The sequence below is a fragment of the Condylostylus longicornis genome, unplaced genomic scaffold (assembly GCF_029603195.1).
Source record: "Condylostylus longicornis isolate FDR11 unplaced genomic scaffold, ASM2960319v2 ptg000091l, whole genome shotgun sequence".
NCBI classification, from domain to species: domain Eukaryota; kingdom Metazoa; phylum Arthropoda; class Insecta; order Diptera; family Dolichopodidae; genus Condylostylus; species Condylostylus longicornis.
In genome coordinates, this window is record NW_026578059.1 from 1,163,984 (window position 1) to 1,236,072 (window position 72,089).

General features: G+C 24.5%; 1 protein-coding gene across 1 annotated transcript; it reads left to right on the forward strand.

The window, feature by feature from the left end:
* Nucleotides 1-3,088: 3,088 nt before the first annotated feature.
* On the forward strand, nucleotides 3,089-59,357 carry LOC129613798 (WD repeat-containing protein DDB_G0292056; the record flags this gene model as incomplete). Its single annotated transcript, XM_055528047.1, has 7 exons — nucleotides 3,089-5,479; nucleotides 38,860-38,937; nucleotides 42,877-43,141; nucleotides 54,172-54,356; nucleotides 55,213-55,375; nucleotides 55,656-55,982; nucleotides 56,335-59,357. Coding segments are annotated over 7 exons (5,580 nt in total), but the record flags the coding sequence as incomplete, so codon positions are not given.
* Nucleotides 59,358-72,089: the final 12,732 nt, after the last annotated feature.

Genomic DNA, 72,089 nt, shown 5'->3' on the forward strand with positions numbered 1-72,089 from the left:
CAATCCAGTGCCAAATTTTGCTAGATTAGAACATTATTTACTTTTGTTATATCTATTTATACTGCATATATGAATATATATACAGAGTAAGGTGGCAAATAATTTCAGGGATGATTCTTTGATTAACTCTTTGAAAAAAAAAAGGTACCGGACTTTTTCTGCATATAAATAAATGTTTATAACCTAGGTGCTTAAATGCTTATAATCTAATTGTTTTACAGGCGATTGATTGCTTTCTATTTTCGGTCTTACAATCAAATTCATTTCAGCCATAGTTTTCGAAATAAAGCTCGTCAAAATCAGAATTTTTATTTTTCTTTACAAAACTTGAAATTTTTCCAATTTTTTTTTTTTTTTTTTTTTTTTTTTTTTTGTCGATGAGCTACGATGAGATCTTAAAGTTAATCTATATAAAATTTTCCTCTATCTCTCATTGCCAGTTAAACGTGTTTAGTTTTGTCAGTTAAACGTGTTAAATGTGTTCAAAAAACATCGGAAAAATACAGTTTGATCATTGATTGTATGACTGAAAATATAAAGCAATCAATCATCTGTAAAACAAGTTTTCGATTATCACTCTATGTCGCATGGTTCCGAAGTTATGAACATTTAATTGTATGGAGGAAGAATTTGGTAACTTTTTTTTCAACAAGCTGTAGCTTGAAAACGAGCTAATCTTATATATAAAAATTTGCTTTTTTGAATAATGAAATTCAAAAACTTAAACTTATTGAGCTAAATAACTTTTCAAATTATATGGCAGCTACCAGAAGGAGCAAAGCAATTTCTAAGACTTTTATCAAATAGCCCTAATAATATATTCGCTTTTGTGAAATTCCAATACTATAGCTTCTATAATTTTCCAGATATAGCCAAATAAATTTTGAAGTTGTATGACAGTTACCCGAATCAGTACCTCGTTCATAATCAATTTAAATAGTGTTCTGACATTTACTATAATAAATCATTTGTGAAAAATTCGGGAACTAAGCTCAATTAGTTTTTGAGTTATCTTGGGACGAACGAACGAACAAACAAACGGACAGACAAGGGTAAATCGACTAAAACCTCGACACAGACCAAAACATATTCTTGAGTTTATATATCAGATCAACTTCTTAGCGTTACAAACAATAAAACAAATTTAATATACCCTTCGAGCATACGTTCGTACATATTATATAAACACAATAAATTGCATACTTCTAGGTAAATTTTGTCTTACATTTAAACGGAAATAGATGAAATAAAGTAGAATCTTTAACAGTTCATTTTAAAATTGAAATATTTTGTGGGTATAAAACTTTTTTTATACCGCATCTATTCAGATACAAGCTCCTTAAATTTTCTTTTGCGTTTTCCTGAGCTCAAAAAATATTTATATTATATACCATGCTAATGGTTTTTGCAAAGATTCGTAATGCAAAAAATTTCCATTTAGAATAACCCTATTAAATTTTATTTTTTAAATTTTGTAGTGCAAAATAGCGCAAAAAAACAACACGTTAGGTAGATTTTAATTGAATTTGCATACAAATTATTATAAAATATTTTAATATAAAATAGGTTAAGTTATAGAGACACGGCTTACCCAAGAGTACCATTTAGATAGACACCACCCCGAAAAATCATTTAGGCTAGTTGAATAAAAAAACTCAAAAAAAAAAATAAAATTTCGGTATAGACTTATGGGAGTGGTAATGATTACATCAGATTTATTTATTTTTTGTGGCAAATTTTTTAATACCAACTTTTGTTCTTTTATTTTTGTAAAACAAACAATTTCAGGTTCAAAATATGAATGGTTATTTAGTTATATGGTTGAAATATTCAACAATCATATAAACAATCAAATGATCCTTGAACTTCGTTTGATATATGTAGCATAAAATACGACACCATAGAAGTATATAGAATCCTTATTAAACAAAGTTCGTAAACAATAATGTTGAATGTTTTTAAACCATACAAATTTCCGAATTAATATATTATATCTTCTGGAAAATCCGATAATATCGACAATATTTTATGTAATCCATAATTTTTTTATATTGCATTCTCTTGCATTTTTAATGTTTATTTATTGTCGTATTCTCAAAGTAGCGTAAATTTCTCAAAGCATAAGAGAAATTCTTAAAAATGAAATTTATTTTTAATTTAATTTCATCATAAACATCATTTTAAAAATTAGTACAACTGTGTTCAGAGAACTAGTCGTCAAATCTTAATGGTTCATATTATTTAACCTAAACTGATTCCTTTATATTCAGCCATTTTTTAAAGTATGTCTGTAAGGAAACATATACATAAATTGACGTTTATCTGCGCTGCATTAAAAATATAATACACATTCCGCTGCGTTCTGTAATTTTTGCAAACATGCATTTCGTTAAGTGATAAAGCAATTAACTATATTTGAACATAGTATTCGAAATGATGATGTATTTAATATAATTTTATTAAATATATATTAGTAGCAGAAATAATCGAATAATTTGATTTCTTATCCTCTTCATAAAAAAATTTTCAATTTTTTTATTCAATTTCTGAGAAATTCTTCTGTGCACATGAAATCTGCAACACGTGTTTCTTCAAATTCAGAGTTCATTTTCGATATTTGTGACGTTAAAATTTTTTAAATTAATTTTTTTCAATTATAATATTTTATTTAATTACTTACATTTCAATGTTTTTTTTTTTAATTCAATTCAATTAATTTTATTAACAAAAATTTCTTAAACAATTAATATTTTTAAATATTTAATGAAAAAGGAACGTAACTAAGAGACAAAATACGTATAAATATATATAATTAAGAGTAAAAGTAAATTAAGAGAAAAATTAATTAATTAATAAAAATATATAAATAAAAATTGAAATAAAAACGATAGGTACCTGGAAATAAAATAATTAAGCTTAAAAAATATTAAAAAATAAAATAATATTAAAACACAAAGACTCTCTCATAATATAAAAATTATTTAATTATATTTTAATCCAAACGTTGAATTAAACAAAAAAAAATTTATCTGAAAAAATCAAAATATATAAAAGACAACTATAAATAAATAAATAAATAAAGAAGCAAGAACAAGAACAAAAGAAAATAATAGTGGATCAAGATAATTTCGTAGTAAATTGGTTATCATCTAGTCAATCTTTTCATCAACAACAAAAAACAAATTTAACTAACAATTATAACAATAGTTGTTATAATAACAATAATAATATTCATAATAATCTAAATAATTTATTTAAATTAAATGATAATGATATTATAAAAAACATAAAAAATCATAATGAAATAAAAGAAATTAACAATAATATAAATTCTAATATATTAGATTTAAAAGGTAATACGATAATACAGCAAAAAAAACAACAGCAAATAGTATATCAACAATTACAACAGCAACAAGAAGAATATCAAGAACCACAACAACAAGAAAATCAATTAATATCATCAAAATTATTTAAATTACAAAATAATTTAACTAAAGATATAACAGCATCAACAACAACAACAACAACAACAATAAAATTAACTGATGTACCATTAATAAAAACAACATCAAAAATTATAAGATCATCATTAATTTCACCATCAGTATTATCATCTTCACCATCATCATATTGGGCAAATAATCAATGTAATTATAATAATAACAACAGTAATAATCAAGAACAACAACAACAACAACAACAAAAAGATTATAATAATAAAAAAAATAATTTAAATCAAATTTATTATAACAATAATAATCAACAACAGTATTATAATAATCATTATCATCAACATCATCATCATTATTATTATCACCATCATCATCATCATCATCATTATAATAATAATTTAAAAAAGATTATAAATCAAAAGAATATAATTCAAAATAATCACATTATATTTAATAATTATCAACAACAACAACAACAATTTCAACAAAAACCTAAAATTGAGCAACCAGCACAACAAGAACAAAAAGAATATCAACAACAACAATTAAAAAAAGAATTACAATCATCTATCGAAAATAAATTATCATCATATATTCAAAAATCAACAATAATAAGTAATTTTAATTATCCAATGACAACAGGGATAAAAAATTCTAATATTTATAACAATTATAATAGCAATAATAACAATAATAATAGCAATAGTAATAATAGTAGTAATAACAACAATAATAATAATAATAATAATAATAATAATAATAATAATAATAATAATAATAATAGCAATAATAATAATAATAATAACAATAAGAATAACGATAACAATTTAATAATAAAAATGAATCCAGAATTTTGGCAACAATCTCGTGGACCACCATCATCAATTGGTTCATCAACAACAATATTAACAAATCATCCAATATTGTCAGTACCACCTATTGCAAATATTGTTCCAATTAATGATAATATTATTAATAATAGTAATAATACATCATCAGCAACAACAAATATAATAGCACCAGTAGTAGCAGCACCATCAGCATCATCTTCATCATCTTCATTATTATCAAATAATTTTAAAAATTTTGATAATACAAGTAATACTAATAATAATAATAATAGCAAAGATAATTGTAATAAATATGAACAACAATCAAATTATATACATCATCATCATACAAATACAAATTTAATTAATAATGCAGCTGTTGCAGCTGCAGCAGCATCAGCTAGTATATTAGCACAATCAGCATTACATCATCAACTACATCATCAATTACATAACAATAATAATACTAATAATAATACTAATAATAATAATAATAATATACAATCTCAAGAAACATCATTAATAACAATTGAATCAACAAATAATAATAATAATAATAATATAACAACAACTTCAACAACAACAACAACAACATTAACAACAACGGGTAGTAGTAGTAGTTCAATAATAAATCAAGATAACAATAATTATTCAAATGATAATAGTAATATTAAAATAAATAATAATGATACTAATAATAGCGATAATAATAATAATGAAATAATAAATAATAATAGTGATAGTAATAATATTGATATAAGAAATAATAATGAAATAAATGATAATAATGATATTAGAAATAATAACATTGATCATCATACAATATTTCATCATATTACAAATCGTCAACATCATCAACAAAATCAAAATATATCACAACAACAGCAACAACAACATCAATTAATTAATCAAACAAATCAAACTTTACAACAGCATTATAATTTACAACAACAACAACAACAACATAATAACGATAGCAATAATAATAATAATAATGAAAATTTAAATAATTCTGAGACAAATTGTAATAATTCAAATAATGGAAATAATAATAATACAAATTCATCATCACATCATCCGCCACAAAGTATAACACCATCACAAATTGGTGTTAATAGTGAAGAAAACCCAAATTCACCAACATCAAGAGATCCAAAATATAATAATAATGATAAATTTACAAATGAGGTTCAGGTGAGTTGTAATTAACATTTATGCATATATATATGAGTATATAATTTTAAAATAATATTTATTTATATTTTATAAGTTTAATATTAATTTTAAATATTTTAGTAGTGAGTATATAATTATGATTATTCAGAATAATTGAAAAATTAAGAATAACAATAATTTAATGAAAATCAGTTTCAAATAATATTAAATGATTAAAATATTCAAATTTAAATGAATTTATTATTCAATTTAAATAAATTTAAAACTTTTTGAAATTCGGCAATTAACATTTGTTATTCCTTATTATTCTATGACAAGAGCTAATCGTAAAATGTAATAGAATTTATGTAAATTCAAAACAATCTTAAAAGTAGTCATATAACTAACGTAAATGCAATACATACAGTAATTATATTAGATATTATCATAAACGCACTACTGCAAAACAATAAATGCGCAATACATAATGGAATATATGCAAATATATTTTTAAGTATATAAAATCAAAACATAGTTTATATATGATTTAACTGTGCTACAATTTACTAATTTCGTCAGGTTACGAAAATTTAGTCATGTTTATGAATACACTTGATTTGCAATATTCTAGTAGCACAGTTTTCGTACTATATATCGTGGCGCGATATAATGCGTTTATGAAAAGACCTCTTATGTAATGTTAAGGCACCTTTAAAGGGTACTATCCAGTTACGGTACCTTTAAAGGATACTATGCTGTTATGGTACCTTTAAAGGGTACTATTTATCACTAAATGTACCGTTGCGTCTTATTTCATTATCTAATCGAACGACAATGATTTATAAAAGAAAGTTTTTCATTAAAATTTGATAATTTCTACATTTTTCTGTTATATAAGTAGGAACAAAACAAAAACTCTTTTTAAATAATTTATACAATTATATATAACAATATAAAAGTACAAAATAAGAAAAAAAAAATACAAAAGTCGTGATAAAATATCGAAGTCTGACTTTAAAATTAATTTTAACAATTATATAAATAGAAATAAATTTTAAATTATAATGTGTGCGAAAACTTTTATATATATGTATATATCATATTTTGTTAAAATATATATTATATACATATATAATATAAATGAAATGTTATAAAAATATATTCTAAATAATTTATTAACAGTAATTGGCATAAATCGTGGCTGAAGAATTACGAAATTATTAAATTGACAGGAGGAATTTACAGAGCTGTCAATTTTCTGTTAACAATATAATTTTTGAAAGAATTTATGCCGATTCTCTTCTATATATATTCTATAAGTTTTCTATACGTTACAAAATTATATGCGAATGTCAAAATATACACTGTTTTGACAGAATATAAATAAAATATGAATTACCCGTTCATTAATGTAAACAAAATTTAAGTAATTACAATGAAATTTTAAGGCTGCGTTTTTAAGCTTAAATTTTAAAAATATTGTACTCTTTTGAACTCATTCTTTCCTTTTTCATTATTTCACTTAAAAACTTAAATTTAAAAATTTAACATGAAAAATTAATATAAAAACTTAAAATTATTAATTTCTGATCAAAAATAAAATTGAACAAATTTTTTGAATTTTCCAACTTAAAACAAAAATTTCCTAAATATAAAACTAAAAAAATCTCGTTTTATTGTCTATTCTCCTTTTTGAATTTTCTTTTGGAAAATTTTATTTTGGGAATTTTTTTTTCTTTTATTTTTATTAAAATTTTCGTTTGTGAAATGAATATAATAAACAAGTGCAATTTTCATATTTTTACCGTTATGAAAAATAGAAAAAGGAAATTTTTGAATTTAAAATAAAAATTTCCCTTAAAAAAGGATAATTTTCAAATTTCATTCTTCATAAATTCACTGCGTTATTGAACATGTAACGGGGAACAGTATTAAAATAAACAAGGAGAAAATTCCTTAAATATTAAAAATAATGTTATAATTTCGTCAATATATTTTTTTGGTATTTTGGGTATTTTAAAATTGGGATTTTTTTAAGTTTTAAAATATACCTAAAATGAAATTTTTGCTTATATTAGCATTGGAGTTGAATTGAAAAGAAAAAATAAAGAGAGCACATAAAATGGGAAATTTAATTTTACTCATATTATGTAAAAAAAGGGAAATTTCTTTAAAGGGGTACTAAATTTTTTGAATTTTCTATTCGTCGCTAATTTATTACTTGCTTCAAAGAGGATATATTTAAAAGGTAAAAAAAGGATTATTTTTTGAATTTTTATTTTGGAAATTTAGTTTATCTTAGTCTCTCAAGCTGGTATCTATCTTTTTTTTTTTTGTTTTTTTTTCAATAGCAAAAGGTCATTTAGTTTAACTAAAATGTGAAAAATGATCTGCTAATTTTTATCTTACATTAGTAGTTTCGTCAACAACTTCTTAAAAAAAACAATAGAAAAAATCTTCTACGGTTCCAATCAAAAAATATAACGGAAATATTTATAATTTATAATTAATCGAATATAACGGAAATATTCTATAATTTTAAAACATTTTTATTTTTAAATTTCTTCTTATATTTACATTTCCTCTCCCCCTTCGTAAAATCTTGCGATTCCGTCTCGTGTATACAACGTGTATATTATTATTTCGCAAGTTATTCTTCGGCCTTCATGTTTCATTTTTCTCTCAGACATATTTTATCGTGTATAACGTACATATTTTCCTTGCCCTCTTTCAAATTCACATAAAGTTCTAGATGAACTATAAAGTTGTCGAATAAAAATCATTTGACAAAGATGAATAAGAACGGGGCGTGAGAGGGGAAAGCTCTAAAGACTTTTTTAACATTAGAATTTAACCCATTTCTCGCACATACATATATATTTTATACCCGCATATATACATTTTTTATTCTCATTCCCTACGTGCATGTATATTTCGACGTTCATACATTTATTTTTCATGACACATTATATTTGCATCGCATCTTCATGCAATTATAATTTTTCTTATTTCACACATCTCGTTGCATCTTCATATAGTATATGTAGTCCGTCTTTCGTTTCCTCAATTTTATGCCCATCTTTATCTCACAGTACCTACATCATTTCTTGTTTATACTCGTTTATATTATTTGTATCATTATTGTATATGAACGTGCATACATATTCATATATCATGTAACATATTATTGTTTCTAAAATATATACAGGATATGCGTATGATATATATGTATGGAAACTTTTATATTTTTGAATTTTCTCTAAGTTTTAATTAGATTTTTGTTTGTTTCTTGTTTTTTATCCAACTTTTATACACTTTTTGTACGCAAGTTTCACATATGTTTTTTTTTTTTTTTATATAAGGAAGAGGAAAAAAATATAATTGAGAAATACAAACAGATAGGAAAGGGGAGAACGGATTAAAGAAATATAGTATTTTGGGAAAGGTGGAAGAATCAGTAAGGGAGAAGAAGGTGAATAACATAGAAGAAAAAAAAAAGAAAACATATGAATGAATATATGAATGGAATGGAATTGAAATTTTATCTAATAAACTGTGTATGATATGTGATAGATTTAAAAGAGAAATTCTATATATTAAAAGAGAATGTATATGTGTATATTCATCACAACAAAATATATTTATTAAAGAAGAAGAGTAGAACAAAAACAAAGCAAAAACTGTAAAACAGCTGATAAATGGGAATATTGTAATGATCTTGAAAAACACCAAAAATTAAAAATCAATATTTTTAAAAATTTTATTTTATATAAAATAAAATTTGGGTATATAACACATTAAATACATACAATATAAGATACAATACAAAATAATATGTGTACATAATTATAAATATGCACATATGTACTTTATATGTATATAACTTCAACTTTAATTTTCTACAATATTTCGTAACTTTAATTCTTAGAGTAGTGTCGAACTTTACTCAGAAAATATATAGAACTAGTATGTAGTATATTTTTAAAAAAAAATCTTATTTTATAACAATTTGATTTTGAATTTTCCGAGAATCGCCGTCGGGAATTATAAATTTTTTTTTTTGAGAATATTTGCGAGTATATTACACATAAATAATTATTTTACTGAGATTATTTCCGAGAATAATTTTTAAAATGCTCCGTCGGTGATTACACTCATTATTAAACACATACACAGTTGAAAATTCTAATGTTTTTCCGATTTTATAAATATTGTAATAAATTTGATTTTAAAAATATAAAATGAAATAAGTAGGTAAATTAGTATAAGATATAACGTACTCGAAAAGATAATAAGGAAAATACCCTTGAATTAATTCTTATAAAAAATATATTTGTGTAGAAATTTGTGATAACATTATAGTTAATAAATTAACATACATATATATACATATGTACACAAATATGATATGTATTTATATGAATTTTATTAAACATATATGTATACATATATGTATACATATATGTTTAATAAAATTCATATTAAAAGTATCATTCTTTTAGAAAATATTATGAGGAAATTCAAATATGTATGTAATATGATGAAATCTGTTAAAGGTTTTAAATATTTTCGTTCACCATAAAATATATGAGCTGGGTTGAACTCATATAATTGAATAACTTACAAAATTATATCCTAAAACTTTTATATTAATCAGACTTGTAAACAAAAAAAGCATATAAGTTTTGTGGCGAAATTGAATATGGTCTATCATGTAAATCTTGATGAGCAAAAAAAAATTCAAGCAAATGTAGTTGTGGATGAACTAACTATGTAGATCTCCGACAAAAATCATACGATACGGGTGAAGGAGGATGTTGGGCGAGAAAGGGGCTCTAAAAAACTCTTAACATTGGAACTTAGTTTATACTTATAAAAACCTTAAGTATACTAAACTGTATATTGAAAAACAAAATTGGCATCCCTCCAAAACACACATCTCCCCGCACATCTCACCTCCAAAACACACGCAGTGACGTAAATTCTCCATCACCTCAAGGTCATGACATCCCCGGAAAATATCCGATGAGTAAATGCCAAGCCTCTTAGTCTTCTTTCCCAAAAAACAATGTCCCGTCATAATGCTAACCGCAATACTGATATCCCCCCGTCTCAAATTCAACAGCTCTCTCGTCCCTTGTGTACCGTTCCTATTCGGCCTTTGTCGGTGCGCAAGTCCGCCCACTATACTTAAACAAGTCCCGCTTCTTCTAATTTCCTGATCTATAGTGTTCAATATAAATTTAATATTAATTAATACTAAATTTATCATCTATATGTTATAATATTAATAAATTTAATATTAGACTATATATTTTATATAAAATTGATTCACTATAGTTTGTCGAGCTTGAAGAGGCTCACATTCTTTTCCACCAAATACCTCTTTTATTTATCCCTCTTCGAATATTATGTAGAGAAAAACTCATATGATTCTATTTCTTTTATATATTTATCAATGTGAAAATTTTTAAAGAAAATCAATAAGATTTTCGACAGAGCTAATTTTTTACTATATATACATAATACATATATTATATTGAAAACATAGTAAGAAAAAACAAACAAAATTTATGTATAAAAAATAGAAAGAAAAAGGGAAAACTTTACAAAATTAAAATTTTCAAAATTTTAAAACAAATAAGATTTTTTACGTTTAAATATACCATGTGTGATATATATGAATATGTATGATATATATGAATATAATGTGATATATATGAATATAATATGATATATATGAATATAATATTATACATAATATATATGTTATCTACTTTTAAATAAATTTTTTCATTATCATATATATTTGTATATATCATATTAAAATAATGTCGTCTATGTGTGCGTATGTGTAAAAATTTACATATGATGCCATAATTGTATATTGATAAGATACAATTTTTGTTGATGGTATCTAGGTCAGTGACATTTGATTTGATTTTCTTGTAATTTTTAACCGAATTTTTTTTTTTTATATTTTTCTTGTTTTTTTTTTAATTTTTGAATTTTTCTTTACACTGCAAATTAGTTCAAAATTTTAATTTGATTTTTGCGGTTTCAAACGAATTTTTATGATATTTTTTTTTGGTTTTGTAAGTACAATGAAAGAGACAAGAGTACCGTCGGTAACCCAATTACATTTTTAATTATGAATGTTTATGCGACGGTAAATCAACATTTTTTTTTTTTTAATTTTTAAATTAATATTTGTTATCTTTTATACATAACATATGTATGTACATATGTGATACAATGAAATTTCATAATATTTTTGTTGATTATAAAAATTACAGCAATTTTTTAGAAAGTGGATCAAAATTTCTTGACTAGAAATACTAATTTTTATACACAAATGTAATATTCATACCCTCGTGATCGCTGGTACATAAAATTTAATTCATCAACTTGTTTGGAGTGTATTCCCAGTTTCACCATTTTTTTTTTTTTTTTTTGTTGGAATACAGGTAGTTACGTCTTTAAGAGAAAATTTCGAATTGTCTTTTAGATTCCATTAGAGCTTCTTCTCAATATTTATCATTACAATATAGGTTATAGGAACCGGGTATATAGGAATAAACCGATGACTAGATCAATATTGTATAGTTACCACCAATTCTAATCCTAGTATTTTTTAATCTTAATGTTAGTAGGGGGTTCACACTTTGGTCTATATTTTATAGAAATTTAAATTCTATTTAGCTATATGTTTTATTTTGTGAGTTGCCTGGGTTTTGTAATTCGTTTCGTTTAAGCAAAAAAAAAATTAAAAATTAAGTAAATAAACTTTATTTCTCCCATATTACTAACTAAATATGATACTTATATCAATATTTTCAACCGTATTTCTTTTTTTTCCATTTCTCATTATGAATGTGATGATGATTTTGGCTTGCTTGGCAATCTGATTTGTAAACATTTTATTGCAAATCTAAATAATAATTGCAATTTGTTAGTTAGTGTTCGCATGATGATAGTAGATAGTCTTGGCGCTCTTGCCTAAGCCAATTCGCCTCCAATAATAATAATATTTTTCATGTTTTTTTTTGTATATAATATGTAATTATTATATATTATGTACACACATATATTTTCTTATATTTTAATTTCATATAGTGTAATTTATATTGTAAATAAATTTTTTGTGTCATAATTGTAATTGTTATCATATTTACTTGTATAAAATTTTGTTTTATGTAAGCAGATGATAGATAATAAATAATAAGTGTTAGGCCTAATTTTTAGTTTTTTATCTTATATTATTTTTTCTATATTTAGTTCTCTTTTTCTGCTCTCATCTTTTTCTCTTTTATTTTCACTCTTTTCCTACTTTTATGATAATAAATGTATTATAATAATTACATGCATAATATGAAATTGCTTGCATAATATTAGTTTATATATATATATATATATATATATATATATATATATTTTAAGTATTTATTTTCTTATTACAATTTACAAATACAATTTTTGTAATAAGTAATGTTTGTTTGTTCTTTAAAAATTTTTTATAAGAAAAAAATTCAAATGAAGAAAAAAATATTTTCCGAGATTGTTGTGTGAAAACAAATACTTACAAGATAAAAAACAAATAATATATTAAATGTTGGCATGACATTATTTATGTTTATAGTTTTTACTAAAACTACACAGGACAGTAAAGTAACAAAAAAAAAAAACTATTCTCAAGTTTTTTTTCTCTTACTACCATCTCTTCTCATTTAGTTTCTGTTTCTCTCCTTCCCTTGCCTCATTTTTTGCCGTTTTTTAATGTAAATAAAAAAAAAAACAAGAATAACATACAATGCAACGTGTGTGTAAGACTAAAATATAAGAAAATAAAAAAAAGAGCAGAAAAAAAAGGGAGGAGGATAACATTTAAACATAAAAAAAAAAATTTTTTTTTTCTTATTATTTTTGTGCATTTTTTTTTTCGTTATTTTTCGGTCAGTAATACACGCACACACATACACATTTATGAGTTTATATCCACCTATTTTTTTTTTGTTTGTTCATTTTTTTTTTTTCTTATACATACATACATATATTAAAAATGATATTTATTATACGTTTTTGTACGCGCAAATACTTAAGGAAAAATGTGTGTATATTTTTTTTAATATGAAAAAAAAAATATCGTTTAGAAAAGGACGAAAAAAAAATTGAAGGTTAAAAAAAATAAAGAATTTTTTTTATATTCTTTTTTTTTTTCTCTTGTCTCTTATTATAATTTTTTACTGTTATATTCACTCTTTTTTCTTCTTCTTTTTTTCCAGTTAATAAAGCACATGCGTTAAAAGAAAATAAAAAAAATCTGTTTTTTTTTTTTTTTTTAATTTTTTAAGAAAATTGCTTTAATAAAATCAAGACGATTGTAAGGGAAATGGGAGTGGGGGGAAAAGCGGACGCTGTTCTATATAGTGAGAAAAAAAAAATAATAGCAAAGTAAAAGAAAAGTTAAGAATAGTTAGAGATAGGAAACATTGGGAATGATAGAAGAAAAAGAAGGGGAAGGAGAGGAGGAGGGGCAAGAAACAACAAGGGACAAAAACAAAAAAAAAACATTGAAAAGGAATTTAATGACACAGAATGGAAAAGGGAATGAGGAATTGGGGAATAGGCAAAAATCCATACTATATATCGAAGTTAATATCGGACTATGGGACCGAAATATCAAAAAAAAAAAAAATTCGATACCGATTCGTTCATTATATAATTTTAGAATATTATATGTACTTGCATAATTTATTACTATTAATTAAATTTACAAGTTAGTTTCCATCTAATAATGATGATGATGTCACCTATATATTAATAGTATATAGAAATTAGAAAATTAAAACATACGAGAAAAATTAAGAATTTTATGATGAAATAATTTTCCTTAAGTGTTATATTTAAATATTACAATATATATGTATGTAAATATCCATATGTATAAGTGTAAAATGAGCAATATAATAATTATATTATTTACGTCTCTCATGCTAATATAATAAACTCTGATTCTTATACTAACTATCCACCATTTACTTTTCCTCTCTCATTATAAATATCGATGATGATTTCACTTGGCAATTTTGTCCAGATTGTATTTTATGTATCTTTAAATGGTGATTGTTTTTCTTGTTTTGGCTCTTTGGTTGCAATAATATGTTAGTCTATTTGCATAAAAATGTTGATGCTTGGTCTAAGCGTATTTCCGTCTGAAAATAAACAATAGAAATAAGAATAATCTTTATTAATTTTTACACATCCCCGAAACCTACATTTCTAATGAAATCGAGCAATTATATAATATAAGGAAGATTTATTCCGGGGGGAAGTAAACGTTCCTTATATTATAGTGTCACTGAATAAATACGAATGGAAATTCTTCTTATATAATTAATCATTATAATATAGGTAAATTGTATATATTTTGTTAATACGGATTCTTGATAATATTCATAATTCATTATTCATAATTAAATGAATGAAATTTAGCGACGGTAAAAGCATCAGAAATTTTTATATTAAATTTTTATAAAAGTGATTTATAAACAGTCGAGCGGCAGATAAGGATAGTATGCGAAAGAAAATTTACTTTATTAATATTTATTGTATACGTATATGTATTTGTCTATTACATCATGAATACATACATCATTTTACGGGTGATTAAAAATATTAAAAGAATATTTATTTATAAAATAAAATACAGACGTAAAAAATATGGAAAAATCCTATAATTTTCGTTGTTCAATGCATCAAGAGAAATGATACACAATTTTAAAATCTCTATTACACACTACTTTCAGGAATTTACTGAAATAGAGCCGCTCTTAATGCCACGTAGCGTCTGTGTCAAAATATTCTCATATATCCGTACAAGTTAAATCAATTGATTTAAATTAGAACTAAGCGCCTATGTATGGTATTGGAATTTTTGATTTTGAATTTTTGATTTTTGAAGCGCGAAATTAAAATATGACAATAAACAAATTTCTTTTGGAAAATTATTTTGAATTTGTAATCGCTGCTCTCCGAATCAATGATTGCTGGTCTGCTTAAACCTTCTCAGACTAGCCTAAATTTTATTCTTACATTCCCACTTTTTTAATTTTCTTTTTGGAATTGACTTTAAGAATTTAAGTGATTTTTTAAACAATTAATAAATAGAACCATTTTTTTTTTGTTTCTGATCCCCTATTTATATGAGAAATATTTCGTGTACATATACATATGTATACGTATGTATATATTATAAATTTATAAAACTAATAGAATTTGAACTTGAAATTAAATTTTACAAAATTTGAACTTGAAAAATTTTTTAAAAAGATTTAACAACCGTATATAGAAAATAAATACATAAATATAAGCAGGGGTATATATGCATATATGTGAATTAAATTTAAATATGGAAATATTTTTCAAATTTATAGAAATTTCTTTTTTTTTTTTTCTTCTTTTTGAAAATTTTTTACTGAAAAGTTACATATATGAATAGAGTTGCCATTTTAATTTTTTTGCCATTTAATTTTCTATCAAAAGGGATAACTTTTTTTCCTTTAGTGACTATCGGTAATTTCTTATTTAATTTGGTAAATATTCAGTGAAATTGAATGGCATAGAGTGAACTCTATCAACTATTATCAAAATTTACCTTTTTTTTTTTAATTAGAAACTTAAAATAAAGGCTAAGTAACCTGATTAAAATTTGTAAGAAATGTTTGAGGTTGAAATTATCATCAACATATTAGAAGATTTTTATCAAATCAAAGAGATCTCAAACGATTCTTTTTACCGATCGCACATTGTATGCAATAAGAAGATAGGTTATGTGATGACACCAAATTTCGGATGTCGAATTTTCGATGGGAACACACTTCTCCACAGTTCGGAAGCGTAAATAAACTACTTTAAGAGATGTCGATCTGTCGGGCTGTGCGTGCATGCGTGTGTTTCAAGTTTGACTTAACCGATTTTGGTCAAATTTTGGCATATATTAGACCTTGGGAACTGAATTTTTTGCCTAAAAAAAAGCGGAATTATGAACCAATTTCCTTGAAATTTAATATTTAAATTCGGAGATTTAAAACATTGAATCTAGAAAATATCAGGACATCAATGAACTCATGATGTTTTTTTTTTTGGAAACATCAGGGCTCGGAAACCGAACTCTGGGGGTCGATTTTACATTTTTTAACATATCTCCGGAATTTATAGATAGATTTTTTTTAAATTTGATGTTTAAGTTCTGGTTGTTATCGAAACTAACTTTTCAGGTAATTCGGGTGGCACAAAGCGAAACTTTACTAAGAGCCAAATTTACCCATTTCTAGGTATGTTGAATATAAGCTTGCTAACTTCCTTAAAATTGAAAGGATGTGTTAAAAAAGCATTTTCATAATTTTCTGTAACACTTTCACTAAACTAGGCAATACGAATTTTGAATACGAATTAATGGAACCTACCATCTTTTGATTTTGGTAACTTTTTAAAACGAAAATTGTAAATTTTTTTTTTCTTCCCATGGCAACCCTATGTGTATATGAAGCAATAATTGTGTTTATGTGTATGATTTTTTTTATATACATGTATGATATATTTAAAATTCATTTCCATATTAAATATTGAAAATTTTAATGGAAAAAAACTTTTGTATTTTAAAGTTTTTATATATGTACATATATTATATATGTTTGTATATATAAACTTCTTGAATATGTATATAGAAATATTTAAATTTATATATTTATATATGCATAATTTTTAGTATAATATGTTCAACAGGTGTCGTCATCATTTTCAACATTGTTATAATCATTGCATATTATAGAAAATGATAAATGATTTTTATTAATATTATATTGTCATATATGTACTTATATGTATATATATACGAATATATGTAAAATAAGATGTAAATAATAAATATTTGAAAATTATTTATTAAGCATATACTATAAAATAGCTTAAAATCTGACATCATCTACCGTTTCCATGTGTGTATATACAGTACTGATATTATATACGTTATATGCCAAAAAATTGAATATAATTGATTTTACTCTTCCGCTATTTGTTCTATATGGATTAATAATAACGGAAATCATTTGTTATTGCCGTTCACCGCGTTTAAGTTCTGTTTTTTTTTACAATTAATGTAAATAGTATGCAACTCTTATGTTATATATTTTAAAACACAAAGAATATGACCGTTTCGGATAATTTCTTTCTAAGACTCGACATTTATTTTAACTACGTACGAACGTTTAAATTATGATTATATGTACTCTATTACGAATATTCGGAGCAGTAGAGCTTTAATAATTCGGCATTGATAATATTGACATTCGAAATTTTTTGATTTTATAAGGCTACGAACGGCGGAAATCATAATATCGTTGAATATTTTATTATTTTAACATACGCACATTTTATTGTACAATATTATGTATTTTATTCTTGTATATACTATAAGTGTAGAGTTGTTACGACCATATTTTTATTCAAAAATTATTTTTCGTACATAATTTTATTTATAAATATATACATATATAATATGTGTATGTATTCCTATGTACATAAATATAACTATTAAAAAATAATATTTTTACTTATATTAAATAAGAACTTTTCCTTTTTCTTTATATTATATAAAATTTTATATTTTATTGCATATTAGTAGATGCTATTGATATCTTTAGAACTCTTTTATATATTTTTTATTTTTGCATAAATTTTGAAAAAAAAAAAATAAGGTTAATGATTTGAAACTTATTTTGGGTATAAGAAGAAGAATAATGTAAGAGAAGAGATAGTGAGGGAATTTTGATTGAGATACGGAAGTAAGAGGGGGGAACAGCAACAGAGCAATAAAGAAACAAGAAAGAGATAAACAAAAAGTGTTATATATAGATAATGTTATATATCTATGCACAAATATACATATATATATTATTGAAAAATTTAAAAAATTTTCAATATTTTACACACAATATGTGTAACGTAAACAACTCTTTGTAATATACATAACAAATAATTCAATAATATTTACAGTAGTTTTTCATTGTTAACTCTTGAAAAGTTATTCAACTTAATTGTAATTACATACATATGTAACTACAATGAACAATAACAATCAATTTCCTTATATGGAAATAAATGGACGAATCAAGATAAAAAAAAGCAAAAAAATTTTCTTCGAAGTGAATTTGAACCAGTGACTTATCGCTTTCTATAGAAAACCGCAGTTTATTTTTTTATAAGTATTTTAGTTTTTTTCATAGATGGACCGTAGAATTTAGAATAAAAGGTTCATTTCATATTTTTAAGTTTCAAATTCCTCAGAAATCCATCATCACCTTCTCTTGCGACGTTCCAGCCACTTTGCATTAGTATTTATTATGTACATATGAAATTACGTGTAAGTAGAAAAGGGAATTTTATATGAATTAGATTCACTTGCTAGAATTACAATAAATAGATCGAATCCTCCCTTCCCCTCTCCTCCTTCCCCCTATTCGCTGTAATTCGACTCCAATCAAATTTTTGTGATTAGTTCAATGCTGAAAATAGGAGGAAAAGCGCACAAAAAATTATATTGAACGTATTTACCAGAAAATATTTTGTTTTTATCCGACTTCTCTATATATTTCACCTCCCTCTCTTTCCCATCTACTTACATAAAATATGTCCAATATTAATTTTGTTACAGTAATTTGAAAAAATATATTAGTTTAATATCCTTAAGATCCTCATGTTAATATCTTTGAAAATATTGTTTGAATATTTCAAATATAAGCTTATTTTTAATTGAAATTTCTTTGTCTTTTTACTTGAAAGTTTATGGTTAAGTCTTATATACTCGTACCATATGTAAATATATAAAAACCAATGAGATTTTTTTCTGAAATTGAACTAAATTGAATTTGGTCGAACTCCAGATTATTATTTTCTGTAAGGTTATCTTTTCTCACTCTATTTCATCCGATTTTTTTTTTTTTATTCAATTTTTGTTTCTATTCTTTGTAAAGGTGAACATTCATTGTACTGGTCAAATTTTATTTCTTAATGACTCCCTTTTATATAAATATTTTGTATGAGAGATATATGAGAGATTTTTTCATAATAAACAACTTTAAAAATTATTATTTGTTTGTGCTTTTTTTTAATCGAAAAGGAGAGTGGTAAATAGATAATATTACGAGTAATTGACTTTTAATTTCTCTCTGCTGTTTCATATAAATAGTAAGCGATATTTTAATTATGTATTAAAGAACTCGTTTGAATCTAAAGTATCTATACGAGAAAACTTGGAACGGAGAAAAAAGGGGATGCGAATTACCCCGATTGTGATGACTCTTAAAAAATTGCTGTGTTTTGTGCATCAGTTTAATATCAGAGTAAATGGGTGGGTGAGGAGGGGGGAAAGAGCTGATCCAGGTATATCCGATTATATTTATCAAATATATTTTCCGTCGGCAAAAACTGTGATACAACTTACACGCAACTTAACAATTGTATAAAATGTTTATTGTTACTTGCTTGTATCATATAATTTTGTAGGTACAACTGATTAAATTTTTTACGATTTTGCCGAATTTCGATTCGATGACAATATATCGATACACAACAATTCGACGAAAATAAATTACTAAATCATTTTATTTTTCTCACGATTATTTAAGTTTTGTTATACATATTATTAAGGTGGGGGGAGGGCGCTAATATAACATTATCTCGGATCAAAATGTTTTACCAATTCAAATTGCCTTTGTGTATTTTAAAGCCAAAAAGAACTTATATAATCTTAACATATAGTTGCCAGTATAAGTAGAAAAATATATTTGTTATAATGTTTAACTATATAATAGGCATATATATGTATGTATATAAAAGAAGGAGATGAGAACAAAAAAAAAAAACGTTTATATTTTATTAATTTTTTTTTCTTAATTCCTGCGTTTTCCATTCAAAAACAGGGAGAAAAATTAAATTACTCTCTCTAGTTTTATAGTAAAGTAGATATTTTATCCACATTACGAAAGAATAACATGTACGTTTACATAATATATACATAAATGCATACGGGGTTGTAGAAAAAATATGCAAATATATATGTACTCACATGTGCATATGTATGTAGTATGTAAACAAAAAAAGTAGCTCCTAATATTTTCTGTTCTCTTTTTTTTTTTTGCTTAAATTCGTTTTTATTTTGTCCTTTATATAAATACTTTCCGCACATACCTATAAAGTTATATATTATATATATAATGCGCTATGTATATATTATGTACATGAATATGCATATATATATATATATATATCTGTATATACACATATACACATGCACTAATCGCAATTCAAATTCAAAAAATGCATAAAACTTGAATATAACAAACTGCGATGGACAAAAAATAAATTGTGTGTATGTATAAATGTGTATGAAATGCAATTAAATGAGTAGGTATATAAAAAAAAAAAGAGTAACGGAACGGACGCCACACATTTCTTTTTTTTTTGTGATTTTTGTTTTTGGTTTTTTTTTTTCTTGTTTCGGGTTTCGGGAAACGAAGAAGAACGAAATTTTTTTAATTAAAATTGAATTTTACTGTAATGTAAATGGTGTAAAATGTAATTTATAATGTAAACACTAAGAAGAAGAAACAAAAGAGAAAAAAGAAAGTGAATTAATGGTGTGGTAGCCGTGAGTCGTGACGGTTTTTCTTACTTCTAAACTTAAATATTTTCTTGTCAGTTGTATACAAGAAAACTGTTTTTTTATTGACTTTGTTGAATGGGTCAAAATGTAATTCTCTTTTATTGGAAAAGAAATTAAATATTTTTATTTATAATTTCTTCTATATTTTTATATTAAAAATTGCTCAAACAGCAATGAAACAGTTTGTAGCACAAAATTATACTTGAGTATTTTAAATACATAGAGATTTATACACAAACCATTGTGGAAAGTTTTGTTCATTGCATTTTATATGGCATCTCCATCTTGTTCTACAGTCTAGTAATAATTTACGTCAGCAAAACTGCAATGGATATAACTTCGGGAATACGAATGATCTCACTGTAACAAACATTAGAACACGAATAAATGCAAGAATAGAAAAATGGACCCTTCGTACTCTCCGCGAAGCATGAAGGCTGCTTGCACAGTTAGAAAAACGAATGAATATAATAATTGAATCCATACACACACAATTTTCTTATTTTTTTCTTGCCTCAGATTTCTAATCAAGAATATTTATGTATGTAAGAATATTTTTGATAACGGTTTTTTTCTCATATTTTTGTTTTATATTTTGATTATTTAACTCTGATTTTTTTTTATTATTTTTTTTTGCATTTTATAAATTGTCAGAAATGTAAATATTTGAAGAAATATTTAAAATTTAAAAGAAATTATAAAATTTTGGAAAAATAAAAAAATAATTTTATTATGAGATGGCGATATAAGGAAACCTTCGCGTGCTTATTGACAGAGAAAGTTGGCAAGAAAATTATTTAGATGAAAGATGGGAGGAGAGAAGTATACACAAATTAACAAAGAATTTTTAAAAATGAATATGAATAAGAAAACTTTTAAAAGGAAAGAAGAGAGTAGGCGGGTAGAGAGGGAATGAACTTAAGATAAATTGTGAAAGACATGATTCTATAAGAGAAACCTGAAAATTTACAACTAGTATTGGTCTAATAGAAAATATAATTCAATTATAAATAATGAGGAAAGAACAGTATTAGGCCAGTAAATGAATTTCTTTTTTCCTAGAAAAATATATTAAATTTTATTTGCACCATCGGCAGAATTCGATCCAAAAACGAAATTTGAAAAGTTTTGAACAAAACAGTTCCCGTCAATCTTTAACAAAGGCTTTTAGAATAGCCTCTTGTAAAGCTCTATAAAATCGTTGAAAATTGCATTGTTAACTGTGGCAGTTTTCTCATCGGAGAAATTTCAATGAAGATCTTTGTATATAAACTGTATAAGAAGAAGAATAAGAATTGTATAGGATCATATTATTGAAATTTCCGTCATGGATTTTTTTTTGTCACAAGTTGCATGTGGGCATTCAGTGTAGAGCAATATTGCACTTTTTGTAAATATATATGTATGTAAGATGGGATAATTTTAAATTTTTATATTTCGTTAATTTTGTGCCATTAAAATTACCAATATATTTTTCTAAATATAAAAATTATGTATTTGGAAATTGATATATGAAAAAAGAAGGAGATTAAACTGTATGAGAGAGGAGTAGACTTAGACCTAGAATTTTTGGTGATTTTCACTAACTAGAAATATTTTCATGAAAAGGAAGTGAAGGGTGGTTAAAGCGGGTGGACGGGTGGGCAATCACATAAACAAAAAATTATGTAAGAAAAAAACAAGAATAGAATAAAGAATATTGGCGAGTGAGAGATTTCTTATTTTTTTTAATTTTTATTTTTTTTTTTTTGTATTTTTGCGCTGCCCTCGAAGTATTGTTGTTGTTCTTAATAGTATTTGAAAAAAAAAAGCGAAGGGAAATGCGATATTTAAGTACTTTTTAATTTTTTTTTTTGTTTTTATTTTTTTCCTTTCGATAACAACAACAATAAGGACAACAACAAGAAGGACAAAAATAAACGAACAGCAATAATAACAACTATAAGAAAAGAGATGATAAATAATTTTTTTTTTAATGGTAAATATTAATAGGGGTAGGTAGCATTTTATATAAGTGAGTGAAACGGAAAAAAAAAATTAAACAGAGAAAATAGGGTTAGGACACACAATCATTAGAAAAAAGAAAAACGAAAAGAAAAAATAAGCAAAAAAAAATAATAATGTTCTGTCCCTTTTTTCTTATGGTTTTGTTTTTTTTTGCGAAAGATAAAAATGAATAGGGTAAAAAGTAATCAAATAGGAAAAATAAAAAAAAAAAATTACATTTGTTTTTACAATTTTCTGTTTTTTTTTTTTTTTTTTATATTTTATTTGGATTTCTCAGCGTCCTCTCTCTTTTTATTACACTAGAAAAGAGAGAGGGGTGCTGGCTGGTTTTTGAATATTAAAGCTAGAGAATCTTACAAAACAGAAATTAAGCAAACAAAAAACTAAAACCGTTTCTTATTAGAAAAGCAAAAAAAAAAAAAGGAAAATAAAAAAAATAATTAAAATTTTTAAATTTTTTCTCGTTCTGTTTGTATATAAGTGTGTAATTTTGTGTTTTGTTTTTAGATGTGATGGGCAGTGTGAAAACAAGAATTTTTTTTCTTTAATAAATTTTTATTTTGTTACTTAATTTTTTTTTTATATCAATAGGAATATTTATTCCCTTTGTATTGAATTAACGAAATGTGTAAAAAGAGTGAGAAAAAACGCAGTATAATTTTTCAAAATATTGAATCCTGCGATTTCAAATAATTGAAGAAATGAGAGAGAACAAAAAATGCTTTTTGTGAAACCGTCCTTTTTCATTTCTTCTATTTTATTTTAATTAACAACTAACTGATCCCACACAGTTTTCTTTTCGGCACTATAATGCGGCCATATATCTAATTTTGAACTTTTTGTTTTCCTACTTATACTTCGCGGCGAGTCGAATTTCTTTTAATGTTCCGAGTTCTATTCCAAATCTATTTAAATTTTTTTTGAAATGAAATTCGTAATTTTGAGTTTAAGAATTGTTTCTGTTCAACTCGTCAAGTGTAATTTTTAAAAGTACATACCTATGTATAATGAGAAAAATATACATACATATGAACATATGTACTTTAAAATAATTTTATTCTAATTTACCGTTCATAATAATTTTTCTCTGTATATTCTTCTGTTTGTGCACCTTATGAGCTTGCGTTTTTTTTTTCTTTTTTAAAGAACTCAAAATTTTCATTTTTCTAATTTTATCCTTTCTGTTCTTTTTTTTTTTTTGTTCCTTTCTGTTCTATATAATACGATAATGTTTGTATTGTATGTATATATATGGAAAGAGAGAATGTACATAAAAGAAGAGAGAATAAGAATAAGAAAATTAAAAAAAAGGATATAAGGAATGAAAAAAAAAGAAACAATAAGAAAATATTCAGAGTGTAGGGTTTTGAGAATAACAAAACTAAAAAGAAAAAAAAAAAATGAGCAGAAAACGAATATAAAATAAAAGACAAGATATTTTCGCCGTTATTCTCTATTTTCAACCATATTTCAAAAATGACATTCATTGTATATTCTCTCAAATTTAAGCCAATTAAATGAATAAGAATCTTTGACTGAATAATATGAGAAATGTTATTTTTTTTGTTTTTGTTTTAAATTAGTTTTCGGATTTAGTGTTCACGCCATCACAGTCGAGTCTCTGTTTGGATTACATTCATACATAATCAAAATTTTGAATGAGAGAGCTCATATATCTATGTATTTACAAATTTATATATGTACCAATTAAAGATTTCTACACAAATATTTTGCATTTTACATTTTATTTTTTTTTTTTTAATACGTCTTTTGGCCGTTCGCTATAAAGATGAAACATTGGTTTGTTTGAACATTTTGAATAGAGAAGGTAACCAAGTAATATGTATTTTTTATTAAAAAATTAATCCTCTCCTCTATCTTGTTCCTTAAAGTCGTTCTTTATTTTTCATATTTTCTCTGTTTCTTTCTCTCTCTGGCGCGCATTCTGTTACGATTTTACGAATGAACTTTGAATTTAGAAAATAGCTGTTTACTGTTTGAATTTTAATGTTTTGTGTGTGTGTGTATATATTTGTGTTAGCTTTTCGCAGTCAGGTATACATACATATATATATATATATATATATAAATTTTTCTGTTATTTTTTCTTTCTCTTATTATTTGCTACTATCTCTTATAGTCCTTTTTTTTCCTAATATGTAATTTTACATTAGCCTTTTATTTTTTTTTTCAGCTTATTTCAAGAAAAAAGAAAAAGAATAATTTGTGTGCTTGTATTGCTTTTCTTTTTAATTTTTTTTTTATTTCACTAGGAAGACGTTCTGTGTTTTTTTTTCTGTTGCTTACTTTTTTTTATTTACAATTTTCATAAATAATTTAAAAAAAAAAACAGAATAAAAACAGAAAAAATTTATTAAATAGGTAAAAAATATTAGAGAGAGAGAACGAACAGAGAAAAGAGAGAAGAAAAAAAATAAACCATCGTAAGAAGAAGAATAGAACAAGAAGAAGAAGACGATGAAAAAAAAAATCAAATAAATTTTTTTTTTTTTGATTGTGAAATTTTTTTGATATGCTGCTCTACTGTGTAGTTTTTTGAGTATTTTGAGAAAAGGAGAAACAAAAAAAAAAAAAAAACAAAAGCAGAACACTTTTTTTTTAATTGTGTGTTTGTGTGTGTTTGCTCTTGTGTTCATATCCTTTCTTTCTTTTTCTTATTTTTACGATTTTTTAAATGTTTTTTTTTTTTAACTATTAGAAATTTTGTGCTTGGCTGTTGCCCGTTTACTTTTTTTTTTTTTAAATATATTAGGTATGTAAGAAATTTTTTTTTTCTTATCATTAATTTTTTTTTCTTTGCTTTTTTTCTCTCTTTTTATTGTTGTTTTGTTGATCATTATAACATTTTTATTTTATATTTCTTTTGAAAAAAAAAAAAACGGAAAAAAGAATAAGGCAAAAGAGACTGTTATGTTTTCAAAAATAAAAAAAAAAAAAAAAAAAGGGTAGAAAAAAAAATTAAAAATTTGAAAATAGGGTGAGTTTCTACTGCTTATATTCAGTTAGTAAGAGAAAGAAGAAAAAAAAAAGAGAAATAAAGAGAGAAAAGGGTGAGAGAAACACTCGTTCTTTTTCTTTGGCTGAAATTTGAATTAGAATAAAGAGAAAGAGGTGGACGACGTCAGATTGTTGAAATAAGATAAATGAGAGGGGGGAAGGAGAGGTTTGGGGAATGTAAAGGAAATAGCAATTTACAAAAAAAAAAGGAATTGTATTTTTTTTTTTTCTAAATAAGAACAAATTTTTTTTTTCGTTCTTACGTTCTTTGCGATTTCTTAAAAGGGTTTTTTTTTATTCTGTTTTTTTCTTTCTCCCTTTTTTTTGTTTTGTTTTTTTTTATATTTTATATTTTATAATTATTGTGTGGAAATAACAGTGTTATAATTGTTTAGTCCAAAAGTTGACTTCTTCACGGTCAAATCGTGTTTGAATTTTTTTTTACAAATTATTATTTAAAAATTTTTTTAAGATGGAAATTTAAAAATTCGTGTTGTGTGGTGTTTATTTTTAGATTTGTATCCGTTATGTTGTTTTCTACATAATAATTATAACGGGTAAAAAGCGGTATTTAATTATTTTGACCCTTTAAACGAGGGATTAATACAAAAGAAAAAAATATTATGAAAATTTTATTTTATTATAAAAAATTTTCGAATATAAATAAAAAATAAGTGTAAAATTTAAATTATTTAGAAAAAGAAATAAAAGAAGATTAAGAATAGAAATAAAGAATTAAAGAGAAATTAAAATTGAAATATAAAATAAATTTTGAGAAATAATCTTATCTAATAAAAATATTTAAAAAAATATTTGTGAAAAATGGAAAAAAAAATAAGTAGTTTATTGTGTGTGTGATTTGGTGAGAAAATATTTAAAAAATAATAAAATAAAAATCATCTAGGTATATGATTATGATTTTTTAACCCACACCATCCCTCTCGTCTTGTTTTTTATTTCGAAATATTTAAAGAATGTTTTTATAATTAGTTTCAAAGAAATTTAATTTTCTAATTTTGTCAATGCTGCTATTATAAATTTTTTTTTAATAATCTTATTTTAAATAAAGTTTTTTTTTTTTGGGAAAATTTTACAAAATAGCTCTAGCTCTAGGCTACTTACAAATTATTATTTTATTATAAAAATTTCTGTAAAATTCAAAAATCCGGAAATTTTTGTCTCTATATAATATAATTAGTATAATAGACCTTAACTAACTGCTTACACGAACCTTCTACCATTTTCCTTTCTTTCCTTCCTTATGATTCAATTGATGATTTTGATTCAATTTGGTAGGCAAATCTTGCTATATAGGCTACTAGATTTTGTGCGTCGTCCAAAATGATAATTTGGTGTTTTTTTTTTATTTGGCTATTTCGTTGTAATTATGGTGTGTATTTTATATGATGAGAATTAATGCTATGGCCTATATATAAGGAATTCATCTGATTTTTTAAAAGAATTTAGAAATTTTATTTAGAGTATACTTTACTTACTTATTGGATATTAATTGAGATTTTTTTTTTTTTTAGAAATTTTAACAAAAATGTAGTGAAAAATATTTTTTTAAATTTATAGTAGTATTTTATATATATATATATATGGTTTTTATATAAATACATAAACGAAATGAGATGCATAGATAGTATTTTAAGATAGTTTGGATGTTTTATTCCGAAAGTGCGATCCCTAACTAAGTTAATTAATTAATCAAATATTATGCTATTCGCATGGTGGTTTATAAATATAGTACAATCAAAAACTGTTATATTATAGTTATTTGTTTTTATTTTATTGAATATTTATTTTCCTATCTGACAATATAAATTGTATGTATTTTTGAATTTCAAGTATTGGACATCATTATCATATTGTGTTTCGGAAATAAAATTAAAGAGTTTTAAAATTCTAAAATTTGTGGTGAATTTTCAAAATTATTGTAGAATGTGGAATTTGAAAAAATTTTGTTGGCAGAAAAGGGAATTTCGAATTATATGAGAAAACAAATCAAAGAGATTATTTGTTATATTTGCGTTAATTTAATTTACCAATCCTGTAAACTTACACAAAATAAAATTACAATTTCCCTGATATACTTAATATTCATTATTATTTAATGTGTGTGGGATAGCGGCGATGGTAGTATAAGAGCTTTTTACCGATATTATATTGGAATCGTCATTGCTCCTTAAAACTGACCGGTTAATTTTGTCATAAAATGAAACTATACGTATAATGGAATACGTGTCGATTTATATACTTAGAAACATTAATAAATATGAGTGTTTTAAAGTTAAAAATTTAAAATTTTAAAAATGAAATTAAAATTATGAAATATTTAATAATAATTATTAATAGTATATTGAAATATACATATTTAAATATACTTGCTAATACAATTGATCCGACTAGATTCAAATTATTTAAATAATGAGGAGGTTAATTTCGGTAATATTGAATACAATATGCGTAGTAATTACTGTAAAATTAATTGAGCCTATTCTGTATAAAGAAATCATTATAGTTATTTAATTAGCAATTATAACGTAATATATAGTAAGTTCTTCTTGAATCCCACCAGGTTTTTGAACGTGTTATGTTAAGTCCAAAAAAAAAATTGCAATTCTCGTTGGTTTTCCTTTTTTATTAGTGAAAAAAAAAACAATACCAACGAGAATTGCAAAAAATCATCATCCATTTGCAATAATTTAAACATTTAATTGATAATTTTAAAATATTTAACGAAATGGTTGGTCGGTAGCTAATTAAACCGTTACTCTCATGAAATTGTTAGTGCAAAATGCAAATTAGGCCAATCTGTTTGCTCGTTCACCTCCACCCCTCCACAATTAACCACTTTAATCATGCAAAAAGTTTGGTTTTCGTTATTAAAAATCTAAGTTTAATTTATATAATTAATAAATTGTTTAAAATTTAAGTTAATTGTGTTGTACATGAAAAAAAAGGCGGGTATAAACAAAAAGTTTTCTAAAATTAAAATGTTTTTTTTTTAGAAGTTCAAAGAATTTTTTAATTTTACTTTTATATTTTACTTGACTATATTTAAAGTGATTTAAAAATATAGAAAATGATTCAATCAGAGTCTAGATATTGTGTTAATTTAGGTAGAGATGGGGATTATAACAGTTCCTATTGCTCGGTTTAAGTATTGGCTAGAAGTCTCGGTTACCTGCGGCAAAAAAAAAAGAATGATTTTTTGCCAGAAGAATTGAAAGCATATAAAAGATAAAATTTTGAATTTTTTTTTCATAAATTTTATTACGAGTAAAGTTCTTAAAAACTGGGTTTTTAACATTGAAAATAAAATTTTCAAAAAAAAAAAAGAAATGAGCAACCTTGTGCCTTGTATAACTACTTCATTTTGTTTCATATTTCCAATGATATATTAGGAAAATCATATGCATATCAGACACCATAAAGAAAGCTAGAAAATTAAATAAACATTTCCCGGTTAAGCGTTGAATTTTAATACTTTGATGAGCGTCATCATAAGGGTTATTATGGAATTTTTAATGGTAACTTATGGTAAAATACGGTTAACAGTGAGTACTCTTTTTTTTACAATTTACTCAATATTATGAAGAGATCGATTTGTTTATCGTAATCGTAAATAAGTTGTTTTTAAAGTGCAATGGGAAATTTTGAGAAATCCAAGATTTAAATGATTTTTCGATGTCAAATTTTGGGAATTAATTAATAAGTAAATTTTTTTTTCAACGCAATCCAATTTATGAATAACTGGTAATGATCGGTAAATGTTTTCGTTTTTTTTTTCTTTATATTTTTTAAGCCCTTTTTGTGTTCTTGTATAATAGTTTCAATAAAAAACAGAAATTCTTTGAAAATAATTTTTCCTATACAGAGAATTTTATTATAAAAATTTTTGTATATATACGATTTTTTTTTTTAAAATTGTTTGTGTATTTTTTTTCAATTTTATTTCAAAAATTTATCTTACAAATTTTTTGGAACTTTTCTTTTTCATTTTGTATTTGCATAATATTGAAAATGTGGTTGCGAATTTTATTTGTTATCTATAGAAAAGAATTTTTTGACTTGGAAAAGATTTAAAAATGGTAATGCACAAAAATGCAAAATTTTACTTGAAAACCGTCTATATATCTATATTTCTTTATAATTACTTATAGTTAATCTTTCAAAATTCATTGTAGATTTGTACAATTTGTAAGATAAGAACTCGCAACACGATTGTGTATAAGGATTTATTTTATTCATTTCCTCTCTATTGGTCCTCCGCGGTTAATGGTCAATTTAATATATATATATATATACCAAAAATTCGATTAAAATAAAAAAAAATCTCTTATTATACACATAAAGGTATAAAAAATTCTATGTTTTGGATGACCAACCGCGCGAATCTTGTATGTATATAGAAAATTTTAAATATATAATATAATCAAACAATCCAAATGTACTATGTATGTACCTAAAAAGAAAAAAGGACTATGTATGTATATAACAAAGTACATATACTTATAAAAAAATAATTTTATTATATTAAACTAACTTTTAGCTCTAACTTAAAAACTAAGAAAGAAAGAAGAAATAGAAAATAAGAAAAACACACCGAAATTCTTAACTAACCAATCCAACTAACCAACCAACCAAACAAGCGCCATTCTCGGTTTTATTTATTTTTATATAATAATTTTTTTTTTCATTTCTCATTTTTTTTTTACTGTTTTAGTATCAGAGTTCGTTTAAAAAAAAAATAATTGAAAAAAAAAAAAATATATTAAAGTTGAAAAGGAAAAAAAAAATTCCTACATAATCTAAAAGAGTGTATACATACATACATACTTCTTATATAATTTAATAGATTTATACGTATAAGAATATGTATATATAACGGTAATATTATAACGGGCATTCTATCTACCTACATATCTACTCCATCTACCTATATCTACCTAGATACTTACAACAATTCTTATTTCACGTTGTTCAAATTCAAAGAAAAATTCTCCTAAAAATTTTTAATGAGAAATTCTTATGTACATATGTGTGTGTGTTTGTATTTGTGTGCCTCTGTTTTAATTTCATTTGATGACGTTCTTTTTTTTTTTTTAGATTTTTTATTGTGTTTTTTTCCTTTAATCGCTCTTTTTTCTTTCATTCTTTCTATAATTATGGAGAACCTCTCTAAATATTTTTTTTTTTATATTAACGAAAAAATAAAATTCTCATCGAGTCGAGTACATACATTTCTTAATGGTCGTCGTCGACCGTGGTCGTTTGTTGTTATCGTTATTGTCGTCCTCGTCGTCGTTGTGTTGTCGATATCATCATCATCATCATCATCATCATCATCATTATCGTCGTATTTTTCTTACATTTTTTTTCTGTAGTCCTCCTAAGTCCACTCTACTTGGAAAAGAAAAAAAATAAAAAAATTTTTACATTTAAAAAAAAATAAATTTTGTAAAAAAAAAAAATGTGATTTTTTTTGTTTTTTTTTTTGTGTACAACTTAAGTTTTCTCTAAAGTTTCTCGCACATTTTTTTTTCTCTCTTTTTTTATTTTTATTTTTACCTTAGATTGTATAAGAAGTAGAAAAAACGAAAAAGAATAAAAAAAAGTACCGTTAGAAATTTTTCTATTTTAATTTTTTTTTTCCTTTTCTTTTCTTTAATTTTACATATATTGAGAAAAGGAAGAAGAATAAGAAGACAAAATAAATGTAAAAGAAAAAAAGGACGAAAAAATTGAAAAAACAAAAAAAAATGAAAAAATTGAAAAAGAAATGGTGGTGGCGGCGATGGTGGTGTTAGTAGTGGTAGCTTTGTTTTGGCAGATAATAATTTGGGTAGGAGAGGGCGGTGGTGGTGGGAGTGGGCTAATAATGAGTATGGTGGGATTTTGATAATAATAAATAAAAAATGTGAACGATAGCGGTCGGTCGGTCGGGTGGTCATGGTGAATGATGATGATGGTGAATTTAGATTTTGGTGAATTGGTCTTTTTATTTACTACTTCATAATAATAGTGTGGTGAGAATAGTAGTATGGTGAAATGTGGTGGTGTTAGGTTTTTTTATTTCTTCAAAAAGAATTGTAAAAAACAAAAAAAAAAAAATAAAAAAATATTTCTTTTTTTAATTTATTTAGAAGGGTTTTTTTTTTCTTATTGTTCAAAAAAAAAAAAAATTATTTGTTTATTTTTTTTTTTTTTTTTGTTTTTCTCTTCACGAACGAGTTTAAATTTGAAGAAATTTTCTAATTTTAACCCAGAAGTGTCCAGATCATAGAAAAGAGCCAATCAAAAAAACAAAAAAAAAAAAATTTTTTTTTTAATAAAATCAAAGATTGTTAAAAAAAATTAAAAAAGTAAAAAAAAGAAGAAAAAAACAATATTTAACGGGACTTTATTTGTTTGTTTTTATTTTTAAGTTTTGATTTAGGACGAACGTGTATTTTTCTTGAATTTCAAAACTTAAATTTAAAAATTTAATTAAAAAAAAAATATTTCGTATAAAGAAGCCAACAAACTTAAAAGTGATTTATGTGTGTGTGTGTGTGGATTTGCTTTAATTATGATTCCGTATTGTTAAAAAAAAAATTTTTAACAATGTTATAAGCATTCCAAATGATTGTCGCAAAATGTTGTTATTGCTTGTTGCAAAACGGGAGAGAATAGCATATCGTATATGAAACCCAAAAAATACTGTGAATGATTTTTGTAAATTTTCAATATGCTGCATTGATTAATATTTAAATTTGACATTATATAGCGCTAATTTTTGACTTCTGCCTTAATGTTGATGTAAAAATTTCATTTAGTAATAGACTAAAATTTTTAAGGAGAATGATTGTTTTAAATGCCATTATAATGTTATCAATACTTCAATTTAAAAATGAAATATCAACATATAAAAAAAATCACAAAATTTGTATTCCAAAATGTAATAATGTGCAGTGTCATTCTTTACGTCATTCAGTGCCCGTAACACAATTACGGAGTGTTATCTATCTCTTTTTTTTTCAATTATTTCCCAATTGTATTTCATTTTAGTTTTTTTGTTAATTAATAAATTTGTTACAAAAATAATTGTTTTAATTGTTTGTCGTGAATATTAAATTTAAATATTAAAATAAATTATTATAGTGTTAATTAATTATGATAATTAGTGTTAATAATTATTATAATTGTATATGGCAACTCTAATTTTTATAATTTTATAATTTTGTAATATTCAATTATGTATAGTTTACCTCTTTTGATACAGTATTTTGATTTATAGTCCAGTTTTTAATATATGAGTTCAATAAATGATAAGAGCAGACTTGTTTTTCAATTTATGAAATAGTAAAATCCTAAAAAGAGAAAAGAAAAAAAAAAAATAAATAATAATTTTGTGATTCTTGTAATATAGTATATACAGATAGAGTGTTGTATACTCATATGGTACATTTACGTACCATATAGGTACACAACATGATAAATACATACGATATGCATGTATTTATATGGTGTGTTTTTTTGAGAATTGCGTGTGTGATATTCAGATAACCTAAAATTTCCAACCATTCCTCCTCCTTCACCATTAATCCCTGTTTTATGTATATATACACTTATATAAAAAAGTAATAATAATTAAAATAACATGTGCTTTTAAGATCTCTTTCTCCTTCTTCTATAACTTGATTTCATAAAATTTTCAATATTATTGAGTATAAAAAAAATTTTTTGAAATTTTCGCGGGAAATTTTTATGAATTTAAAAAGAAGAAGAATTTACGATAGTATAATAATTCCCGGGGGGAGGATCTGGTGATTTAGTGGGCAGAGTGGGGGAGGATGAACTCCATTATCCAAAATCAAAATAATTATCATCTATATAACTAAATATATTAATCTCTTTTAGGAAAATTCATGAAATCTGATAAGACTATTATTATTAGAACCATTATATTTTGTTAAAAACTTTTTCTATAATTATGCCAATTTTATATTTTATAAGCTTAAATTGCATTAAATATAATCAATTTGAATATAGGTTTTGCATACTACAATGTGAGTTAAGAATACAGTTTTGACAATTAAAATTCTTAATAATTTTTAATCGCCATCCCTCCCCCTCCCCCGCTTTTGTTCTATTAAATAGTTCTGTGAGATTAACAATCCCCTTTTTCCTTTCCTCTCCTATTTATCAATCTATCTCGCTTTCTCAGTAGAATTTCATATTACTTTTTTTTTTTTGTTTTAATTCCAAAGAGATTTCAATTTTGCAGTTCATATAATATCGATATTAAAATAAATTTATATACAAAATAAAAAAAAAAAAAAACAAAAAAAAAAATTGTGTTTAATGAAAAAAAGGAAAACAAAAAAAAAAATTTCATTTTAATAAATAAAATTTTCTTTTTTATCCGGAATATGAAAGTAATAAATAAAATTATTAATAAAAAGGAGAAAATTTTCCGGATAATTGGGTAAGAGAAAATTATGCTTAAAAAAATATAAATATATTAAACCCATAAACACACACACACACACAATAATAATGAATTTATATACAAGTATATATATATTTTGTTGTACTATATATACAAAATTTATAATAAATATAGTAGTTTTGTACTACTAGAGGGTCTGGTGATAAGAAGAGATTAATTTATTTTAGATATTCCAAAGCTGCTATAATTCTTCCTTAAAAAGAATCCTCTTTACTTATCAATTTAATTCTTCCTTAAAAAGAATCCTCTTTACTTATCAATAATTTAATATTGAAGTTTTGAAATAAAAAGTATAATTGTCTAGAAAAGAGAGAAATTACAGTTTTTTTTTTCTAGAAATTATTGTTGAAGGGCATTGAATCCTCCCATATTTGACAAATAGTTCCATAACAAAAATTTTACCCATTTTTGGTGCCCTAAACAGTGAAATATGTTAAGGCTGCTATTGAATCACCCTCTAAATATGATGCCGAAATATTAATAGAAAGAATAATGGAATTAATGGGGTCAGATTGGATAAAATTCGCGCGAAAATTATGGATAAAAGATTTAGAATTTATAACACTCTCTTTCTTATTATAAAAAAACCCCCTATATAACATTAAATTCTTGTTGTTCTCCTAAAATCTACTTTTAATATTTGATTCTTGTAATTTATATATATATATATAATAATTTAGAAAATCTCTTATTTGTATGAAACGTTACTGATTTACCACATATTCTTATTGCAGTTTAAACCAGGCCTGTCAAACACACGCCACCTCTTGATCCTGCGACGCGTTACGATTTTTGAAAATTATGAAATTTAATTCTTATAATTTTGTTACAAATATTGATTTAGATCAGTAAGGAAATGTTGAAACCAAGAGTGAGGGTTATGTGAAGGTTTGTTTCAAGTATTATAACCTTATGCAAATAAATAAACGTTATGCATATGCGAAAAATACTCAGTTTCGAGAAGTGGAACTGTTTTATAAATCAAATACTGAACTAATTAATTTTCTTATATTTGTAAACAGTAGACCATTTAATTAAATTCGAAATTTTCCGAATATTCTCGAATTAGAATAAATTATTAAAAACTGAATTTGAAAGAAGATTTCCAAATTTTAATGAGTTAAACCTATTTATTTTTCCATTTTCTGCTGATATTGAAAAACTTGATAAAAATTAACAATTGAAATCGAAATGATGTGCGATTCTATATTAAAACAAAAATTTAGAAAAGTGGAAATTACTAAATTTTTTTTATTTATTTACCTATAAGTCAAATAAGAGTGTTTTTGCCATGTTTGGAAGCACATATTTTTGTGAACAATTGTTTTCAATATTAAAAAGTAATAAAGCTGCTGACAGATCATGATTAAGAGATTAACATGTTCAATTAATATCAAAAATTGCAACTGCCATCTAAATTCAATCAAATTTTGAAGATTTAGTTTTAGATTTAAAAAAAAATTATTTTATACTTTTTTGTATGACTGTAATTATTTTTTATATCACTTTTTGAGTTTTTTTTATTGTGCAGCCCGATGTGCAGATACCCTAAAATGGTCCGTGATGATAAATGAGTTTAACATGCCTGCTTTAAACCATTTAATTTCATATATAATTAATGTTGCTCTAGGTAACATTAGATGCCCTCTGTTTATTATAATATTGATATTGTTTTACCCAAATTGATTGATCTATTAAATTTGGTAATTTAATTTTGGACATATTAAAATAGTCTGCAAAATTATTTGTATAATTCGAAAATTTGATTTTTTCGAATAGACCAACGACCTCACTTCTAAATTGCATAGTTACAGTAGCTTTTAAACTTAATATTAAATTACTCGTATAAATGTAAAATATGAGTTTGAAATGTATAAATGCCGATGTTTTTGATTTAATTAGTAATTTTTTTGAATTTGTTTTGAAAACCACCGAACGTACACAAAAAATGCTTTAATTTTAGTTGTTTTTAGTTTTGGGCTTTTTTATTTTTATTAATAATTTTCAACATATTTTTTTTCAAATTAATTCAAATTAATTCAAATTTCTTTAATAATCCGAAATACAAAAAATTACAAAAAAAAAACACCAAATAAAAAAATTAAATTAAAAATTAAAAAAAATTATTTTTTATAGTTGAAATTTTCAAGTTTTCAAATACATATACTTATATCTAACAAACAAACAAACACACACTTATATTAAATTGTTAAACGAAATGTAAAATAAATGTTATTAAAAAAAATTTATATGAAAACATATAAGAATAAAAAAATGCAACAATAGAACAAACACAATATACAAAAATAAATATTTTGGTAAAATTGGTAAAAAAAAATTATAGAAGAAGACACGTAAAAACAAAAATACCAAAATCCAAAAACAAAATATGACACTTGATTGCGATGAAGAAAATGTAATTATACAATTTTTATTATTATTTATTTATTAAAATATAAAATACCATATATAATTTCTTTGAGTGTATATTTACCACATGTAAAAATCTTTGAGTGTGAATATTAATCATAAATAATTTAACAAATAAGTAGTAATTATGAAAGTTCGTTTAGAGCAGAGGTTCCCAAACTTATTTCTCTCGTAGACTCCATGTCGTGTTTTTTAAATTTTTGATAGACCCTCTGCTAATTTCTTTGATAGATTTAAATTTCTAATAGTAGCAAGGTACATCTATGATGTGAAGAAAGTTAAATAAATTCATATTTTTTTTTAGACCCCTGGCAGGTCTTCATAGACCCCTGGTGGTATATATAGACCAATTTGGATATCACTGGTTTAGAGATTGTGAGATTTCGGTAATATTTCTGTTGAACTTCCTCCCCCGGAATTAATTTGAAGAGGCGCTTGTCTTTTATTTTTGGTGCGTTCATTAAATAGATTTGTTCTAATTCATAAAATACCTTTGATTAGTAATTTATACTTACATTTATTTGTTGATTACAAAAATGTGTATTCTATGTTATCTGGTTGATTGATCGGGGAGTTTTCAGCTAATTCAATCTTAGATTGACCATAGTAGGATTTAGTTATTATTTCATAACATTTTTAATCTTTTAACTTACAAGGTGAAATATTTTTTTAACATATTCATCGAGATAAGTAATTACAACATCTCTCTTTCAATTTAAAAGAGAGTAAAATAAATATTTTATGAATAATAACAAAATTAACAATGAGTACGATTGAGCATAAAACAGTGTGAAATTACAGATAATATGAAAATGTGAGAGAGCCAATATAAGAGAGTTATTACAATAGAAGAAGTACGAAAATTTTTTTAGCACCTTGTTAGTAAAAGTTCATGATTATAATAAGAATCGTTATGAATACATTTAAGAATAAATCGAAAAATAATTATTATGATCGCGATTTGCCGCGGAAATGAAATTTTTTTAACTTTACACGAAGCGAATCATATAGAATTTTTTTATTAAGAAATTATGTTTGATAAAAATTTGTGATTAATATTTTGGGTTTCGATTCCTTAATATTTTAAATCCAGATTTTCTTGACGGTCTTCTTTGTTGCTTTCTTCTTGTTATACTTATATGATGCTTCCAATTTTTCTGTGACTATTCAATTATACAATGACAATTTCCCGGCCATTTTATTAAATAACTTTTAAGGGCAATCAAAATTAATTGTATATAAAAACTATATACCAACAGAATTATTATAAAAATTATTGAATAATTATTAAATATAAAAATTAAAATTATTAAATCTTCTTATACAAAGAATACATTTGTTCAATTATATTTATATTTTTATTTAAATAATTTAAAAATAATAATAGAAAAAAAAAAGTCAATAAATTGTACAAGTAAATTTGTTTTGAACACTACAAGAATTTTTACAATTAAAAAGTATTTTAGTATTTGTACAAATTTTGATTTGAAAATAAAAATTTATATAAAATTAATAAAATTTTTAAAATTAAAATTAAATTTAAATATATTAAATAAAACGATATATGTATATTTTTTTTATTTCTATTTTTTTCCATATATTTTATCTTGCAACCTATGGCATTAAAAATGAATTGTTGCATTCTTGTGACCCAACCAACCAATAAAACCATAAATCATCAAAATCAACATCAACGAAACATCATTATTATATATAACACCATCTTTGGATATTTTAAATTAGCTACAGCTATCACGATCAAGTAGTGCAGCGGCAATAAGTGAACGGACTTTAGAAGAATGTTGGTCAACCCTGCAACGTGTGAGTTGGCATCTCTTCCGTTGTGTATAGTACTCTTCCACAGCAAAACAAAAAAAAAAAATTAGAAAACAAAACCTAAACAAAATTGAAAAAAAAAAAAAAACGAAAAGACGGGGGGTGGGGAGGTACCTGACCATAATGTTTTGGGCAAAAGCCAGACACAAACAACGAACTCTTCTTTAATTCTTTCTGATTTCGCTTCCCCCGTCCCCGTTCCAGCAACCCAATCCTCCTTTTTTTATATTCAGTAATTTAAGGCGAATATTTCGTATTGCATTATTCCCATCATACTCATATAACCTTATATAAAAATCAAAACTCTTCATCCCTATCATGAATTCGGTTCATGATAGGTACCCTGAAATTTCTGACCCGGAAATTTCATGATTATTGCGAATTCATCACCCTGAAATTTCTGGATTATTGCGAATTTTATATTGTCAATTTCGAGTACCTAAAATACTCCGATCCGAATATTAATAAAAGAGTAAATCATAAATTATACACGTTTGCATATAGTAAAAATAAATGTCAATGTTGTTTATTCAAAAATAGCAACAAATAAAATATATAAATAAACATTTGATAGTAAAAATAAAAATGCTGAATTTGGCAGTCCGAAAAAATAGTTTTTCCATTCCTGATTCATAATTTCTATAATCGAATGGGATTTTTGATCATTCAAAATTCTAAACGTCATACGTAAGGTTTGTAGAAGTAGAATAAGGCTGGCCTATTTATTTCTGCAAAGCAAAATTGAAATGAAATTTTCAAGGTCATTTTTAGGTCATGAAAACAAAATATAGACGATTTATAATGCTACCTACGGTTTTAGAAATGTCATCAATTTTTTTTTTTTTTGTTAACTTTAATTTAAAATTTGATTTTTGTTTTTGTTTAATTTTGTTATAATTTATTTTTTTTTTTTATTTTGCAGTGTTATCACGAATTTTTATTTTGGTTTTGTTTTTCTTTTTGTATGATTTGTGTGAAACAAAAAACCTAGCTTGTGTTTTTGGGCAATGCAAAACAAATCAATTCAAAAATTTTCCACTACTAGGAAAGCGAAAATTCAGAATGATTACGATTGGTTCAAATTGGACATTCTATCGAGTATGTCGTATGAAAGATGACGTCTTTATGGCAAAATTTCTCCGAATTTATTTCGAGATTTCTAGAATCAATACAAAAAAAAGTTGAATATTTTTTTTTTGTATTTGAAAATCAAAAATGGAGAGAAAATTTAATTTCAATAACAAACAAATTTTGTCTTAATGGGAGTGTTCTCTGGACTGGACTCATTACAACTGCAACGGAATATTAAACTGTAATTATTTATTTTATTTTTATTTTTATATTTTGTTTTCTATTTAAATATTTATTTATTTATTTTTTGATGACATAGATAGTGTTAAATATTGACCAACTTGTTCTGAATATCCAAAAATTTTTTATATACGAAATTCAAGAATCGTGCTGGGAGAAAAAATTAATTCCACCTCTCTTATGCCTACATATTAAATTTTTTTCTGAATAAAATTAAGAAATTACCATATGATTAAGCTATCAAAATTGGAGTAGACTATAAATAGCTGGAATTGATTATAACGTAATGCATACTTGTCACGATCTTCTGTTATACGAATCTATCTTCAGATAGGTTTAAGTTTTTGTCTTCGGGAAACGATTATGATTTTATACGTGTCTATTCTTCTGCACATTTTGGCGGAGCTGTTCTAAAATTTTTAATTTTCTAAATAATATGTTTGCTTATATTTTATTATACTACTATTATATAATAACACGAATTACCTTTTCCACCATTACCACTGTATATTTAAAATAAAAAAAAAAAAGTTATAATAATTATAACACATAAAAAAAATGCACCAATACTATAATAAAATTTATATAGTCACCATTTCATATTCACTATAGTCACTATCCTCAGAACAACCAATAAATAAAACTAAACCCTTATAATATAGCTGACTGCTGTATTTGTAATTTAAATATTACACTTTCTTATATAAGAGTTTTAAAACACAAGAGAACCAAAGAGAATAAAAATAATGGAAAAAAAAACTACATTCTAAATTAATTTTTTTCAATTTCTCTTATTTTTTTCTCTCCCTAAATAAATTCGGGGGCACATTCAATATAGACAGCAGGAATATTTTTTTTTTTATTTGTTCGTTTTCCTTTGACTGAAGAAGAAGCATCCGATTGGATGACGTAACAACAGCAAAAACTACCCCTTATGTACCAAAATGAAAAAAAAAATGAGGAGGGAAAAACATAATATTTTTTTTTATTAAATTTTTTGTTTTTTATTTCAATTCACTCTTCTACCAAAAAAGAAAAGGACAAATATAAAATATGAATCGGTTTGTAGTCGCGTTAAAAATTTAGTTCTGCATTTTAACTGTAGTTTTTTTTTCTTTAATTATTGCTAATGTGTTTATGTTCTCATTGAATGACCAATTTGAATTTCTGAACTCTCTAGACTTGTTGGAACTTCATTCAATGACCAATTTGAATTTCTGAACTCTCTAGACTTGTTGGAACTTCATTCAATGACCAATTTGAATTTCTTAACTCTCTAGACTTGTTGGAACTTCATTGAATGACCAATTTGAATTTTTTAACTCTCTAGACTTGTTGGAACTTGATTCAATGAACAATTTGAATTTCTTAACTCTCTAGACTTGTTGGAACTTGATTCAATGACCAATTTGAATTTCTTAACTCTCTAGACTTGTTGGAACTTCATTGAATGACCAATTTGAATTTCTTAACTCTCTAGACTTGTTGGAACTTCATTGAATGAACAATTTGAATTTCTTAACTCTCTAGACTTGTTGGAACTCCATTCAATGAACAATTTGAATTTCTTAACTCTCTAGACTTGTTGGAACTTGATTCAATGAACAATTTCAATTTCTTAACTCTCTAGACTTGTTGGAACTCCATTCAATGAACAATTTGAATTTCTTAACTCTCTAGACTTGTTGTAACTTCATTGAATGACCAATTTAAATTTCTTAACTCTCTAGACTTGTTGGAACTTGATTCAATGAACAATTTCAATTTCTTAACTCTCTAGACTTGTTGGAACTCCATTCAATGAACAATTTGAATTTCTTAACTCTCTAGACTTGTTGTAACTTCATTGAATGACCAATTTAAATTTCTTAACTCTCTGGACTGTATATGGACTTGATGTTGTATTAAACAATTATAAATGCTAGTTATTGAGTTCAGTATAATATTACTTATATTTATTGCACATTTATTTACTCTCAAGACATATACATTCAAACGTCAGTTTTATAATATTCAAGTTCAACACTTCTTATTCGATTATATTAGTAAATATATATTGATAAAATTTCTCTAATTTATTCAACACCATAATAAGTTTTATGATGCAACATTAAAAAAAATGTGCAAGATAAAAACGAAACACAATCATAATTTTTAACACGACCTCCCAAATCCAAGGTATAATATGGCTCTACTCTTATATATTGCTATTTGTGTAATAAAAAACGAACATCCGTGTAGTCTAATATACTAATAAAAATATACTGTCTGCATATACTCTTAAGGAAATTATAATATTTTGTTAGTTAAAAGTGGACGCAGCGGCATATGTTCCCTAACTATGATTTTTCAACAATTTATATAATTGTGCCCCTCTCTTCTACACTACTACATTAACGTCGTCCTACTATTTTGAATTAATTTTCCCAATTTCCTGAAAGATTAATATTCTGTATATATATAGCTGTTTGAAATTAAAATTAAAATTAATTAATTAAGTTTTTTTTTTTTTATTAAGTACTTGTATAGTTAAAGAAAAACAAATCCTCTTATTTTTTTTTCTTTTTTTTTTTTATATGTATGTGTTTGATGGGGAAAAAAAATTTTTTATAGTTATTTATGCACAAAAGCGCTATGCAACAAATACAACAAATACCAAGAGTTAATTTAAGTAGTTCCGGTGGTTTATCTGGTTCAACTGGAAGCGGTGAAATTAAACCACATCAATGTCAACAATGTTTAAAAAGTTTTTCAAGTAATCATCAATTAGTTCAACATATAAGAGTACATACTGGTGAAAAACCATATAAATGTACATATTGTGATAGAAGATTCAAGCAATTATCTCATGTTCAACAACATACAAGATTACATACAGGTGAGTTTTTATATTTTTTATATTTGTATATATACATAAATTTATATAACAACTATAAATACGATAAAAATTTTCTAAAATACTAAAAAATTTATTTTATTATAAATAGATTGAGAATTTTGAAATTTATAATATATACAGGGTGATTTAGCAAATCGTTAGAGGAGCCAAATATGATCGGGTGAATACAGTGGTAAATAAACAAAAATTTTTGTTCGGAACATAGTGCGCATCGGAAACGTACGAGATACAAGAATTTTAAGAAAATTTGGCGATTTTTTGGAATTTTAAGAAAATTTAACTGGAAACTTAAAAAAGCAGTTTTTGAACGGCCTATCAGAGGGCTTAAACTGCCTATCAGAGAAAAGCGTGCATTATTTAGTTTTTACATGAGTCTACCCGAAAATGGCTCTTAACTTATTGCTGAATCATCCTGTATATAATATAATAGAATTTTTCTGAAATTTTAAAATTTTCATTTTTTGAATTTTCGATATTTTTAATAATATGAAAGAGTTCAGGTATTTAAAAATTGTTTCCACTATAATGGAATAGGATTTCAAATGAAAAATTATTAATGAATTCTATTGCATTTTTTTTTTTTTTTTTTGGGCAAGTTTTTAATAAAATATCAATAAAATTTACTTATCGTTAATAAATTAAATTTCAATTTTTTTTCCTTTATTTATTTTGGTTTAACTTATATAAACTAATCGAATAAATTAAAAAAAAAAAAGTCCCCGGTGAATGCTCATCATAAGGTGAAATTACATAAATAATTGATTGCTGAATTAAATATGGAAAGGAGTTAAAAAAGGATTAGAGTAATCTAATAAAAAAAAAAAACCAGAGATATTTTCCAAAGACTAGCAGTGGTGCGCGGCACCAACCAAACCGTTTTATTTAAGCGACAATTAAAAATTCAAAAGAAAAATAAACAACAAAAAAAAAATCCAAGAAAACTCATAAATTTTCATTTTTAGGGTCACATATTTCAACTCCTCGTATAATTTTCATCAGAAAATGAAAAGAAAAAAAAAATTATCAAAATATTTTTCCTCTTAATTTCTTTACTGCGCTCGTTAGCAGAACATTTTCTTTTTTTTTTTTTTTAATCATTATTATTTCGTTCTATTATCACCATAATAGAATAGATTGTGTGTAGTCCTTATAAAATATATAACACTTATACAATATTATATATATATATATATATATACAATATTCTATTAAAAAACGTTTTCAAATTAAAAACGTTTAAAATTTGTACTTAGAGTTATCCAATTTTTTTTTTCTATATCCTTGCATTTTGTTCATGCTATCCTATATATAAAAATCATCTTAATCACAAAACCATTACTATTACTATTATTAAAATACGAAGTAGGAAAAGAAAGAAAAAACCAAGACGTGCCAAATGCATAAAGTGTTACCACCTTAAATAAATATTGGTCAACAATTGAAGAGGTAAGTGGACAAAGGGATTAACTAACATTTTGACGAAAATTGAGCTTTTCGGATATAACATCAATTAATTTCATATATTTTCAATTGTGATTACTCTTATAGTTAGAAATTTAATCGAAGATGAGATTGACAGCGAACATAGGAGATAAGTAACAAAAAAAAATTAATAGTTTTATAATTTGTTAATGAAAAAAATGTGTCACAATGCAAATCTAAGTTAACCCCTTTGTCCACTTACCTCTTCAATTGAGAAAACACTTCAATTATTTGAAATATTCAAATTAAATACATACAATCTTCTAAACTTAATCAATATTTTTCATGAGGTGAGGACGTGAAATATAAAATAATTCTCTATAATTAATGAGAAATTTTCGTATTGATAATGACTTAAGAATTAGATTTATGAAAATGTATATAAAATGTACATATATCTGAAACCAGTATATGCAAATTGCATTATTATGTAGTAAGCATAACCATGTAGTGACCAAAAACTTATTTTACTTTTACTTTTATTGCACAGGATGATAATAATTTGAGATTTCTTGAAGTTATCATACGTATGAACTTCCGTGAAGATCATCAATTTGAATGCAATTTAAAATGTGCTCGTTTACACACATGCATACACACTAGAATCACGTAAAACTTATTAAAGCAATATTAAAGAAAAATTTCAAAAATTTAAGAAATATTTCCTTGAGATGTCATCGCATTTGACAAGTTTTTTTTTTATGGGGTTTGCCTTTAATTTGGTATTCATTTTTTAATGGTTTTTGCCTTGATTAGTCTCGTCTGCTTACATTGCAAGCATTTTAAGATTATATATTCCATTCTGCAATATTTATATATTTGATTTTAACAATATTTTATAATTTTCTGGGGCGCAGTGTACTCTACAACAAATGCCGTTTCTTTTAAGTCTCTAGAAATTCAAATAAACTAAAACACATGACAAACGACAACACTCTTTAAAATAATGTAGGCGTATATGTGTACATATATATATAAGTAGCTAGTAGGTATACAGATTAATTAACTTGCTATTTTGCTGCCGTGAATCTGTTCTAAAAAAATTTGCTTTTAATTTTATTTTATTTTTTTTTCTTTTCATTGAATATCTCTTCTGTTAATGAACGAACGCAGGACTCTAAGAGTATAAAAAGTTATTTGTATTGTAAGTGATGATAGCGCGTACTATAGTATTATACAATGTTTGTATGTGTGTATGTCTGTTGTAACATAAAAGAAGAAAAAAAAAGAGAAATTCCTTATGTTTTTTTTTTTTTAAATTAGTTGCATTTTTATTAAATTAAAAGATTTAATGTTGAATTTTTTGGTTTCATTTTAAAAAGGACTCGGTAATTTTTAACATTCCAAATTGATTTCTCTTTTTTTTTTTTTTTTTGTTTTCTCTCACGTTATATAGAAAACTTTTTATGTAAATTGTTCAATATGTACGTATCTAGTCGTTTTTTTAGAGTAAGTGGTGTTTTAATAAAAAAAAAATGCTATTTTAATTAAAATGAGCACATAGTATGTATTCGAGATTTCGCCGAGATTTTAACACATTCCAAATCTGTATAATGATCAAAAAAAATATTTAATTCAATCTATTTAACCAGATATTTGACAAATTTAAATTTAGAATTAAACCCATTTAAGATTTCTTGACCAGATTTTCTTGGCCTCTTTTTTTATTTTGTTTCCAACTATTTTTTTTATACGTGCCCTGCCTTGCTTTGTCTGCCTATCTATCACCCTTATGTTATTTTGCATATTAATCCCGGTTTATTTTTAATTCGAACTTTTTCTATTCAAATATATCGTAAATGCATATTAGATATGACCTTTTTGTAACGGTGTTGTACTACGTCAATCATATTTTTTTTTTTCGGTTATATCGTTTTGATAAATCACTCGACTATATATGAATGCGGACAACGGAATCATCTGCATTTTTGTAAATAAATTGTGGTCTGCTTTTAGCAATTTTGGAAAAAACAATTGAAATAAAAATGCTTATTATTTTCATTTTGTTCGTTCGTCCATCCGTCCGTGCAATACTGTTTACAATTCTACACCTATATAAAGATATAAAGCTGGAATTTCATTTACAAATAGATCTATACCAGAAACTTATTTGCGTTAAGGTAATTTTTTACCTATCCCCCCTCTAAAAGTTATAACCCTTCCAAAGACCTTAAAATGCCAATTTTTGACAATTTATTTTAAAGTACCCATAAACGTTTTTCAAAATGCTATAAATGCAGAAAGGTAGTGGCTAGTTTTTTCTAACGCGGAATAGCATAATTAAATATTAAAAATATGAAATGGCTGCTAAAATCAACCGTTATCTGAAACTGGTTTTCAAATTTTTGTTATCGTTTTTCTTTTAGACATATAAGTTATAGGAATCTGAAATTTAGATATTAATAAATAGTTTTTTTCGTTTGAAGAAATTTTGTTTTTCATCTCCACCCCGTACTTCACCTGACCAATGGGGCAGTGGTTATTGTACTGATCCTTTAACTGGAGGATCTCGGGTTCAAAGTTCAATCAGGTCACTATAAAAATTATATTGAATATTATGTACCTTTATATACATTAAATTAAAAATAAAAAGTTAATATTAACTAATTGCCATATTTCAATAATATTCAATATAAAAGAATACCAGCAAATTAAAACAGTATCAATAACCTTAAATATTTAATATAAAAATTACGGTAGGCTCGTCATCTACCCTAGTAAACTCAATGACGTAAAAAACTAGTTCATGGTTATCTACAATATCGTGCATTAGCCCTATGATCCCTCAAGGCGGGAATTTAGAACAAAAAAAAAACCTCTCCGTCAAATTCTTGCCTTTCGAAATTTGAATTGTAAAATCTGAATTTCCAGCCTTTCCGAAACTGAAAGCTTTTCAAATTTCTATAATACAAAAAGCTAACAGTAAAGTGAGTAAATACTATCTCATTAAAAAATATTTTTCTTAACTGACTAAAAAAATTTTAATTAAATAATGTTGCTTTTAAGAGCAGCATTCTTTCGCTTGTTGAATGGAAATGTGCTACTTTACAAACCATTGGTTTGACTCATTTTTATTTTTATAATTTTATATGTCCTTTCATAATTAAATTTTTTTTGTTTTTTATTTTAGGATAGTTGCATCTTTTTCTCTGAATTCTTCTGGTACTCTAAATCTAAAAATATACAATAAAATATTTTACCGGTTTTAAATAGCACAACCGGTACATTCATACAAACTTAACATAAAAATTTGGATGTATGTGTGTGTGTATGTAATCTAATAAAAAAAGATTCATTATTTTTATTTTCATAACTGTATTTTTTTTTTTAATATTTTTAACCCTTTCTCGTCATTCATGTTTTGTTTTTTTTTTTATTGTAAATTAAAAACTTGTTTAATTGTTGTTGCAATTTTTTTCAAATGTTTTTTTTTCTTACCTCTTCAAAATGTTTTCATAAAAAGGTTGGTTGGTTTTTTTGTGTAGTTTTTGAATAACATTTTGAAACCAGTGAAACTAATATAAATATTTTTTGACCAAAAAGGAATAATAACATTTTAAATGAGGAAGGAAATGATGACAGCATCTAAAAAAAAAAAAGTATTTTGAAATAGAATTTTTTTTTTTTGTAATTTATTTTTTTTATAATACAGGATTTACTTATTTAATTTAATATTTTAGTGTATATACTTGGTATTTTTACTCGTCGCTAAGTATATTGATAATACGGAAGAAATGACTGTTATTCATAGGGCTCGTTTGCTGCATTTTAGTGAACCGACCTCGGAGCCTATAACATTTAAATGCAAAAAAGTTGCCATGAAAATTTTTTCTATTCTTTCAAGTCTATATAAAATTGTTGCGGCTAACAGATCTACATATTTGGCATGTCTTCTTCTTCGAATTCTGACCTCGCTCTAATAATCAGACTAAGATTTATAATTTTCGAAAGAAAGTAAAATTTTTGCTGGTTTCCGTGGATGTATACATATTTCAAAAATATTTCACTTTTCTTTTGAATCGCGACGCGCTAGCGATTTCGCTTCAAATTTCACTTCGCAAAGTGTTTCTCTTTTCCAGACTCATGTTTTTTTTTAAGATGTTCCATAATAAGCTTACAAAAACTATCTCGATAAGATTAGACCCATTAAATAAATTTTTGTGCATATTAGCAATTTTATTTTAATGGAAACGAATTGGAAGTTTTCGCCGCTTTATTGTAATTACAGAATATTAAAGGTAAAAAAAAAAAAAAAAATGAAGAAAGGGGATAAAAATTTTTATTTTTGAATTGTTCTTTTTTTTTCTTTCTTTCTCTCTCACATTCTTTTCATAATCACATAACGGAATTATTAAATGTGGTAACACAGTAGAACAAAATTGTAATAGTAAGCCCGTTACCAGCGAATTTATACTTTTATACATAAGTAAAGTTTTATTTTTTATTGCACAAAAAAAAAAAACACCAAATAGGTAATTGTTGTTTTGTGCAATTTATTAACCCCTTCGGTGTGTGTTGTTGATTATTACAAAACTTGATTTTACAATGTAATTTTTTTTGTTCTTTTTCTTTTTTTTTAAATTGTTTTCATATTTATACGCGTTTGGTCTGCTTAATGTTAAGTTTATGAATTTTGATTCATTGTTAGTTTTAAAAATATTACAAAAAATGTAAATCTTATAATTTTTTTATTAGAGTTGTAAAAAAAGCTGCAAGAATTTATAAAAAGGAAAACTTTTTTTTTTCTATTTGCTTAGTCAGACCAATATTGCTATAAATGCAAACCAGACAAACCAGATTTTTCCTTATTTTGTTAAATTGTTTCTTTTCTTTATTTTGTTTTCTTTGTTCTTTATATTAAGTACTTCTTCAAAATTAAAACTAAAAAAAATTCGATGTGAGCAGCAACCTAACCGACCGACTGGGACTAAAATGATTGCATAAGATTATGAAAATTTCCTTGAAATATTTTATTTCAAATTGTACAAAAGACATATAGAAAATAGGCTTTTACATAACAGCTAATTTATCTAGTAAAATGTAAATTTGGTTTGAAAGTTGCTCAATTTCAGTGATTCGATTTCCCTGCAGTGATCCGATTCAAGTTAATTTCGTTAATAATCAAAACTATTCATATTAAATTTAAAAAAAAATGTCCTTCAATTATAATTCCTGAGATATGATCAAATGAATTCAAATAATAAAATTTGTTGATTATTTCTCTATATATAAGTATAAATGAATTGACATTTAACATGGGCAAAGTTGATCGACCAGTCTCATCCTGAAAGCATAATGCTAGATCAAAATTTGAACATGAAAATAATTTGATCCAGCCAAACTGGAAATATTCTGATCTGCACAGAATAGAATGCCTGACAGGCAGACAGACTAATTGACAGGCAGACAGACTGACTGACAAATAGAGAGGCAGACAGTTAGATGAACCGAAATATATTTTTCTAAAAATAGTTTATTTATACTTCCCTACTATAGAGAAGTGCGTTCCCACCGAAAACTCGACATCCGAAATTTGGTGCCATCACATCACCTTCCTTTCTTATTGCGTGCAATCTGGTCGGGTAATAACAAATTTTATAATTACTAAATCCTTACAAATATATTTAAAAAAAAAATTATAATATGTGAATTAATGTGTAAGGTGAGGTATATGTGAGATAAGTTATAGTCCGGAAATAGCATAATACTAAAGTGTCAAACTTGAATTAATTTTTTTTTTTCTGTGTTTAAAATGTTTCCAATAAAAAAAAACTATTATTAATCTTATAACCCTATTGTTAATAATATGTAATTATTGTCAAAAAATTTAGAGCCTGTACCTTTCTTTGTACAAGCTTAACATAATGTATACGGGGTGATTCACCAAACATTTAGGAGTCATATACCGTAGAGGGTCAAAAATAAGTAAAATTTTTGTTTTTGTTAAATCGGAACCGTTTCCGAGCTACAGGAATATTAAGAAAATTTGGCGAAATTTTAACAAATTTAAGTGTTTTTGCCTATAATAACTTTCATTGCAAAAGTTTCAGACAAATAGTTTTATAAGGAACAGTGGGTTATTATAGGTTTTTCGGAAATACAAACATTCGAATTTTAGAAAAATTCCAATTTTTCTCATCTTTTTTTTTTGTAGTTCGTAAATGGTTCCGATTTAACACTAACTTAAACAAAAATTTTACTGATTTGCGAATCATCCTATATAGACTTTTTATATACAGGGTGTTTCATGTGGTAAATTTTTTTTTGTTTTTTTTTTTTTCGATGCGATACAATCAGATCTAAAAGTTAATCCAAGTAACATTTTTTAATATTTAAAATTATAAGAAATAGAAAAATGTTATTTATATGAAGAAAAAAATCTGGTACCATTTTTTTTTCAACAGACTGTAGCTCAAAAACAAGTATATCTGCAAACCCCTTCACCCATACAATTTTTAACTGGGAATTGATCAAAGAATCATCCATGAAACTATTTTCCACCTAATGCGGAACACCCTGTATAAAAATAAAGTTATAACCATATGTATATATAAAAGAAAATAGGTCCTGTAAATTAAAATATTTTCTTAAAGCGTATTAAATCTGATTAATTTTTTCTAAATAATTTTAATTAATTCATTAGTTTTGGAAATTTATAAGGTATACTAAATATAAGGTATATAAATGGATCGCCACCCTGAACTAAATACGAAAGGAATAAATAAGTCTATGTAATAATTCTATACTATATATATAAAATAATAGAGAAGAAGAGGGAGTGAGAATGTACTACAATTTTTCATCTAGCTAACAAGTTGTAGCTGATGGGGTATAATGGGGTATCTGAATATAAAACAAAAATTTTCAATTATCGCAAAAAGAGAAATTCACTTAAAAACAAGAACCGAGTGTACGTATAAAAATATTTAAGATATCAGACTGCGAAATTATATAATTTCGTTAAAAAAAAAGAAGTAATATAAAAAATGTTTAGATATTATACTGTCGTCCAAAGCGGATAAAAAACAGTTCAAAAACAATTTATTGTCATCCCTTTTGCACATTCTCATAGCAATCTATTAAGTTTTAATAAATAATAAAGGATGCCAACTAAGATAAATAAAACTGTTGTGTATATCTGAAGGAAATGAGATAAAATAGTACTCGTATGTATGTGAGAACCGAACTCGTTTAAATTAAAATATCAAAATTTAAAAATTAAAACCCATCCATCGGGATAAATGTGGTTAACATTAATTGTCTTTTTTTTCCTTTGTACATAATTATGTATTTCTCTCTGCTCTCCTTATTGTAAGGGTATATGAACTTTGCTATGGAGTTTATAACCACTTGAGGAAGTTGTCTCCGGTATGGACATGTATACATATTCTTATTCATAGTAGAATTCTGAGTTGATTTAGACATGCTCGTCCGTCCGTCCGTCAGGCCGATCACACGATAACTCAAAAACGAATAATGCACTCGATGCTAAACCTTGACAATTTGTTTCCTTTCTGCTAAGGACGGATGCTATTGTAATTGGACCTATTCGCAAAATGGCTGCCATATAAGCTCAAAAGCTAATATTAAATATTTCAAAAACTAATAAAGGTAGAAATATGAAATTTTGTATACGTGTGTCCAATTACATTCTATATATACTCTAGAAATTTTAATGGATTGGCTGCACCGGTTCGGGTAGTTGTCAAACAACACCGAATGCTAATTTTAAATATTCGAAAAAATAATAAAATTAGACCTATGAAACTGTTCAGTCGTATGCCCAATTATATGTCAGACATATCCGTGAAGTTTCTATGGAATTGTTTTTCAGGTTCGAGTAATTGCCTCAAATCAATTAAGTTCAATTCTAGATATTTCAAAAACAAATTTTAAAACTCACATTGCCAAGGTGCAGTCAGCTATAATTCAGTCAGTTTATATACCAACTGAAACATTTTTACTTGTTTCCAATTACTTAATTATTGGAATTAATGTTGTGCTAATCGGACCGCAGAAACATCCAGTTTCTAAGGCCTTATATATTCCAAAAATTGATCAAAATCAAAACTGGTTCAGCTGCACTTCAGATACATACGTGCACACACAGACCAACTGACAGAGCAATGTCTTTCTAAAAATTGTTTATTTACGCTTTCCTATAACATGGAGAAATGAACACCCATCGAAAACTCGACATACGAAATTTGGTGTCATTACATAACTTTTGTCATTGTATGCAATGCGATTTATAAGAAAAAGGAAGAAGGATAATGACACATTAGTCATTTTCAAATATAAAATTAAATTTTGTGCTGCTTCATTTTTTTATTCAAAAATGAAATTAAAAATATTATTTTAAATTGAAATTTGAAAAAAAAATGCCGAAAACAAATTAAAGAAATGAAAAGAAATGAAATTAAAGCATATGAAAAAAAGACAAAAAGAAAATATCCTTTTTATACCCGTACGAACGTATGTTTGAAAGGTATTATAAATTTGATTTACCGTTTTTAATGCTAAGAATTAAAGACCTGAAATATAGATTCAAGTACATGTTTTCGATCAGCATCGAATTCTGAGTCGATTTGATAACTCAAAACCTATAATTTAACTGAGCTCGCAATATTCAATAGTAACAGCCGGAACTCGTATTTTAAATTGAATGTAATCGAGCCATTTGTGCGGGTAGCTGCATTATAGAGATTGTTATGTGCGATTTGACTTCTTGTGTCAGCTCCCATACAACTTTAATGTTATTTCGTAATTTCTTAGGAACTACTTAACATTCGAAGGGTATTATAAATTCATCACTCCTCGATTTTTCTTCCTTATTTTCCGAGCAAATAAAATTTATTTCATTTCTAGTGAAACAAAAAAAAAAATGCGTAATTAAAGTTATAGTCTGGCCCATAGTCGGCTATAGCATATTTTTTTGGTTCATAAGACAACAAGTTCATACGAGCGGGTATGACAAAATTGACATGATCAACTATATTTTTTTCTCGTTTTTCTCTCTTTTAATTAAATTTTAAATTCTTTTTAATTTTTACTTCTTATCCTTTACTAAAATAAATCACCTGAAAATAAGAAAGTATATATACCTACAAACAAGGTAATTTTTAAGCTCATTAAATTTCAATTCACTAAAAAAAAGAAGACTAAAATAAAATTAAGATGAATTTTACATTGTTGATCTTTGTGATTAGATAGAATGTTTTTTTTTACATGAAAATATTTAAAATTGATTTGATTGTGACTTGAAAGTTAAAGAGCAAAGTTTGTTTGTTTTACAAGATTCTTGCACTTCATACTGCTCCCTCTTTTAGTAATTAAATTCAAAATTCGAGATCGGATCAAAAGAATATAAATTGGTCAATTTAACCCGCCACCTACCTATAAAAATTAATATTCTATTTTTAAAGATAGGATAGATTTATATGCATTTACTTCAACGCTTCCAATCATGTTAATTTATTACAAAAAATATGTATATATATATATATCAAAATATATAATAATTATAGGTGAACGACCTTATAAATGTCATTTACCTGAATGTGGACGAGCATTTATACAATTATCAAATTTACAACAACATTTAAGAAACCACGACGCTCAAGTTGAACGTGCTAAAAATCGTCCATTTCATTGTAATATATGTGGTAAGGGATTTGCCACTGAATCAAGTTTAAGAACGCATACGTCCAAGGTCAGTCATCATGTATGTATATTTTATTATTTGTTGTGGAATAACAAAAAAATATTATATGTAATTAAATATAAAAAAAAAAGGAAAATAGAACATATGTATACAAACTAATGAAAATATATTGTATGCTTTTCGTTTCACCAAAATTATATTGGAATGCATATTGGGATCAGGGGCTTCCGAGTTATAAGGATTTTAATGAATTTTCATGAAATTTGTGCTTGTTCAAGTTTTTTTGTTTATAACTTCCGTTCCGAAAAAGATAGAGGCTTAAAACAAACAGTTTTTGAAAGACCTGGTGGGGGGCTTAAAATTAACATGTTACTTGATTTTGTATTTTATATACCTTCGGAATACCAAGCATTCGAACTTTGAGAAAAACAATTTTTCTTTAGTTTTATTTTTTTTGTTTTCTCTAACCTCAATATCAACTTTGTAGATATTTTAAAATTTTTTACATAGAATTGTATATTTCTGTATCACCCTGTTTGTGGACGGTGACATCCGTTTTGCAAATAAAGCATGAAACTATAACAGTGTCACATGATCCAAGTTGTAAAGCTTACGTATAATAAATGCAAATTGTAAGCCAATGCTGTAAGTTTTATTTTGTGCAAACTTTGTAATTGCGTTTAATAAAAATGGATGTGACGTAGAGTGTTTGTATATGTACTCTATTAAATTTTATTTTGGAAAACTTTAAAAGCGTTTTCCAGTTAAAACTATGTATGGGAGATAGTTAGTAGCCTTTTGAGTTAACGGCACTACACAGCACATATGTTCAGTATAATATTTTCCTTTTTTTTTTCAATTTCTTTTTGAATCGATAATAAATTTTATTTTTATTTTATCATAGGAATTGCAATTACATTTAGGTGTTTTACAACAACATGCAGCACTAATAGGTGGCGCTAGTGCTACTTCATGTCCTATTTGTCATAAATTATTTATAGGTGGAGAGGCTCTTATGGAGCATATGAAACATTCACACAAAGATAATAGCATATCGGGAGTTCCAAGTAAGTTAGGAAAACAAAAAAAAAATTAATAAAAGTTAAAAAAATTAAATCTTAAAATTAAGTAATTTTATGACGAAATTTCATCATGAATCTCGTATTATGGTGGAATTTTAGACACTTCTTATATAACAATATATTTTATTTCATTGGAATAAGTTATTTTTCTTATATTCTCTATATCCCTTCCAATATTCGAGTTCCACATATTCAACCTCGATATGATTATTTTGCATTAATTGAATTTTACAAAAAAATATTTCAAAAAAAATTTCTTTTACAGCTCCATTAAATTCTCCATCAAAATCACCACCACCAAATAATTATTATCCAACACCAGCATTTTTTCAAAAATCTATAAAAAATCATAATGATGATATGAGTGATTATGAAATTGATAATATAAGAAAATCATGTTTAAATTCATCTGATTCATATTTGGCAAAACGTAGAACAGCTAATCATCCATGCCCGGTATGTGGAAAATATTATGTAAATGAAGGTTCTTTACGTAAACATTTGGCATGTCATCCGGAAACATCACAATTGACAAATAGTTTAAGAATGTGGCCATGTTCTGTTTGTCAAGCAGTTTTTACACATGAAGCTGGTAAATTTTTTTTTGATAATTTAAAAAAAGAAATTTTGAAATTAAATTAATCACCGTATAGGAAAAATTTCGAATGAATTTTTATATATACCTTTCGAACAATTCCCATAACTAGTTTTTATTGCAATGTTATGTTGTTACTCGACACTTTATTGCAATATTCTTCAAAAATTTTGAATGTTTTGCGATTTATGGCTGCGATTAATATGTGATAAAAAAAATAAATTTTAGTATATTTTAATTAAATTTTTATATTAAACTATTACTATATTTAATTACATCGTTCTATATTTTATTCATTATACAAAAATTATTTTGTTATATTTATGAAAAAAACAATAACAATGTACAGGTCTTTTAACCCATATGGAACATATGCGTATGGATCCAAAACATCAATTTGCCGCTCAGTATGTTTTATCACGCGCAGCTGCTGAAAGACGTGAACGTGATACATTATTAGCAGCAGTTGCTGTATCAGCATCTGGTTCTGGTCTATTATCTTCAATTGGTAATAATGCTGGTTCAAGTATTGAAAGCGGTAATGGTAATAATTCAATTTGTCCATCACCATCACCTTCAGAGAGTTCCTCCAATGGAGGACGGTTATCATCGACAAGTTCTGAACACTGTAGTAGCTTATTAAATAATAGTAGTAATAACAACAATAATAATAACAATAATAATGACTGTGGCAGTAAATTAAGTGATATATTAAGGAATTCAACAACATCAACAAATAATAGTAATAATAATCAACATCAAAATCAACAACAACAACATCATCATCATCACCATCATCAAACACATCATCATCATCATATTAATCAACATTATAGTGTTGAAGATTTACATGCAAATCGTATGACACTAATGGCTGCTGCAGCTAATATTGCTAATTCTGGTGGTAATTTAGTATCACCAGTTGGTAGTGTTGTTGATTCAACAACAGCAGCTGGAGCTGTTGTACAACAAGCTGTAGTTAATTTAGCTGCTGCGATGCGTATCAATCAACAAGTGAATAGTTGCCAAAATTTAAATATTAATTTAAATAATAATCAAAATAATTCAAATAATAACGGTAATAGTGGCAATACTAGTATTAATAATAATAATAACAACAATAATAATAATAGTAATAACAATAATAATAATAATAATAATAATAATAATAATAATATAATAAATAATATTGGTATAACAAATTCTAGTACATCATCAAATAATTTAACTGGATTAAGTGGTAATGATGTAACATCAGTAGCATCTGCAGCTGTTGCACAAGTTGCTATGAATGCAATGCGTGTATCAATGGCCGATACTCTCATGAGAACACAAATGGAACAACAACAACAACAACAACCTACACAATCATCATCGTCGTCATCAGTAACAGCAACAAATCTTATTATAGGCAATAATAACAATAATAATAATAATGATAATCAAATGAATGCTACAAAATCATCATCAACAACAGAAAATGATTCAAATTACAATAATAATAACAATAGTAATATTACTAATAATAACAATAATAGTAATAATAATGATAATAATTCAATTAATATAAATCAATTAAATAATCATCATCTGCATCAATCACATTTACATCATCATTCACATTTACATCATCATCCTTCACATCATAATACTACATCATCATCATCATCAATAAATTCAACAAATTTATCGCATACAAATGATGCACAATTATCATTTCGACATCAAGCTGAAGCATTACTTAGATCACAAGCAGAAGCTGCAATACGTTTAGCTGTATCAGTTGCTACATCAAATAGTAATAATAGTAATAACAATAATACATCAAATGATTCTAATAATAGTAACTTAAGACAAAATAATAGTAATAATAGTAATAACAATAATAACAGTGATAATAATACTAATAATAATAATGTATTTGGAATTGGTGGTTCAACATCAACAACTAACAATACAAATAATATTAATAATTCAAATAATAACAATAATAATAATAATAATAACAATAATAATAATAATAACAACAATAGTAATAATAATGAAAGTAGTAATAGCAGTTTACAACAACATCAATTTACAACATCATCATCCTTATCAACACAGCAAGCGCAACAACAACTGCAACAACAACAATCACAATCGAATATTGCTTCTAATCTTAATAATAATAATAATAACAACAGTAATAATAATAATAATAATAATAATAATAATAATAACAGTAATAGTAATAATATACAACAAGTTAGTTCTAGTGATTTATCAGAAGCAATAAGATTACAAGAACATAGATTAGAACAAGCCTTACGATTGCATAATGATGCAAGAGCATTAAATTTTTTAACATCAAATATTGTTAATAATACTGCACAACAACAACAACAGCAACCACAATTAACAAGAATAAATAGTAGTAATAATAGTAATGATGCAAATAATGAAAACAATGATGTATTGTCAAATAATAATAATAATAATGATAAGAATGGAGTACAACCATCACCAGTATTAGATTAATCGATTAATGTTTTTTAGTTAAAACAAAAGGCAAAAATTTTAAATTAAATTTTAATTGGTAATTTTAATTTTTAAAAATCAGAGTTTTGATCAATTTCAAATATTAATATTTTTTTTTATCCGGACTCGTTTTCCGGCTTGCTCCTTCTGTGTTCAAAAAGAAAATTATCTCTATATCACATATTCCCACTTTATTTTTTTTTTTTTGGATCCAAAAACATTTTTGTTTAGAATAGATTTTGTCAGTCTCTCTTTCTAATTATTTATGCTGTATGGCGAATTTTTGTAAGGCAAACAATTATAACCCACCTTTTTCAGATTTCCCGACGGTTATACATATGTATAACTTCAAGAGAATTATTTTAAATTATTAATTTCAAAATTAATTACAATATGTAAGTTATAAAAATTAATTTCATTTTGTGGGTTCATAAGACTGTCTTCACTAAAGTACGGTATTAACAATGTGTGTATATTATAGTTTTTCGTAACGTACCATAGAAAAGTATTGTGACAGTTACAAATTTTGTATTCAGTAATGTCAATGTAATATTGTAATGGGATAGTTTTTTGCAAAATTTAGACATCAGGACAAATAATACTGCTTATATACGAACAGAATTTTTTTGCCTTATTTATATTTGACCTATTTTTGAACGTACATCTCGTCAAAATCAATTTATTTGTTATTAAAATTCTTTTTTTTTTTTTATTAGAATCCTAATTTATAATTAAAACGAAATTTTTCTATTAAATCCAAAATATCATTTATAACAAGATTTTAAAATTTTTACAATTTTAACATTTTGTTAACCATATACCGTATTATTCAGAACTTTGACAGCAGATTTTTCAAAATCAATGAAAATTATATAGGATAATTTTTAGCTTAATTTAATTTGTTATAAATCTGATAATTTCTATTTATTACATGTAGAATGTGTGTATGTACATAAAAATTATCTAAAATTTTGAAAAATGATCGTAAATCTCGCATTATTAAAATTTTATATAAATTCTGGAAAGTTTTTGTATCATTTTAGTTATTATTATTATTATATTTTTTCCCAAAAAATATATATTTTTACTATTGTATTTTTAATTATTTAATGGCTACATAACTATATACTTATACCGTCGATAAAAACTGTAAAAAAAATGGCTTAAGTCCATGAGATTTTCTAAATTTATAAAGTTTTCTTATGCATAAAATCTTTATTTATATAAAAGCATTATACTAGAATAACATATAATATGCCCGTAAAAAGAAATAAAGGGAAAAATTAAGAATAATTGCTAAAGGACTATTTGTGGGTATATATATGATTTAGGGGCAAGACAGACTTGATGATGAAAACGAATGAATTTTTTTTTTTGTGTTTTTCTTTTTTCTTAACTCTTTTTTTGCTACTTTTTATATAGATAACTCAAATTTGGAAAAGTGGACTTAAGTATAGTGTTTGCTGTACCCACTGACGATTATTATGTATATATTAATACATATATATGTCGATGGTTTTAGATACAACTACATATTATACTCAAAAACATATTATACTTAGGTTTTGCACAGAAGAGCAAAAATAAAATTTTTCATTTATTGTTGCACATTAATATAAAAATATCGTAATGCGAGAATAAGAGACAAAAATATTTCAAATAATTCTCTGATTAATAGATTCTGTGCTAAAAATTGCATTATTTTATTTTAATTAAACTATTTATTTAAAATTTGAAAATTTATTGAATTTCTTCTAATAATACAATTTAAAAAATGTCAATTTATACTTACTAATAAGTTTAGATACAAACGCAAAGTAAATATATATATTTACAATAAAAGATTCAATAACTATGTGCGATATTGTTAAAGTGTAATCATTAAATATCAAGCTAAAATCAAATAAAAAAAGAAACACAGCTCTGCAATTTAAAATTTATATTTAATTATAAAAATTCAATACTCGCAAACAGACGTGCGCATTGTCATTTTAAGCTAAATAGATCATTTTCGCACTTTATAAAAAAGTTACACTGCCAAATTTTTTGCCAGATAAAATATTTGAAATTAAAGAGGTTATGTGACTAAATTTAATTATACTTTAAATGCTCTACATATACAACAAATGAAAATTTGATGTTAGTTTGACTTTAATACAGCTTTGGTTTATGTTCTTTTTTGCAACATTTATTTGAAAATTATTAACGGTATTTCTAAGTTTATACTGTAAGAAGACTATATAGTTCTATTTGGAGCTGTCGATATATATATATATACACATTTCTTATGTTTTTTCCAATTTATATTATATAGAATTAATTGAATAATAAAGTTATAAATAAATAATAAAAATCAAAAAAAAAGAAAATAATGATGTGAAAAAGGATAAAAAAGAAAAACAAAGAAGTTAAGTAAGATAAAAAAAAAATTTAAATTTAATTAAAATTTTTATTTAATTTTTTTCTCTAAATTAAATATAAAAATACAATATATATATATATATATATGCACATTTAAATGTAAAACTGTGTGTGTAAACTGTAAAAAATAATTTGTAAAAATTGAAAAAAAAAAAACAAAACAAAAAGTAATTAAGGAAAATGTTATAAAACAAAATGACAATTAAAAATAATTTCTGAATTCCAAAATCAAATCTGTACGTATACATATATATATATATATATATATATATGCCTTTCCATATATTATACATATATAAATAAACATATTAATGCTTGTATATGTATATGCAAACTATATAATATAATAAATGTATGTAATTATTTGTAATAATTTATAAAATTTAAAAATAATTTATAAAATTTATATATATATATCTACATATATATATATACAATGTACAAAATACAGTCGAATACGCTCTCATTTGAAAATAAGTATTATATAAGTAAACTCATTGTTATTACTCAGGAGTAACGAAAATGTTATATTTTACTCATATACTAAAAAAAAAAGGCCGTTCCATTTACAAAATTACATATAATATGAGCTCAATGAGTATAGTTTGTACATGTAAATGAAAATCAACTATGCCAACAAACAAATTTTTCTATAATCATAAATAAGAGAAGCATAAATGGGCACAAAACAAAAATTTTGCCCGCAAATGTATGTAAGCGTATGTTCAACTGTAATATACATATATGCATTGAAACTTCAAAACTATATATAATAATATAATGTATTATAATAATAGTAATGCGATATAAACAATTTCAATAATTAAAACTGTTATACTATACAGCTGGACTTGTGTCCCAATTGTTTATTAAGTGCAATTTTGAATTCAGTGTGTATATTTATATATAAACGTATGTACATATGTGTTTATATATTTAATTCATATAACATTCGGATTAAACTTTATTTAATTTAAAAAGAAAAAAAAAATAATTTATTTAATTTATCTACATATATATTATTATTATTATCATAACTACAATTTTCTATATGTACATCCAAATAATTAACAGATCAGATTGTATTACTCTACAACTGCTACACAATTCAGTTTATAGTTGCTTATTGCTGAAACTGTGTACGCATAGCAATATTGAAGCATATTCTAAAATCTTTGTATATACTATATACTAGAATGTAAAATATAATGCCATTGTATTACACGTAGTATATAGAAGTTGTATTAAACAATTTATTTTATTAATTTAAAATATTAAAAGTTCACATTATTATTATATAATATATAAGACAAATATATTTTAATATAGGCAAACAATAAAAAAGTTCAATAACAGTTGATTTGATTTCATTAAAATATATAAAAATTTTAACAAAATTTTCCCCACCGTTATTTCCATATTTTCATTTGAATTTTTTTTAATTCATTTTACTTTTTGTTTTATTAATACACTCTAATATAGGAGTTGTAATAATACTGTATTAATGCCGAATTCAACTTATAAATGCTAGTTGCTGAATTTTATATATATCGATACGGTATTATTATAATTCCGATGTTAGGGACACTATTAATCCGAATAATAAAATATACATTTATTCTTACGAACATAATATATGTACATAACTTATATAATATTTATAATTTCTAATAATCTATAATTTTCGGATCAAATTGAATTCTTCATATAATATATTGAGTTTCAAAAGAAAATTAAAAGGATTCCATTTCATACTATACATTCGAACATTAAGTCAAAACATATGAAAGGACTTTGAATAACTTTTCAGAAATTTCATAGTAAAATATTGAATTGCTATAAATACAATTCTCAACAATTTATATTTAAATCCAATTAAACTGAATTTTATGGAAATGTCTCGTATTAAAATAATTTTAAAATAAATAAATTTTTGTGTCTCCCATAATACTACAATAAACTTGGATTCTTATACATACTAACTTTTTCATCATTCTCCTTTCTCTTCGTTCATCATTATATAATTGAAAATTATAAATTTACTTGATACTCTTGAATAGCCAAATTTTACGCAATCTAAATGATGATATTTTTTTTTTTTTGTTCTTTCGTGTAAAATAATGTTGGTTAATACTTGGTCTAAGCAATTTCTCTAATTATAAAATATTCTAAAAATTCAGTTTTTTCTTTACTAAATAAGAGATAAGAAAATAAATCTGGATTTCAACTTAACGCATTTTTGAGTAAAGCATAAATGGGTACATTTTAACATGTGCACTAACACTAACAGCATGTGCAATAATTGATTTTGTTCAATCACATACATACGTCTCTTGTTATAAATTTCTTTTTCGATTCCCTCAAAATATATTTGATCCAGAAAATGGTAATAAACGTCGTACATATATATAAATATACATGTCTACATAATACATATACACATACATATAATATAAACTTATATACAAATACATATAATATATAGAATCTATCTATTTGAGTAAAAATTTAAAAATTATAAAAATTAAAAAAAAAATAAAACTAAAAATTTAAAACAAAAAAAACGTACTAAACGTCCACTTCTTTTTTAGACTTTATAAAAAACTGAAACACTTAAAAAGAAAAAATTATAATTTTTATCTAGGCAAAAATAAGACAAAAAAAAAACAAAAAGTAAAATAAATAAAAATTAAAAGAAAAAAATAAAAAAAAAAGACAAAAAACAAAAATTTAAAATAAAAAATTCCAAAAATAAAAAAAAAGGATAACAAAAAAGGAAAAAAAATTTAATACGGAAAAATTACAGTTCAAGTTTTATAAAAATCTGAAATAAAAATCAAAAAAAAAAAAAAAAACCAAAAACAAACCAAAACTATTGGTTGTCTTTTATTTTGAAAAACGATAAAAAATAGAGTTGATCATGTCAACGCCGTCATACCTGCTGCACTAAATTGTTACCCTACGGGAAAACGAATATGCCACAATTTCGATTGAGGAACAGAAAATTATTTTAATTATGCTGGTTTTGTTTCACAAAAAATGGAATAAATTATCAGAATTTGGACATAGAATAAGAATATGGATCCGTCAACAAATATGTCATTTTGCAAATAAAATACGGCGGATTTCGAGCTAATTTAAACGCTATTGGATTAAAAATTTTCAAGTCAATTCGATTCGATAAAATTATTAGTTTAACTTGAAAATCGATTGCATATATGTATGTGGAATGGAAGATTGACAGTTCTAGAATTGTTCTAGCTTGTTCTATACACTGAAAATATAAATTATTCGGAAATTACTGGTAGTCTTAAAGTGCGCTCGGAAATTCAATCTGCAATAAAGAAATGTGAGAAATGTAGCGCAAACCTCTAGTTTAAATTTTGTCGATTCCTCACGAAATTTCTTTTCTTTTTTTTTAAATTTAAATTTCAAAAAAAATTCATGGATTCAGATATTCAAAGGATATTAAAGTAAGTTTTCTTTAAATCTTGTTTAAATTTCTTTGTTTTGCAGCGAATTGGATGGCGAAAAGTATTGGTATACAATTTCATAAACAATATTTTAGCCCAAAATTTATAAGTTTGGTTAAAAATGGAAATAAAAATTTATGAATCTAAAACTCGCGAATTTTTTGAAAAAAACAACACTAATTGATATTATAGTGTGAACAGCATTTTGTTCATTGATGGCACGGTGCATTTGTTAAGGAAAATTGTAAGCATTTTTGAATTCATGAGAATAATTCCTATTATATAATGATAGTTATAAATTACATGTATACATAATGTGTAAGAGGTTTTATAGTAAAATTTGTTTTTACAAACATACATATGTACTCGTACATGTATAATATAATATAAGGATGAGAGGAAAATATTACAACATTGCATATTCCCATAAAGTGTTCATTTATATTATGTCGTTTACAAGCTTCAATAGATTCAAGTATAGTACAAATATACGAATGGGCAATAATAATAAATTTAAAAAAAAAATTTAGACGTTCAGGTTCAATTCAAATTACTTGATATTCAATTGAAAAAAATTTTAACACTCATAAATTTTTTTCCCCTCTTCTACTCCATTTGGGAGCATATTGATTATTTTGTTTGAAATACCTTTATTTTTTAAGGATTCTTAACATATTGTATGTGTCTAGTTTACGTCTTGCATAATAAATTCTTATGTTTTCAAATATATATATATATATATATATATAATATGGATGTACATATAATGTCCGTACAATATTATAATATTTTATGTTCACAATGGGTTATGTAAATACATAGCATATAATTGCTACGAAAATGAATAAAAAAAAATAAGTATAAATATTAATAATGGTTTTCGAATAATAAAATTTATTTTAAACGCGAAGAAAATTTGTTTATATATGCGAAAGTACAAGAATATTTTATGTTTTTTATTTTTCCGGCCTCGCAGCCAGATCTTAATGCGCAAGCAAATTTTCAATATTTCAATTAAATTGTTAAGACTAATCCAACAAATATTTTGAAATATCTTAATTTTCTTTAATTTTTATATTATGCACTTATAAAATTTACATAAAAGAGTTTAACCTTCCGGAATACATATATATACATTTTTTAGTACATTTCCGATACAATTGGAAAATTAAAAAAAAAAATATTACATATTTTTCTATTACGCTTTCATTCTGTCCATTTCATCCATGGATCATGTGATTTTAAAAATATTATAGACTTATAAATAGATATTTGGCAAAAATAATTTTCTATGTGGTTATGGAAGAAAATTTTTTCATATACATACATATTTATTTTATTGTTTAAGGTAAATATGATAATATGTATTTTAAATTTTAATCTAGCTTGTATTACAGAAATTTCATGGTTCTATAATTTTAAAAATTAAAAAGTGCTGACTTATCTGAACAACTATATACGCGCTTTAGTTTCGAGTTTATTAATTTACTTACATTATTTTATTTTATTACATATACATATATACATAAACTTAATTTTGAAAATAAAATGTGCTAATTTGCATAAATCTTTGTTTTAAATCCATAATTTATTTATTATAGAGAAAAAAAAAACAGCTTTATGTCAATAATGTACTGAATTAGTTACAACTATTATAGATTTATTCGACCATATCTAAAGTAAAATCATAAAAATTAAATTTGTAATCTCGCATATCGTTCGTTTTTAATCATATTCTTAGAACGTATAATTGTAGCAATAATGCAGTAACAGCAGGAAGTAAGGAACGAGCACGAATAAATCTATAATAAAATAATAAATTAATAATATAGTTTGGATAATATGATTTTAATACCTTTGGTGTGTTTAATTTTGAAAAATTTTTCTTTTAATTATTATAATTTTTATTTATAAATTTATTTTTTATCCATATTTTCATATATGTATGTATATATGTATGTATTTATATTGCACCGATTTGCAATATTAAAATATTTAATTTTCTAAATATTCATTGAGCTTGAAAAACTTAAATATGTAATTTAAATTGAAATTTGAATAAAAACTTTACACTTGATTTAACTTTTGCAGTTCTAACAAAGATCTGCAATGGCAATACGTTTTTGTTGGAAGAATTGCAAAAGATCTTCTGACAAATCGAGAGCATAAAATTTTTTCCTCCGTTTTTATATACATAAATCACAACCTTAATTAATAGAGAATACATTAGATATAGACATTATTGAAATTACACTAGAGTTTTTATTGACAACATTGCTTTAGTAGTTCTATTGCAGTTTACAACTAATAAGATCTCTTGAAGTCGGGACTACAAACGTGAATGCAATACATGCCTGAATTATTGACGTTACCCAGTTACATTGAGTATTTAATTCGCTTTAAAACGAGTATAACTGTACCCACTCACCCAATTTTCACTCTAGTAATTGATCAAATAATCATCCCTGAAATTATTTGCCCACTTATGTAAAACACCCTGTATATTCACATTGGATATTATATATGAAGTTGTTTGATTTAAAGCATTAAAGATCTTAATAACCATAACAGGTAATAAAAAAAAGTAAAACAAATATAAAAATTTGCCTGGTGATTTTTATGAGCTTCTGATTTTTTTTCCCCCTTTTAATTTTTTTTAAACATTTTCTTTTTTTTTATTGTTTTAAATTAGATTTAAATAATTATTGTATAAATATACATTAACAATACATAATTTTTTTAATAGCTTTTCTTAAAAATGCATTTTCTTAAAAAGAGAAATTGCAATTGCAAAAAATAAAAAATTTTCCATACTTATTTTTTCTTTGAATACACTCAACACTCGATTTTTATTTCACAATGGTATGTCGATTTGTGCCTTGTTGATTTGATTTACTATTGTGAAATCGTAAAATTTGAAATTTTTAAAATCATAAAACTTTAATTCTAATTTGTTTTTTTCAATATACGATGTTACTGCTTTCTGTAAAAATATGCATGGTTTCAATTTACATTTTACATTTTAAGATTTTTTTTATTTTTTTTTTCAAAATCTGGAACTGTTTAGTAGCTGGTGTTAAAATTAAATTCTTGGCAGCTTAATATTACGTTTTATATGCAAAAAATATTTTCTCCATAAAGACACATCATATGTAAATATGTAAAAACAAAATATTTTTCCAATGACACATTCTCGTATATATATATATATATATATATATATAAATGTATATACATGCCTTATATTTATGATATATGATTGATTTTTTCATATTAATATTTTTATAATTTATGGCCAACATATAAGAAAAACGTTCAAAATCTAAGTTAATATTTTTTAAGGTGTTTAAAGTAATAAGAGTAAAAAATGAATACTTTATTAAGTTCTTTAGAGCAACCACATTTTATATAAAAGAAAATCGGTACAATTGAAAAAAACAATAATAATTTTTATATTATAACATAGACTGCCGGTATAATATCTCGTATATTTTATGTGTGCATATATTTGTGTGTATATAATATTTGCCTTCCATTTACATGTTCAACAAACTACAAATGAGTAGCCGAAATTGGGTACCTCGAACAAAAACGTTTGGAGTATTTGTGCAATTAAGTTATTTTTTTCAGTTGGATTGAAATAGTAAATAGCATTAATCTACAGCAGATGAATTTTGTATATTCAAAGTTATATTGGCATTTAATTTTAATTTTTATATTTCAAATGTCTTCTGTTTTTTTATTTAATTGATATTTTAAACATAAAAAAGCCTATAGAGAAAAAAATGGTTATATACGAAAAAAATTGAAGCTACTTTTTATTCATATATACCGAATAAAGAACGTTTCATTTACAAACTACGTATAAAATGAGCTCATAACTCGTAAATGGAATGCAAAAAAAAAAAACTTACCCAAGTTTACAACCAATATGAAAAAAAATTTTAGTATAATAAACCGGATATTGTTTTAAATGTGAATAAAAAATAGAAAAATGGAAGTTTTATTTATTAAAAAAGAGATGGCGCCTGATAGTTAAATTTATTTTTAATAGCGCGATATAAAAAACTCAAAAAATTCCAAGTCCTGAATGTGCGTAGCTATCCTTAGCAAGAATAATTAATAGAAATGTATGTATACTTAGAATAAAAATGATAATTGCCAGTATGTTATTAGATTAATTAAGATTTGAATAGAATAATTTTAATTATTGAGAAAAATTATTACAAAAAATTTTATATTGAAAATAATTTAAAAACTATTTTAATTATTTCTATTCTATAGTTACATAGTACTTGGCTGCATAAACTCTGATGAGTAATATATGTATTAAAAATTACCGTAAATAAAAGTTTCCATATAAATTTAATATTTATTTAATTCATTAATATCTGAAAAGATTATAATATAACTAATGTATTGAACCGAATTCTGGTTCTGAGAATTCGGTTTCAAAGTATGATCATATTTAATTATAAATGCATTCTAAAATCCTTTATATACAAAAGTGATTTTCCATAGTTCATCATATGCACTGACACAGTTCTAAATTAAATCTTAAAAACCTTATTACACTTATACTTACAAATCTGTAGAAACTGAACATTTTAATTTTCCAGGTTTTGTAACAGTATTCGAGAGTGATTCTTTAATATCTAACAATTTTCTATTATTTAAATTAGAACATCTTCTAATTAATAATATTTTTACAGTATAGGTATAAAAAGTTTAAAAATTCTTTTAGAACTTTAAGCGTAAACTATCTTTTTCTTATCTTAGTCTTGTATTTTCGTAGAATTTGCAATTCTGGTTTATAGAATGTGCATTATAATAAGCGCTAACTTAGAACTGAATTATTGGAAATTCCCAAACTTAATCATAATTGCAAGCCAACAAATCGAATATACACAAATCCATTCATGTAGTAGTAAGATTCGTTTACATGTAGTAGTAAGAAGTTTTTCATTTTAAAATCTATAATTTTTTGTTTTAAAATTTTTTATCTTTTCTTTTACATTAGGTAGTAAGTGTTGGATATGTTAGTGATAAACAGTAAAAAAAAGTTTCAAATTTCGTTAACGCAGCGGTTTTCTATTTAGAAAGAATTTTTAATTTCTACAAATATTTTAAGAGTGCGCAATAAATGATCTGATTTTGATTGAATTGATTTTGTAGTTAGAGAGAGAAAGAAAAAGAAAAAGAGAGAGAGAGAAGAAAGAGAAGAATCGAATGTGTATAACGTTAACGCATTGTCAATATTATTTACAGAAGTATTTATTATACCCAACATTGTACACAAAAATGAAGTTAGACCTGAAATAGTAAAATTTGTATATGAAAAAGAATAATCGAAAATGATCCTTTTGAATCTCGTTATGAGAGAAAGCTGTTGAGCTGTTTCTCATGAGGGGAAGCTGTTGAGCTGTTCTCTTATGAGGGGAAGTTGTTGAGCTGTATATGACTAACAAAGTGAATACTGTCTTTATACAAAAAAAAAATATCTGCTTCAAGCCAAGTCAATGCGTGCTGTGGTTATATTACAGTTCAATTTGAATTAAAACGCCTAGATTATAAAGAGAACATATATAGATTCTTATATGGAATATTGTACAACATGCCTCTGAAGTATAACTAAAATATATAATATAAATTATTATCACTTTATATTATTATATTATTTATCTTGATTACACTTACCTTTTCCATATGCTTATAATAAAAACACTTGATATCTCCTATATTTGATATTATAGATCCTTTCTTATAAATAATGTCATACAGCGGTAATGACGCCAAACATATACTTAAATATTATATACTTTTTAATTAAATAAATTTTATAATATGTCCGCATATATGGTCACTCTAAAAAAGAAATTTCTGCATGCAAATTTTTGTTGTTTTTTTTTGTTCTTGTATTGAACTATTAATTTTGCAAATGTTTCTTTTTTATGCTACCAGAACAGATTTTTTCTCTTTAATTTTTATTGCTCTGATTTGATTTTTATTGTTCTCATATTTCTGACATTATCGATGAATTAAATACAGCCATTTAAATAAGCTTCTCTATATAAATTCGATTTACATAAGAATTTCTTCATCAGTTTCATTTAATCAGTTGTTGTGGTAACACACACAGTGTTTTATAAAACCATGAAATTGGTATGTTTTATTAAAAATTAAATTCAAATTATTTTTTAATCATTTCAAGTTACATTAATAATATAATTAAAAATATATAAAAATTAAAAAAAATAATTAGTTTTGGAAAATTTATTAATAAAATATTTTCAATTTTTAAATAAGAAAATTTAAATTAAAATTTTTTTAATTGCAAATCATCATGTTTAATCATGCTTTTAAATTTTAATTTTCATTTGTTTCAAGTTCGAAGAAAAGCCTACTTGCATGATAGTTTTGTACTTAATATTACTTTTTACTTTTGTAATATTGTATAAATGTGTGGTAAGAAAATTAATGATATTATTCTCGAAGTTCCTATATACAATTGTATAATGTAGAATTAAAAATTTTTTACAAGATAAACGCCTACAATTGAGTCCTACATGGATGTAATTCGTTCCTAATGTAATTTTTTTCTATAACATATAAAATATTGTTGTTGTACTTCGAGTTTTTATAATTATAAAGTGGTGCTTCCAAAATAATTTTAATTTAATTTTTAAATTTTGAAAAGTTCAAATTTTTTGTTTTAATAATTTTCAATGTTGTAATTTCATTTTAAATTCAGAGCCTGGATTTCAAAACAAAGATTTACTGTTAAATTTCTTTAACTTTATACCATTTTGCTATGTTTTTCAATATTTTATTTAAATTAATTAAGAAATTTTCGTATTAAATTAAGAAAATTAATTTCGCGACATGTGTACCTTAAATATTGTTCAGTAGATCAGACTTAAGTCTTAAAATAGACTTTCATATTTTCTTGTGTATAAATTCTGCGTCATAAAATTATTTAAATATTTAGTAAAAATTAATTTTATAAATTCTTTTTTGTTTTGGGTTTTTTTAAAGGTTAAGAAATTTAATTAAAAAAATTTAAGATCTTTTTAATTTTTTTTAAAATTAGAACTTTTTTCAATATATTTTTAACTTCTTTTTTTATTTTTTTCATTTTTTGACAAATTTATACAGATAAAGAAAAAGAAAAAGAGAAAAAAACAGCGAAAAGTGTGGTGTCGTCGCCACATTTTTCGCAAAACTTAATATTTAAAAAAAAAATTGTCAAAATGTTGTTGTGTTAACAAAGTCCTCGGATAGTCCTAAAAAATTGAAATCAACACAACATGTAAGTATCAAACAATTTTTTTAATGAACTATAATTAATTTTTTAAATATTTTTTTTTACTTTTTCCTGAAACTGCAGTCATCTTCTTTAAAATGTCCGTCCAATCATTATATTAAAGAAGAATTTGGGGTTCAAATTAATTTATGTGAAACATCTATAATTAAATTAATTTTGGAAAAAAAATTTTGGTTGACATTTTGGACAAATTTTAGGCGAATGTACCAAAAATATAAGGTAAATAAAATTTTTTCTATCAAAATTTATTGTACATACATAGTTTAGCGAATTTATTATTGTACATACATAGTTTATAGAATCAGATTGAATTCAATAATTGTAATGAGTAAAAACTATGGTTTTATTCAAGTTTTGGAAAATTCT